At 36.6% G+C, this 69946-nt stretch overlaps 2 protein-coding genes across 4 annotated transcripts; one reads left to right on the top strand and one right to left on the bottom strand.

Moving 5' to 3' along the window:
* Nucleotides 1–26914: 26914 nt before the first annotated feature.
* On the bottom strand, nucleotides 26915–39351 carry LOC125652289 (uncharacterized). Its single transcript, XM_048881364.2, has 11 exons — nucleotides 38971–39351; nucleotides 38479–38560; nucleotides 35807–36000; nucleotides 35435–35592; nucleotides 34972–35135; nucleotides 34800–34835; nucleotides 34426–34530; nucleotides 33975–34151; nucleotides 33496–33606; nucleotides 29350–29514; nucleotides 26915–29166 (listed from the first exon to the last, which is right to left on the bottom strand). Exons 2-11 carry the CDS (start codon nucleotides 38552–38554, stop codon nucleotides 27875–27877), a joined length of 2478 nt encoding a protein of 825 aa, XP_048737321.2. The 5' UTR covers nucleotides 38555–38560; nucleotides 38971–39351; the 3' UTR covers nucleotides 26915–27874.
* Nucleotides 39352–39551: 200 nt separating this feature from the next.
* Nucleotides 39552–58974, top strand: LOC125652291 (ribosomal oxygenase 1-like). 3 transcript variants are annotated; one of them, XM_048881366.2, is made up of 18 exons: nucleotides 39552–39731; nucleotides 42910–43026; nucleotides 43226–43376; nucleotides 43540–43931; nucleotides 49540–49676; nucleotides 50545–50644; nucleotides 50817–50930; nucleotides 51201–51307; nucleotides 51581–51688; nucleotides 51822–51856; nucleotides 51976–52070; nucleotides 52454–52537; nucleotides 53356–53460; nucleotides 54112–54253; nucleotides 54381–54504; nucleotides 56633–56732; nucleotides 56885–56971; nucleotides 57919–58974. In XM_048881366.2, exons 1-18 carry the CDS (start codon nucleotides 39678–39680, stop codon nucleotides 58000–58002), a joined length of 2136 nt encoding a protein of 711 aa, XP_048737323.1. In that variant the 5' UTR covers nucleotides 39552–39677; the 3' UTR covers nucleotides 58003–58974. The 3 variants fall into 3 exon arrangements, with proteins under 3 accessions (XP_048737323.1, XP_048737322.1, XP_048737324.1); XM_048881365.2 differs by having other exon boundaries at nucleotides 43537–43931; XM_048881367.2 differs by lacking the exon at nucleotides 39552–39731 and adding an exon at nucleotides 39855–39890 and having other exon boundaries at nucleotides 43537–43931.
* The last annotated feature ends 10972 nt before the right edge of the window (nucleotides 58975–69946 follow it).

Genomic DNA, 69946 nt, shown 5'->3' with positions numbered 1-69946 from the left:
GAGGTTGCTTTAAAATGTGTATGGCAAATTACATTCTATTTTTGAATGTGTGTATGGGGGTAATTTTCCTACCATTCAAAGTGTGTGAGCAAAAAAGATAACGGATTTGGTATTCTTATTGCAATCAAATTTTGCGTAACTGTTTATTCATACTGTATATCACAATACTGCTACAAATGTGTTTCCACACTCCCATTGGTGTTTTTGACTTTGCACGCATGGATGGTCATTGGAAGCTGTGTAAACCTAGGTCAATAATTTCATGAATTCAGTAAAAGAGAATGCAAATTGACTTCATAAACATATACTGTCAAATATAGAAGATCTAGTAAATGAGGATATTAAACTTCTGATCGTAAACTTTGACATTCCTTTGTACATTTTCTCCTAGATGTCACTATCATCGTAGCAATGTCTCCAGCGATTGGTTATCAGGTGCCAACGTCATCGGAGTGTAATACACATACCTGCAATTCTTCATCATAAATAGAAAATAGTGTCATGTCGTATCTAAATTTGACACAAATAACCATTACATCCAGTTTACCAAGCATCATTTGTTACGAAATTTGCTGTATATAATACTGTGTTTGGCGGGGGTGGCATGCACAATTACTTGTACTTAACCTGCTATATACAGAGAAAATATGAAATCAACAGTCTATTCTGTTAATGTTCTACCCATGAAACCATTATAAATTATCCTGATAAGAAAGGTCAGACAATGACATATACCCATGAAACCATTATAAATTATCCTGAAAAGAAAGATCAGACAATGACATATCTGTAATGTATGACCTTCATCTGCCTCTCCTTCAGTCGCAGTTTGTTTCTACGTCATAAATTTATCATCGCTTGGTTTAATCTATATATGGTCAGAAAATCAAGCACGTAGACTGAAATTATTTTTCTGTTATAAAGCAAAGACTTCTAGAAATATAGATGACGAAATTCTAGTATATAAACAAAATATGTTTGAACATATGGTTAGATCTTCAAAAGGCTACTTATATCAACACCCTATCAATAATTTCTGTTTGCAAACACATTTAACAATACCCATAGATAAAAAATACAGAAGGTTATTAACTAATTTTAGGTTGTCTAACCATCTTTTGAACATTGAATTAGGTAGACACTACAACGTTATCAAATCTAATAGATTGTCTACATGTTGTGATCTCCATGATATTGAGGACGAATTTCATTTCATATTGAACTGTCAACTGTATAACGATTTTAGGGGGGGGGGATTGAAAAAGTATTATTATTCTAGACCAAATATTTTTAAATTAATTCAATAGTAATGTCAGCGATTTCTTGAAAAAGGAAAAAAATTGAGTGCTGCTATACTATTAAGAAAATGTCACACTGATGTTTAATTTGTTACCTGTTTACTTTGTACGTTCACTCTCTTTCTCTCTCTGAATGACGATATGTAATGTGTATTGTACCATAGCGCGATAATGCTTTGCACGATTTCGTGGATGATGATAACTCCCGAATAGCTCTATTCAATACCTTTCCAACGGTATAAACACGAGCCTTCAGCTTCACATAGTTTTAAACTTATAGTCATTTCAATAGAGCCAGTTGTTGACCACTGTTGTAAAAATGGTTGGGAAACGGGTTGAGAATATTGAAGAAATTAGAGCTTACATAAAAGTTCGCACAAAACTCGGTCATTCGGTAATGCAGATTTTTACTGAATTGGGAGAAATTTATGGGTCTGATAAGATATCTTATGAGACAGTTCGTAGGTGGAGAAAGAAATTTCTGATTGGCACCGATTCCGTCAAAGATGCAGCAAAATTTGGCCCACCTGTGACTATAACAGGCAAGGCAAATGTCTCAAAAGTCAGGGAAATAATTGAAAATATTGGCAGATACACGGTTTGTGATATTACCAAAGCTGTTGGCATATCTCTATAGCGGGTGCATTTCATTTTGAAGCGTATTTTGAAAGTACGAAAGATTTCTGTCAGATGGATACCGCATATATTGACAGATGACCAAAAACGGGTACCAGTACAAACCGCTAAGCTCAAAATGTTTCCCAAATTCAATCAAAGACCATTTGCAAGCATTGTTACTGGTGATGAAACATGGGTTCACTATCTCGATCCAGTAAGAAAAATTGGAAACAAAATATGGCTAACTAAACACAGTAGAAGGCCTGTAGTTGCCAAAAGAACCATACACACAAAGAATGTTCTCTTCTCATGTGATGGTATAGCCGTACAAATTCCGGTGCCGAAGGTCAAAAGTGTTACAGGTCGGTATTACCAAGATATTATACTAAAAAAGCTCAAGAAATATTATCATAAACGACGCCTTGTGTCAGGATTTAGGCATGTTCGTCTACTTCATGATAATGCTCCATCACATACATCTGAGCTTGTGAAGCAATTTTTGAAGTCGGAGAAGGTTACCGTCTTGCCACACCCAACCTTACTCTCCAGATCTAGCCCCATGCAAGTTTTGTTTTCCTTTTTCCAAAACTTAAAAAAGTTCTTATCTGGTCGTCGTTACAAGTCATGACAAGCCCTTGGCTCAGCCATCAGTCGGTGCCTCAGAGGTCTACCTAAATCAGCGTACCGTGACGCATTTCAGAAATGGATTCAGAGATTGAAATTGTGTATTTCAAACCGCAGAGAATACTTTGAACGGATGTAATGTTCATTCACTATATTTTAAGTCGAATGCTTTTGAGATATCGTACAATACACATTACATGTCGGAACAGCCCTCGTATTACAAATATAACAGTGTTCAGTTGCTATTCTGATGAGCCAGATGAGCCAGTTGGCTCAAAGAAATAAAGAATTGAAATGAAAAACTTTGTAACGCTGCGACATCAGGAGCTCGTGTGCTACAATAACGTTATTTATGAATAGAAGCAGTGTCAAGAACACCTCAATAATTCCAGCAATTATTGATTAGACATAAACATATAAATCTATATTTACATTTCCAATGTTTGTTTTTATTTTTTATTTATTTATTTATTTTGCCTTTGATATCTTTACAAATTTTAATGACAGCCATTTCCTGATGAATTTAATGTGCTGCAGTTGTAAACAATATGCATCTGAATCTTGATAAATATAGTACGACAGAAATAAAATTTAGAATGGAAATACATGAAATAAAATTCATTTTGAAAATACGGTATGAACTTGTAACGCTTTACTCCGACATATTTTCCATATAGCGCTAGTATGCCAGTGTTGCAGTTCATAACCTCATGCATTTACGAATTTTGGGGTATATAAGAATCAGGTTTGCACGTGCAGTAGAACTTCATATTTGGAACAAAGGTCATTGATATGTGGCCCGCGGGGTGTTAGTCTCAGTGGTAACGTTCACAACGGGATGTGAGTATAGTCTAATCATATGCCGTTATATCATGGGTTCCCTCCGATCGCGTTTTTCGTGTCATTGATGAAACTTGTGACGCCTATTTTGTAGACGTTAACTTCGGGTCCAGGACAGGGCTCTGGTAGGGGGTCCGGGGGAGACTAATGTACCGCAGACACTTATTTTTCACCTATGTTTGTAGCAATTAATAGTTTTTTTTTGTTTTGTTTTTTTATCTGTACACCCGGGCGTTTTGACGTAAAAGTAGCTACGCGCCTGATAGGAGCTTAGTATCTCGCAATAATAAGCCTTTATTTCTTCAACAATATCTCCCACATCACCAGCTATCAGAATACAAATTGAAAACAATGAAAAAGAATTATGTGACAATACCAGGCATTGTTATCGACAATTAGCGAATATCATACGAAGTGTGTCACCACTAACTCGCCACATCTTTCTTTTCAATAAACACATCTACAACGTTACGTAATAAATACGTCATGATCAGGTTGTTCTGATCTATTCTAAAACCACTACCAAAGCCTAATTTCTTAGATCACTCTGATGGCTTTTCAATCATGGTTATTGTGGCAAATATCTGATATTTTCAAATATTTATCACCGTAGCCAAATTGCATGTATATATCAAAATAGATCGCCTTCGCATCATATTTACTATAGGCCTATCTACTAATTCCCAAAATTCTCAGTAACCCTTGCTTGTCGTAAGAAGCGACTAAATGGGGCTGTCCTTTGGATGAGATCGCAAAAACTAAGGCCCCGTGTCACGGCAGGTGTGGCACGATAAAGATTCCTCCCTGCTCAAAGACCGTAAGCGCCGAGCATAGACCTGTGTAAATTTTGCAGGCCTTCACCGGCAATGGTGACGTCTCCATATGAGTGAAAAATTCAGGTGATGGACGTTAAACAATATAAAATCAATCAATCATTACCATCACCGAGTCAAGTTTTAGACACCCCAGTACACAGCGCCCTCTACATCCGGCTCATGATCATCTTCATTCTTAGCGCCTTTTTTAAAGTTACCTTTTTCATTGAAGCACATTTTCTTCGCATTTAGATGTTGTCTATGTTTTCGCCATCAACAAAGATAAAGAAAAAACATGGGTCTAAGTCTTGTAAAAATTGTAGCAAGTCAGGTTCGTCCCAGGCAGACAATTCTAAGAAAGTTCTTGGTGAAGAACCTCAACCTCGTGGTAGGAACCACACTTCCAAGAGTCCTGGTAAGGATTTATCTGGTTGGGGAACTCTATCTGTAGGCAGATAATTCCATTCATGTCCGTTTTTTCGGAGCATGGGATAACATGATTAACAACATTTGATTTAGTTCCTTCTCTCCTCCTGGAGAATAGGGCCTCTAACACACATTTTTCAGTTGTTCCTGTCTTGTGCAGCCCTTGCTGCTTCAGTCCAGTTTGTAAACCCTAGCTACTCTCTTTCTCTCTCCACCGTTCTTCTCCACGTTTCCTTTGGCCGACCTCTTTCCCTTCTACCTTAAGATGTCCATGTAAATGCTACTCTGCAGTTGTTTTGTGCATCTTTTCTCAAAACATGTCCAAACCAGTCCATCTCCTTACTCTCACTAAGACACTGATCTTATCCATCTCTGCTCTTTTCCTCAAATTGATGTTATCGATCTTCTCCGGCCAATATATTTCAAATATCCTCCTCAGGCATGAATGAAGGAATACGTCTAATCTTTTTTCATCTTCCTTTGTAATCATTATTAACAAAGTACATTATATATTCTTAATATTGAAGTACCCAATGAAACGTCTAGGAAATCCTTCCTGTCTCAATCCTTTACTGGGTTACCGACAGTCAAGAAAAACTCCAAAGGACCGTGTTTACCCGCAGATGGTATCATTGTGAATGTCTGGAAAGAGGTAAAGAACACAGGCTCTCGGCGTTTCAATATATATAAAATTAAAAATTAACTTCAAACTTACTGTGCGACTACATATGCCAGAAGTGGTGTAAATCAAATGTGGATTCTAAAAATTTCTAAAGAACTTTTAGTTCACTTGAATTGAAACTTTTCTCAAATCAACTTCAAAACGTATGACTTTTCAACACTTTACACGACCTTTCCTCACAATAAATTAAAGACTAGACTTTTTGACATCATAGACAGTTGCTTCTTCAACAAAACTGGAAAACGGAAATAGTCATATCTAATGATCGGTCATCCAAAAAATTACGTTGTTAAACACCACTCTGATCCCACGCACAAGTACTCTGAAGTTAAAATAAAAAATATGCTAGAGTTCCTCATTAACAATATCTTCATGGTCTTTGGTAATCTCGGTTGAGATTCGGCTGAATGTTTGGACTGACGCCTTCACCGAATCTCGGAGCAGTCTTTCATAATTCATGTCTGGAAATTTACTTTCAGCTTCGGCCAGTTCTAGCAATTAATGTCCACTTAGGTGACACTGCTGTTCGCTTCAAATAAGTTAGTTGACTATTAAACCAAATCTGCATCACTATTAATGCTGTATTACTTACCGCCTAAGTATGTAAATTCCATATGTTAAACCATCACTAATTTTCCCGTTCAAATGAAGACTTCTATGGCGCAATATTTTATCTCTCAAAATTGAAGAGTTTCTATAGTTTGTTTTTAAATTAGCGAAATGCAAGTAGGTATGTAGAGATACAATGTATCAGTAACTAGATAAAGCAGACTATAGGAACTCTTCAATTCCAGGAGATAAAATATTGTGCCATGGAAGTCTTCATTTGAACGGAAAATTTAGTGCTTATTTTAATTTTGAGATTTTTATACCTAGACAGTAAGTAATACAAAATTAATAGTGATAGAGGGTTAGTTTTATATGAAGCAAACAGCAGTGTCACCTAAGTGGACATTAATTGCTAGAACTGGCCGAAGCTGAAAGTAAATTTCTAGACATGAATTATGAAGGACTGCTCCGAGATGCGGTGATGGCGTCAGTCCAAATATTCAGCCGAGCCGAATCTCAACCGAGATTAGGTCTTTGGTGATCAGGTCTTCCAAAAGTCTGTTGGAATTTCCATGGGTACGAATTGTACTCCTTTGTTAGCTGACCTGTTTTTATATTCATATGAAGCAGAATTTATTCAAAACTTCTACGTGAGAAGATATAAATCCCTTGCTGTGGCCTTCAATTCGACATTTAGATATATCGACGACGTTTTATCTATCAGCAATAATAACTTTCATTCATATGTCGATTCGATATATCCCCGTGAACTCGAAATAAAAGGCACCACAGAGTCGTCCACTTCTGCTTCATACTTAGATATTTATGGGCCCTTCAAAGAAGAGCGACATATTGCTTTGCGGCGGTCGGTCGGTCGGTAGACCATATGTTGTCCGCTCAATATCTTGAGAACCATTCACTTGATCGTAATGATATTTCATATGTGGGTTGGTTATGAGTAGAAGAGGACCCCTCTTGTTTTTTTTTCAGGTCAAAAGGTCAAGGGTCAATCTACTATGGATATAGGAAGACACTGTCCGCTCAATATCTTGAGAACCCTTTGTTTGACAGACATCAAACTTGGTACACTGGTACATCTTCAGAAGATGAACCCTATTGATTTTGAGGTCACATGGTCAAAGGTTAAACTGGACATAGTAATATATTGTCTCCCATATTTTAAGAATTATTTGCTTCATTAACACCAAACTTGGTACACTGGTACAGTATAAGGCGTAGATGACCTCTTTTGCTTTTTAGGTCACATGGTCAATAAACTCCTGACAGAGGAAGGTATTGTCTGCTCAATATTTGGAATTTCAATTTTGCACCATGGGGGCATATATGTTTTACAAACATCTCTTTTTTATTGAAAGTAGATATTAACGGCAAACTAACAACTCAACTTTATGACAAATGGGATTATTTTAGCTTCTCCATCGTCAGCTTCCCATATTTATGCAGCAATATTCTATTATCACCTGCTTATGGGGTGTATATCTCTCAACTGATTCGATACGCAAGAGCTTGTTCTGCGTATAGTCAGTTTTTCGAGGTGACGTAAGTCAGCCTCGTATGTCAGACCCCAGCTTCAATGGCGCCCTGTTTTAATCACTACCATTTGCGAAATCCCTTTGATTTTTAATATAAGAAATTTGTTGTCACATATGCTAATACAACGTAAAAGCTGTCACAATTCACTTTGAGATTGATATAGGATCCATATGTTTACCCTCTACGATAAGCGAGTTAAATAAGAATTTATGAAATCGCAATTTTTATCCCTTCGATATGAAACAAAGTCCACACATCAAAAGGAATCGCGAATTAGTGTTTAGGTTTGTAAAACAAGATCAAAATTATTTGTCGTTTGCCAACATTTTATTCCACGATCTTAGAAAAACAGAATTGGACTGTAGGAAACGATTTGCATTGCTTCTGTATTCATTCGCATTTTCACATATAGACGGGGAAAACATGGTCTATTTTTCTCTAGGAATTCTGGGTAAACAGCTGTCTCCTCTTATGTCTGAAAATTATGTTAATTAGCCGATTTATCGCCTATCAAAAAATAGTTCACATTGATATTATGTTCCATTTTTATTAAACTGTTATATATAAATTCTGTTTTATGTCAGATTGAAGAAGTCTTCCTTGTATGTGATCTGTTGTATTTATCAAGCAGAAATTGTGTGTAATTAGAATTTTAATATTAAACTCTACACTATTTCTCTGTATCCATACGCGCCACGCTATCCTGTTTATCAATAAGGAGAAAACGTCTTGCCTGAGAGAACTGATATATTCTTGCCAACGCATTAACTCAAGGTAATTATCTGAAACCCAATGTGTTAATTTCGTACAATTTTACCAAAATATTTCTTTTGGACGCATTTTTTGAGATTTTAATACTAAATCTGGGTGTAAACATGTAATCTTCGATCGAAAGGGCCGAGCGCCATTTCCCGCGCTCTTTCATGGTCAAGTCAGATAACTGTAAACATTGATTAAGAAATATAAATGAACATGTTTTTGTGAATATATTTGTTATTCAAGAAAAGAACTCCATTGGAAGTAATATATTGGAAATCAAGTTTACATTTCTTTGTCACGAAATATGATTTATCTCAAGAGTTGAATGAATTATCTCAAGAGTTGACACTTGTTTTCAAGAGTTGATATTTCAAGAGTGGAAATTTTCTTGGACTGGTTTAACTTTGACTCAAGAATTGAATGAGTTATTTCAAGAGTTGACAGTTGTTGTCGTCATCAGATATGAAGGGTAGCAAAAAAAAAAAAATCATGATTTTGATAGTCATCAAAGGGAGAGCCCAAAATCTGTCAAAAAAAAGAAAAAGTCACAATGTAAGAAAAGATCCCATAATTTTGAAATGCGTGTCTGCCAACTTTCATCAAGGGTCAGAAACTTTCTCAGAATATAGCAGAGGTAAACAATGTGTAGCAAATTCACTTGTGTGCATTGCATTTAATGCAGTTAACCAAAAATTGTTTGGAGATTGGGATGCGAATGATATTCATTTTGTTCTCGAAAAAGGTGATGTTTTATACAAGCATGCAAGACAGGCCTGTCCACATGAACATCTTAACCCAGAGGACTTGCCCAAAAATGTTTGTATTCAAAATCAGTTGCTTCATGTGTCTGCTTTACCAGTTTATGCAGGGGAAATACAATCAATTTTGTTCATATGAACTCTTTTAAGCGGAAATACCCAAGAATTAGTGAAAATTTTGTCACATTTTTTTTTACAAACCTCAACAACAACCACCACAGAGTAAAAAACACTGTAACTTATGTGAAACCTTCGTTTCATAGTGTTGATTCAAGTATGTTCAAGTAATAACCCCCAGGGGTAGGGTATGCCAACAATTGGGGATCAATACTTTACAATGAAATATATAGGATTTTTTTTAAAAATCTTCTCAAGAACAACAAAGGCATCATTAAAAATATTGATATGGAAGCATCCTTAGTTAGTCTAGATTCAAGTTTGTCTTAGTTACGACTCCAAGGGGTTGGATGGGACCACATTTTTAAAAATCTTCCTACTAAACACATCCTTGGTAGGTCAGATGTGCATTGTGGCCTATGGGTCTCTTCCTCACATATAGCTTAATTATGATTGTTACTCAGTTTTAGAATGTTTCAACAGTTAACACATTTCATTACCTCAAATTGAAGGTATAACATATGCTTCTGGATTACAAATAATACCATCCAACATATTATATCCTTCATTTAATTCGATCTTGCATTAGAGTCCATGCCATTCATTGCCAAACGTCACCTCGTTTCAGTACCTTCAGTACTTTGATTAGATCGAGGAAAGCTAAAGACAAACAAGTTGATGGTACAGGGGTTTCAACAGTCTTGTTTAGAGTCAGCATTTCGCAAATTGTATGGTCGTTATAACGATCTAGTTTGCCAATACAACATATCATTGGGTCAAATGCTGTTTGACATGTTTCGTACCGATTGTTAGACCGTTCTTGGCACACTGATTTTGACTGCGGATAACTCCGTTTACCTGATCAAGATAGGGCTCACGATGGGTGTGACCGGTCGACAGGAGATGCTTACTCCTCCTAGACACCTGATCCCACCTCTGGTATATCCAAGGATCCGTGTTTGCCCAACTGTATTTGTATTGCTTATAGGAGTTATGATATTGATTACTGTTCGTTATCTTCACTTTTCATGTACTATTTATTAAAAAAACATAAACAGGGTATATCATGCCGCTATCTTGGTTTTCTTTTTTACCAGCTGTATCATTTGCAATTTTCGTCACAATGCACGGAGAACGTAAATGGTGATGTGCGCGGCTTGATGCGCAAAATTTCGAATTGGGTCTGTCGTCCTTTGATCCCTACCGTCTAGCAACAGTCAAGGTATTACCTCTCTTATCGTCATGGTGAACTGAAAATACAGTCTATTTATCGGCACTATATCGTCTACTGCTTCTCAAATGCGAAAACTCGGTAAAGGGAGCACACTTAAAAATCAAACATTTCCCTTAAAATTATTTCAGAAACCTGTAACCATTATCAGATTTTGAAATTTAATAAAAATTGCATGCTTGATATTTGTGTCGGATCAATTATAAACCGTTCCTATATCGCGTCATGGCTTAAATCGCACTTTAACGTGACCAATAAACGCCTATTCACAATATTCGATATCGTGTACAGTGTTTATTTAACTATTAACCAGTGTTGATAGCGAATATCTTTATGTGCAGTAAACTATACGTGCCACACTACCAGTACCGGGAGATCCCAAGTTCGAGCACCACTCGCACCATAGTCGCATTAAACCTTTGACGTAAATAGGTAGTGATTGCATCGCCAAATGATCGAGATGTTTAGAGGTCTTTTGGGTATGACCTTGGCACATTAAAGAACTCTTACTGCTACGGCCCTCAGCGTTAAGCATACATGTTGGTCTAAATTTGTGGTACTTTACCTACAGCTAGTGACGTCTCAATATGAGTGAAAAATTCTCAACGGGACGTCAAAGACTTCAGAGCTATATAGAGGAAATTCAAACTAGGATTGTAATATTTTCCCACTCCATCGGATAAGACCACAAAAACCGAGGTCCCTGTCACAATTAAGAGGTGTGGCACGATAAAAATCCCTCCCTGTTCATGGCTGTATAAGCGCCGAGCATAGGCCTAAATTTTGCAATCCTTCGCTGGCAATGATGACGTTTTCATATAAGTGAAAAATTCTCGAGAGGGATGTTAAACAACATACAATCAATCAATCCACTCCATCATGGGGATTTTTAGTCTTCTGTAATGTATTTTGCTGAATATATATAATGTACTAGTATGTAATAATTTCATAAACGTTTGCAAATTGGGGCATGCAACTACATAGTCCCATTCCATGTCTCTCCAGAAGTAAATTACCAAGAAACCGACAAATTCGCCGCTTATCCGTCCAAAAGTGAGACGTGTCCAATTTGTTAAAAATCGAATAAAAATTATTCATGACCATTTACTACCGAAATTCCCCATATTTCTAATGTTTCCAACAACTTTTTATTCAACTGTTCAAAATTCCCTCTACTTTCATGGAAGTTGAATTATTTCTGCCACTATATCGACTGTTCCGGATTGATCAGAGAGTTCCGAGTGAAGCGCGGCCTATTGAAATGCCAGAGGATTCCGAATGCGCCAAGTAATGTTTAGCGGTTGTTCTCAAATAAGAACAAGGAAAATGTCGTTCCAGCTGTGTTAACATCAATTGCACAAGAAAATGGCGACGAAAGTCAATACAAGGGAAAATTCAAACGAGTAAATAACACCTTTATCAATAACTTATACGAGCAACATTTGAAGAATTTTCTCAGGAATAAATCTATATATACTTAGCTGCAGAAATGTAGCTCTCCGAAAAAATGATGTTGACAGACTCAACATAATATTTTTTGGAGAGCTACAGTTCTGCTGCTAAAAATTTTGAACGTATGACTTTCCAAGACTGATCAGAGCTATTTAAAGCATTTGTAAGGTTAGTAAAGGGACGAGAGTAGTTGATAAATCTCTAAGGAATTTTTCTATTTCGTGCTTTTGGGCAGGTTGTGTAAGAAGTTGGAGAAATAAACCCAGAGCTGAGCGCAGCTTTTCGTGCGCAATAGATATACAGTTTTTACTATAAGTGGCACTGTACATAGCTCTCCGGATTGTCAACATAATTTTTTCGGAGAGCTACAGTTTTGCAGCTAATCTATACTAAGATGGTAGTTCTACGTGCGATAGAAGCAGAGAACACTGACACAGTTTTTGGCGGTCGGAAAGTTTTCTCTTGTGTTGAGTTTCGTCGCCATTTTCCCGTGTAATTGATCATGTCAAAACTCACGTGATTCGTCACCGTGAACATGGTAGCAACGGATGTCCGTAATAGTCTTGCTTTACATTATCCATGACCCGAGCGCCTATGGATAAACACATACAAATAAATGCACACTCAACATTGGCAAATCCAGAAATATGTACATGTATAAAATCATCCAAGAGAGGAGGTCCAATATAGGTTTGCCGTCTTCATCTAGTATTTTACAATTGAAATTGTATAAAATTGGCAAAATAATGCATTCTTTGAGATAGGCAAATAGTAGTATAACAGGTATGAGGGGTGCTCCGCATTAACAAAAGTTAAATGTTAAAAATGCCTGTAAACTTCACTTTTCTAATTCCTAGCAATGGAAGAGACGTCGATTAAATGCAAATATTAAAATCTATATTGCTATACTAAAAATGGAGAATGGATTTTTGGATGGTCAATCAATACGTGAAATTGTAGATGTATTGATTATTTGGCGTGTATCTTAAAAACATTGCACTAATGTCTTTTTTATCTAATACAGCTTAAAAATTGTTAATTGCGCTCTTTCAAATTAATCATAAACGATAATTAACTGTTCCAGAAATTATCCCGGTTTTTAATGAATTATTATCACTCTATAAAGAACAGCATTGAAAAAAGAATAATCAAATCAACAATACCAGCATCAAAGAAAGAATAAAAATAAAGCATACACGCGTGAAAAAGCTAATAATTTTTTTTTTAAACAAGGAGAACGAAATCTCTCCATAATGATTCTTATAAAGATGACAATTCTACACGGATTGCCTTGTCGAGTACTCCGAGGTATTAGAGTCGAGCGATTGTCGAGTACTCGGTTAAAATAAACCGGACTGACAGGGAACAAGTTTACCTATTATCAGTACATTTCACCGTTTTTCTTTCCTGAGATCTTTTTGAGTATGCCCAAACAGTTGATTTCGGAGTCATACTTACAGACCGACACACAAACTCAAATTATTTATTTGAACATTAACGAATTAAATGCGGTTTGACTTTATTCTTACATGTTTTTACTCACAAAAACACTGAAGCGTTTAGAATTTCTGAACGTTACTAGAACATCTATTTTTAACGAGTATGAAAAGGTTAGTCATTGATCGGTATGACCGCGCGATATTTAAGTACTCGTTGACCTTCCTATTATGATGCAATTAATGTTTTGCTTTTATGTATATCATTAAATAGTTGGTTGTATATTATTTAATAGTGGATTGAATATATGCTTGTATGTATATACGAATGTTTACAATTTCTGTGGATATTATCGCGCAAAGACGTCTAGCTAAATTATATGGAATATCATTTCCGGTATGTTTAGAGTGGCACGAATCAAATAATAAGCATTATATAGTATACACTATTTTGTAAGAAAATCTCTCGTTTATAATGCTAGGTTATTGTTTTTCATTACCATGACGTTAGGGAATGCTAACTTCCTTCCATCCGGTTAAATTGTAAATTTCAATGTAAGGCTCAAAGATAAATTTTATTTGTTGATCTTCGAATTTGTTCCATATGATAAAGCAGTCGTCTTAATGGCGTTTCCATTTCTTCTAAAACGAGTGTTGCATAATTCGGAGCGACTTTTGTTCCCATCGCCCTGCCTAACATTTTGAAATGCATAAAATTATGCTCTATAGAATCAATTTTGAAACAAATTCTTTTGGAAATCTGTCATGCAAAAGACTAGGAAATGTATCTATCCAATATTCCATAGCGACTAATCCTAGATCATGTAGAATGTTAGAGTAGAGGTTGGTCACATTAAATGAAACTAAATTTGATTCTTAGTTGACTTTCTCGGGAATTGTGTTCACAAAATCTGCTGTGTCTCCAATATCTAATGTGAACTTCAGTAACATAAGATTTTAACAATACATCTAATAGATAACTAATTCTGTGAGTTTCACATGTTGGACTCGCAACAATGGGACTGATTCTGGGGTTTGCTGGGCTTAAACACTAACATATGATGATTCGGAATTTTTGCTTTTTTCGTTAATGACCTTGTATTTTATCTATTTTAAGCAAGCCATATAAATGACTAGTTTTGAAAATTAAATGAGTGTAGGTATTTGATCTCTTTAGCCGTAAGTTTCTGTCTGTATTATGTTGATAATTTTTTTTATCATGACTTCCACAGAATTATAAATTTGCTTTTTCTCATAGTCTTCACTATTTTCTACTACAGAAAGACATAATGATTTATGATAATCCCGATCCATTACAACTACCGCGCTACCTTTATCAGCTTTCTTAATGATGATGCTTTCGCTAGTTTTTAAAGTTTACAATAGCACTCCATACCGATTTTAGAAGTTGTTTCTGACACGATTTTTATCAAGTTTCTCGACAGCAATTTTTCCCCACTATTCTAATGATTTTATCTAAATTATGGCTCCTACCTTTAAAGGGCATATAATCACTTTTGTTGGCTTCAATATATTCTTCTTCATTTTCTTTATCTAAGAAAAATTCAGCTGGTCGTAATCTTCTATAAGATGAGTCCGTGTTGTTTTCAATTTCCGTTTTATATTCCATGTTATTTAGCTAGACGTATTTGCACGCTAATATCGAACACAGAAATTCTGGACATTCGTCTCGAAGAATTTAAAAAGAATTCTTACACAGACGCTATATCCGAGGGAATTAATTGATAACGGAATTAACAAAGCAAAATCACATGAAAGAAATGTCCTCCTTGTGGTAAAAATAAATCTATTAATTGTGTCATACTATACGTTCAAAACCCGGAAGTTTTTTTAATGATAAAAAATAACTTTCCTATCTTAGAAGCCGACCCATACATTAGGCAAGTTCGTTGTCATTGATAGTCTACCCAGATATGAGACTAGCTCGTTGTCATTGATAGTCTACCCAGACATTAAGCTAGTTCGCTGTCATTGATAGTCTACCCAGACATGAGACTAGTTCGCTTTCATTGATAGTCTACCCAGACATGAGACTAGTCCCTGTCATTGATAGTCTACCCAGACATGAGACTAGTTCGCTGTCATTGATAGTCTACCCAGACATGAGACTAGTTCCCTGTCATTGATAGTCTACCAAGACATTAGACTAGTTCCCTGTCATTGATAGTCTACCCAGACATGAGACTAGTTCCCTGTCATTGATAGTCTACCAAGACATTAGACTAGTTCCCTGTCATTGATAGTCTACCCAGACATGAGACTAGTTCCCTGTCATTGATAGTCTACCCAGACATGAGACTAGTTCCCTGTCATTGATAGTCTACCCAGACATGAGACTAGTTCGCTGTCATTGATAGTCTACCCAGACATGAGACTAGTTCGCTGTCATTGATAGTCTACCCAGATATGAGACTAGCTCGTTGTCATTGATAGTCTACCAAGACATTAGACTAGCTCGCTGTCATTGATAGTCTACCCAGACATGAGACTAGTTTGCTGTCATTGAGTGCGAGTACCCTGTCTATCCAGACTACCCAGACATGAGAAAGATTTTGGAAAATCCCAAATCATCGAAAGTTAACGACAAAGTCCTTCCATTCTTACCACATTCTGTTTTATCAGTAACATGAAAGAACCTCCCACCGTCACTAAATGCAACAAATCAAGATGCACTACGTGCCCGTATGTAACACAAACGTACATTTTTTTTTTTGAAAACCGGAAGTAAACTTCAGTGACGTATGGTAGTTCCAACCTTCATCCACTCGGAATTCCTCGTGTGACTCGTACCTCACACACTGACCTTCATTAGTAAGTACGTGCACCGGATGCGGTGAGAGTTACGGTCCTACTAAACAGAGACCCCTAAAGAACCCTAGCGATTTTAAATCATCATTTATCGTAAATTTAAGAGGATCATATAAGATATACGTTGAATTTGAAATATCTTTTATATAAAACACCGAGATAGCAATGAACTCTAAGATAAACATAACTACTTTAAGTGAAGAAATGTTTAGAACTGTGTCTCATTTCCATTCTCAATGACCGTGTAACGTGTGACAGCATGGCTAGAATTCCATCCTCATCGAAAGCAAGATTTATGACTTGACTAGATGGCCTAGCGAATTAGCGCGCTGGTCGTGTGCTGCTAGAAGATTTGAATCAGCAGGTCGTGAATCCAACCCCAGGAAGGGGCGGAAGTGGGTATCCAAATAAGATGAAGTGAATTTTCTTTACTTTATATTAAATATATCATCACTTAGGGTACTGTAGTTCATTTATCTAAAAACTTCTAAATGAGAAGAAAAAGATTATTCAAAAACCTTTACGTGAGTAGAAAAACAATCTCTTTCTGTGGCCTTCAACTCTACATTTAGATATAACAACGACGTTTTATCTATTAACAATAACCATTTTATTCATATGTCGATTAGATATATCCCTGTGAACTCGAAATAAAAGAAATCACAGAGTCTTCCACATCTGCTTCATACTTAGATGTTTTATTGAACGTAACTAACAATTCAACTTTATGTCAAACGGGATGACTTAAGCTTCTCCGTCGTCAACTTTCCACATCTATGTTGTTGTGTACAGGTATAATATTATTTGCACTCAATTGATCTGGATGATTCTGGAAAGTTATGTTTACTTGTCATTGTCACCTGTGACCACGATTGTTCTAGAGACTTCAGGTTATTTTTAGTAGAAAGGTTACGTAATAGTTGCATCATTGTCTTTCAATATTATACCAGAAAATCCATTGCTCTTATATATACACTGACATTCTGATGATAAAAAAAACTCTGGTTAGACACTTTTATAAGCTATCATTTTTGTGTGGATTTATTGTTCAAATACCGTAAGTTAATATTTTGTTATTGTAACAATTTTCTTTCAATTATTAATTGTTTGATTGCCTTGTGTTAGTAAATTCTGCTGCGCTATATCAAGGGTTTGTTCTGACCCATAACAATGTAGCAAATGCTAGCAATATTACATTATCACCTGCATATGGTATTTATGTCTCTCAATTGATTCGATACGCAAGACCTTGTTCTACGTATGATCAGGTTTTGAATCGAGACAGGCTATTGACAAACAAGTTGGTGTTATCGGATTCAACACTCTTGTTAAAAGTCAGCATTTCGCAGGTTCTATGGTCGTTATAACGATCTAGTTCGTCAATACAACCTATCATTGGGTCTAATGCTGTCTGATATGTTTCATACCGATTGTTAAGACGTTCTTTACGTACTGATTTTGACTACAGATTATTCTGTTTACCTGATCACGACATAGGGCTCACGGCGGGTGTGACCGGTCGACAGGGGATACTTACTTCTCCTAAGCACCTGATCCCATTCCTGGTTTATCTGAGGTCCGTGTTTTCCGGACTCTTAAGTTTGCATTTCTTTTAAGAGTTATGGTATTGATCATTGTTCGTTATCTTCACTTTTACATTTTGCACTATAAGATGAATAGCAGTTTTCATGTTTGATTTTATTTTTAACAGTATCACTTGATCTCTAAAACCGTAAAACACCATCTGTAAATGTATTCATTTTTACAGTGTATTTTATTTCAAAGATTAACAAGATGTGTTTGTGAAACACAAATGCCCCCGACAATGGCCAATTCCGAAGATGGCCAAGATCACAAGGGCAAATATCTTTGTACCAGTAGAAAGATCTTGTCAAAAGAAATGCTCATGTACAATAGTAAAGCTCTAATATTTACCATTTAGAAGTTATGGCCAATGTAAAAATAATAATTAAAAAGTAGGTCAAATGTCAAGATCAAAAGGTTCAATACCAACGGAAAGGTCTTGTCACAAGGAATACTCATGTGAAATATCAAAGCTCTATCTCTTACTGTTCAAAAGTTATTAGCAAGGTTAAAGTTTTCAAACAGTAGGTCAAACTCCAAGGTCAAGGTCACGGGGTCAAAAATGTTGGTACCCACGGAAAGGTCTTGTCACAAAGAATATTCATGTGAAATATCAAAGCTCGATCTATAACTTACTGTTCAAAAGTTATTAGCAAGGTTAAAGTTTCAGACAGAATGACAGAATTATACAGAATGACAGACAGGACAAAAACAATATGCCCCCCGATCTTTGATCTCGGGTGCATAAAAAAAACAGGATTTTGAGGTAATTTACAGTACTAGTAAATAATTATGCCTCTGTCTATTGATGCAAATGTGTATTATGAATGAAATAAAGTTAAATTAGGTTAATATGTTATAAACTTAACCTAAACAGTTTTCTTCCCCCAGTATCTAGTGTAACTTCGGTTCATACGAATTACAGACTCTAGGAGTCTTTTTAAACCTCTGTTAAAACGTTGAATTTGGTGTTGTAGTAGAACTTGCCACTTCTGATGCAGTGCCTGTGTTATTTCATTTAATGTTTGATTTGGCAGAGTCCTTTGGCAAACTTGGCGACCAATGATATCCTAAATGTTCAAATCTGGACTTTGAGCAGGCCATGGTAGTGTTGCAACTGACTCTCGACGCAAAAGATCCGGCACAGCATGAGCACGATGTGGTCTGGCAGTATTATCACCATGAACACTGGCCTTGGTCAAAGAGGATGATTGTCAAAACGAGGCACAACACTTGCAACAAAAATATCCCTTTTGTAGTTTTGCCCAGATTAGATTCAGCAGGAAACCATAACTGATCCACCACCAAACGGAATATGCATATTCAGCTCTAGGTTGCCGCCATACATTCATTTGTCCATAACTGGTATGTAGCAAGCGATCAATTGACTTCTCTCCAAAAGGACAGGTTACAACGTAGGCGAGCTTTGTGGTTGACTGTAAGCAAAGGTCTTCTTGCACGATAGCCAATTGACTTCAGTCGATTCCGCACTGTTCTCGTTGAAACAAACGATGTGGTAACCATTCCCTTTTTCAAACTGAGCTGTTGATAACAATGATTCGTTTAACCATCCTTCTGAGTGCACTGTCCTCCCGAACAGACTTTTTACAGGGTCATCCAGATCCTTCACGATCTTTGACGTCATTTGTTAACCGGTACTTTCCGACAATTGTACAGATGGTTGAATGGTGATGGTTTATTTAATGACAAGTTTGTCTCAATGACATACCGGTAGCTGCTTCCCACATTCCACTAATCTGCCATCGGATTGCATTTGAAACTTGCAGAAGACACATAGTTTTAATGTGCAAGAAAAGTAAATTTATTGTTCGTCCGCCCATCATCACCTTTCATATTTTATAAAAAGGCGTTTTACTATTCAAGGGAAACATATTTGGGGTCATGAGGTCAAGGATTTTTAACTTTGATATACCGTATACATGTACTTTTGTTGTGGCGTGATAAGTTGAAAAGTTTTCAATATAGCCCTTTTATATCTTATACATAGATAGTTGATGATTAAAGAATGACACCTACAAATTTGCCCGCGATCATTTTCGCCATGACATATCTTTGATAGTTTTCAACAAAATGCTTTTATATCTTATACAAAGGTAGATGAACATTTAAAGAATTTGGAGCCATGGGGTCAAGGTCAACAACAAATTATGCGTTCATTGTGACACAATAAGTTCAATAGTTTTCAACAAAAAGCTTTCATATTCTACACAAAGGTAGTTGACCATTATAGAAAGAGGTCTATATGTATTGGTTTCATAAGGTCAAAACAAACCTTCAATCCAAGTTTCATATATTTTCATTGTGAAACAATATCTTGAAAAATGCAGCTTTCATTAGTTTACAGAGAGGTAGTTCATTATAAATGTACACCTTTGAATCTTGGGTGTGTGTCTGTCAGTTTGTGCGTCTTCACTTCCGTTCTGATTCGATATCTTGAGCCTTTTCAACAAAAAACTTTCATATTTTATTTAGGTATAGTTGATCATTAAAAAAGACATCTAGAGATTTTTTGGTCATGAAGTCAAAAATCACAGGAGAGATTTACTACACTGATCTTTTATATTTCATACAAATAGTTGATCTTGCAATTACACATGGAAATATAGATATGGGAAAAGAAACTCACTTCTTAAGGTTATTACACAGCACTAATGAAGTAACTAGTACATATAATAACTCTACACGAATGAAGTTCTCGACGTGGATCTATTTCTTGGGATCTTTGGTATTCATTTATTCTCCATAATTCAATGAATCAGCTTTAAGTCATTGGAATCTATTTGTATTCTATGAGAGAAGGTAGTTTTAGATATAATACACCTGTACAATCGTAGCATATCATCTGATTATTTGAACAAAATAACTATGTCAGTTTGACTTGGGCGAAACAGATATAACTTTTCCAATTACGTACCAAGAATGATAACTCAGGTATTCCATTTTGTAAAAAGGTTTCATTAAATTGATTGATCACCATTTGTTAAATTAATTCTTATAACTGAACCAAAACCGAACCATTGCTAGGTGGAGAAAAATTGAGATGGGCGATTCTATACTGTGACTGTTTTTCTTTCGAGAAATTTGAGTCCAAGTTAATTTTTCGATGGGGGGGAGGTCAATTTTCCGGCGGGAAATGCAACACATGTCGTCTCTCCGTGGGAAATACATTGAGAAAATTGGAGAATTTTAGTTTGTATGGATTTGGCAACACCAATCCAGCTGTCTTCCCGTGTGATCCGGGTTAGAATAGACCCTCAGTGCCCCTTGCTTGTCGTAAGAGACGACTAAATGGGGGCGGTCCTTCGGATGAGACCGCAAAAACCGAGGTCCCGTGTCACAGCAGGTTGGGCACGATAAAGATCGCTCCCTGCTCAAAAGCCATAAGTGCCGAGCATAGGCATAATTTTGTAGCAATTCACCGGCAATGGTGATGTCTCCAAATGAGTGAAAAAAATTCTCGAGAGGGACATTAAACAATACACAATCAATCAATAATTCAGCTGTTTCGATCTGTAGCACCCATCAGTTTCAGTCCTATCCGTGCCCAACAAATCCTTGGCAATGAAAACTGGGGTCCACATTGGTGACACCTAGCGAACGTTCTGGATTTAAACTTTATAATTTTTCCAATCGTTTAATGGCTTTCATGATACTGTATGTTATAAATGTTAACAAGTATGTCGGAATTAAATCAAGAATCTGAAAAGTAAACTTAACGGAATAACGATTACGCGCAATAGAAAGTTTAAAACAGGGGCGAGAACATCACTAGCAAAAGGAAAGGAAACACATGCGTGATCAGAGGAAATTTCAGTTATTTTACATCTGCCGACGTTTGCTTCGCATAATCATACTGCAATGTAAAGCATGTTTATGACGCGTCTTGACCTTTCGGCTGTAAGTGCCTGAACTTTGTTTTCGAGGTCATAGTCAATTTTCTTTAACTTGTCTATAGCTTGTTAAATCATGCATAGTAAATATACGGGGACAGGTTATCATTTTGACACGGACTATTCAATTAGAACCTCTGAAATTTGTTTGAAAAGCTGAAAAATTCCCCTACGATACTTGGTATTTCGATCAGTGGTGGTTGACCCACACAACAAAGTAAGTAGCGTACATTTGATGTGAAATCTTAATCGATAGGTCCGAAATCTTCCACACTAGTCTGAATTTCGCTGCTGTCATAGGCGAGAAACCACGCGGTGACCTGGACCGGTAAATGTCCTAGTAAAAATAAACAAGTGAATCGAGAGAACGGTGACGACGGTGACGTAGGTGACGTATATCTCTGTTATTTACAGAGTCTGTGGATTGAAAATAGTTAAACCATTAATCTATGCAAGGAGACCGGTAGATTACGCATACCGCACCTAGTTTAAGATTTTTTAGGCATTTGAAGCGAGTATGTATTTTTATCTGGGTCAGATTTAGACCCCTTTCTATATTTATGATATCACAGAGTTCGGGCCCAATATGTAGATCTATTGATCGCATATATGTTTGGGAAGATCCCATATCGATATGGGCCTCAGGAGGTTCCTTATGCACCTATTGTTATTTAAAAATTGAAGTAAATTTAAAGATTTAAAAACTGATCATACGCAGAACAAGCTCTTATGTATCGAATCAGTTGAGAGATAAAAACATTATATGCAGGTGATAATGAAATGTTGCTACATAAATATGGGAAATTGACGATGGATAAGCTGAAATCATCCCGTTTATCATAAAGTTGAGTTGTTAGTTTGCCGTTAATATATATTTCAAATAAAATATCTAAGTATGAAGCAGAAATGGATGACTCTGTGGTGTCTTTTATTTCGAGTTCACAGGGATATATCAAATCCACATATGAATGAAAATTAGCATCGTTAATAGATATAAGGTCACTGCAAGATATTTTTCTTCTCACGTAGAAGTTTTTGAATAAATACAGCTTCATATGAATATAAAAACAGGTCAGCTAACAAAGAAGCACAATTCGTGCCCATGGAAATTCCAACAGACTGTTTGAAGACATGATCACCAAAGATTACGAAGATATTATCAGTGACGAATTCCAGTACATTTTTAATTTCAACTTCAGAATAATTGTGCGTGGACTCAGAGTGGTGTTTAACAAAGTAATTTTTTGGATGACTAATCACTAGATATTAATATTTTCGTTTTCCATTTTTGTTGAAGAAGCAACTTTCTATAATGTCAAAAAGTCTAGTCTTAATTTATTTTGAGGAATGCTTGTGTAAAGTGTTGAAAAGTAATGTTTTGATGTTGATTTGAGAAAAGTTTGGTGATTTCAAGTTTACTAAAAGTTCTTTAGAATTTTTTGGAGTCCACATTTGATTTACACCACTTTTGACATATATAGTGGCACAGTACGTTTGAAGTTTCTCCTTCACAGCTGTTAATATTTTCGTGAGGAGCAAAGACAGAGGCTTGGTAGAACACTTAATAGATCCAGCAATGTATCTTTGGAATCCAGTATAGGTACAGTAACTCATACTCATCCGACCCATTGACTGTGATATTAAATTTATCTAAAACTGAAGCATGGTTTTGAAGAACGTTTTTCTTTTGAAGGGCAGTTGGAGTAAAAGTACGATTACCAAAAGTGGAATTAATGCATAGTTCGTTTAAAGTACAGTTGTAATAATGAGCCTTACAAAGGCGTTGTTGTTACAAGCTTTGTCAGCTGGAACCAAAACATATTCCTCATGTACAGTAACCTATCTAATTCTTTTATCACTTCTGGTTTACTAAACACAGAAGGATAGTTGGTACGTACTTTTGTTTTGATGTGTGGGATTTTGATATTCCTCTTACACTTTTAATCTATTCTGACAATGTATCAAGTTCTTCCTTTTCATATTTAGCCCATCGTCTGGAAATGGGGTAATTGAGAAAGATTATGTGTACACTTTGTTTCATAAAACTCACTGCCGCATTATACACCAGCAGGAAAAATGGACGATTCAAAATACGAAAAGTATCTCAATGGTGATTGAGTATTAAAGGTTATTGCCCCGGGCTCAGGCTATAACGCAACGGCATGTGGGTATGACATGATACCAGGTAAGACTACCACAAGCAATCGCCGTATTGATGCAAAGATACTTGCCCATCGTTGAAAGATGATCTTCCCATTCTACTTTGGCGTCATACGACAAGACACTCCCTAATAATGTCGTTTAAAATCAAGCAATTAAAGAAAGATGTTATTTCTTCAATTAAACCGTTCAGTATTTGATTGTCATTAATCACAATCAAAATAGTGTCATACATGTTCTGTTTTAGATAAATACCGTAAACAACCTAATGGGGAATGCCCAAGGGAATTCTTCATTAAGTCTAAGGAAAACCATAATAGCTACCATGGTTTATATGGAGTCGACATACACGACAGACATACCTTCTTTGATGGAAGCAATCGCTTGAAAATAGGAGGTATGACCAATATGACTATTCCAAAGTCATCGCAGACTTTTGTGAACAGGTCCATACTTCCCTGCAGGTCGTACTGAGTACTGGCATTAAGCGCACAGTCTTCAGCGAATAAAAAGTAACGGACTTTGTCTCCATGTACCTTCGTTTCCTTGACTTGCCGTCTCCGATGGCTGAACAGGCCACCGTCCGTGCTGTAGCAAAAGACGTCAGCAATGTCTCCATCACGAAAGGTATATGTCATCATTGCAGAAAACACCATGCTGAAGAGAGTTGGAGCCATCAAACAGTTCTGCTTTACTCCAGTGGTGAAGGGAAAGGGGTGGGAGTACTTTCCGTCACCCTACACCCTGGCTTACATGTCATCGTGAAACTGCCGATCCATCGTGATAAACTTGGCGGGACATCCAAACTTGGTCATGGTCTTCCACAGCCCCCCCCCCCCCCCCCCCCCATTTTGTATGTGTCCATTGTGTGATTTTTTCGCAGGCAATGTTGGGTCATGATGTAACAAATTCTGTAAATATTAGTCCTCTACTTATTTAGATCAGGGTCAAGATATCTTTAGCGTATTATCAATTCTTCATTATTAATTTTCAATATTTTGGACGACCAAAGCACAATTAGATATGCAGAACATTACATGTGCAACCAACGCATGTACATTACATTTAGCGGATCTGAAGGGCTTAAGAAGGTTGCAACACACCTTTGATTTTGGTTTTTAAAAAGAGAAAGAGAGAGAATTCAGAGTATGGTATTGATATTTCCCTGGGAACATTATTACTGCATTACATTGATTGTATGATTAAAAAAATTAAATTAAATAGTATGGGGAGGGGTGTGTGTAAAACTCCTGTAAGTTTATGTCATCCGACATCAATTTTCACACATTGATTATCATTATTTTCAACATTCATCGAATTTAGTTGGAAAGGGGTGGGGTGTTAATGAAAATTATGTGAATTTAGTATTTTTGTCATACATTGAACTTTTGATCACACCCCTTAGCAATAAACGTTGTAAATTCGTTTTTCAATTTAAATTCTTTTTTAATTTTATTTGGTAGCTAACCTATAAAACCCAATGCAGATGATAACAAGTATTCTGGGAGTATTGCATGGCAATACATAGTCCCCTAATGGTCGCAAAAATTACCGGACCGCAACAATATTCCAAGTTCATTATGTAGGTTATGGTAAATGGTAAAATTGAAGAACCACGATAGGAATGGTGGATATCAACTTATATTCAGGTAAAAAAAAAAACTAGTATTCAGGTACAAAGACTAGACCAGGAAAAATGACAAATTTCTAATTAGGTTTAGGTCTTTAACCAAGTCAATGAACTGTGAAATTTAGGTGATCGTGAATAATTTAGCTACATTGTTGCATTACTATGCTAGATGTTCTAATGGGTGTAGTACTCTTATCTACATAAAGAGGAAACTTGGATGTAAACTTTAAGCTGGTGTGGATGTGACTCCACTAGTTCTTATCAACTTTGTAGGGGCGAACTAAAAATGTACCAGTTACCAAATGAGTATCTGCAAGCACTACAACAACAAAGTCCGAAAAATTTATAATTCACACTATTTTTCGTCCAATGGTCGTAACTCAGCGAAAAATCACAAATTTCAAACTTGATTTGTAACTTGGTATGTCGAAGCAATGAACCAAATATCAAATGAATATCTGCAAGCACAATAAAAAGGAGTCCACAACCCAAAAAAAAAAAAAAGAGTCCGGAATCTGATCATTCACAGCAATTTTTCTAAGTCCAATGACCATAACTTCGTGAAAAATCAACGGACAGAAACCAAATTCAAACTTGGTCTGTATCTTGTTATGGCAAAGCAATGTACCAAATATCAAATGAATATCTGCCAAAACAGAGGGGAAAAACCCTGTGGAAAACTGATAACTCGTGTGAATTTTCTAAGTTCAAGGGCCATAACTTAGTGAAAAAATCAACGGACCGATACGAAATTCGAACTTGATCTGTAATATGTTATGGCAAAGCAATGTACCAAATATGAAAAAGAAACATCTGCAAGAACAGAGGAAAAAGTGTGGAAAATTGATTTGCATGACTGACGGACAGACGGACGGACGGAGCCCAAACCTGAAGTCCCCTTCGACTTCGTCGGCAGGGGACTAAAAAAATATACAAAATACATATCATGATATCAACAACTTAATCGTCTGGTTCACCCTCCCTCCCCCTTAAAATTTTCTAGATCCGCGCCTGGACAATGTTAATTACATGTAAATTGAATCCGCATCTGCTCCAGTTTGACATGTTATGACCGTGTCCATTTCTCGTGCAATCCGTGTACGTACAGCTTAATCTCATCACATCCATGACTGGTTCATTGCCCCCTACCTCCACAGAAAGTTGTACCCCCTAGTGACACACTAAACCTGAAGTTTTCACTGTTTATTTGACGTGCGGAAATCATGGAAGTATCTGCTACAACATTATGTGCAGAAACCATGCTTATCAGTTTTATCATATGCAGTGGAAGAATAATTGAAAATTTCACCAAATATCGATCAAATTTGCATCCTTACATCTGGTTGCCAAATATTGTTGAAGTGTTCACTTTCGAGCACGAACTGCAAGGTGGAAAACGAGTAAAAGTAAGCGGGGACATCACTGTGTTCCGCCGTATGTTAATATAAGACTAGTTTTATCTCTATAGCTGTAACCAAGCTAAATATGTCAACTTATCCAGTAAAACAGGTTTTGAATTCCGTACCCCCTGAGGTCACTATTCCGCATCCCCAAATGTGACGTTGTACACGGTGCACTAGACATCTATAAATGGTAAGCCTACGTACATAGGTATACATTGGTCTACTATCAAATTTATAATGCACATGTTAATCTGGATTTATTTTCACTGTAATGTATTTCCTAGCAAAACATTCAATTTTGATTACAAGTGTGTCATACAATGTACGTACAAAATATTATAAATCTTGATTAATATATCTAAATATTTATATATATATATACCTATCATCTGCAATATTTGCATATAAAATTACAAACATATTATACATACATAAAGTCACTAGCAAAAGTTGTTGTTTGAACAAGGAACATCGTTCTAAGCCCAGTGGAATTTTCATACAATAATCCCTGACGGTATTAGGAAAAAATGTTGGTGTTTTACAAGTAGCGTTACGATGAGGAGCGGATCCAAGTGTATTAGTTTATGTAGGAAACATTGGCACAAGACTTATATTATATTATTAGTGCATGTTACGTGCAAGACAAACATCAACAGAAATAATTACAACAGGCAAGACAGAACATATATAAACAGTGCACATGGAATACTAGTATTCGTGAAGTCAGTATAATGTTGCCCGTAGAGAAACGGTACATATGGAATATGCAGTTAATAATGTCTAAAGTTCACGAATTCACAATTATACAAAATATTATGAGATCAGTAATTACATCAAAAAATAAATCAAGGTATGGAAAATGAACGTGCATAGAGGTCAAAACGAAAAAGTGAAGATAACGAACAGTGCTCAATCTCATGATACAAAATCATATTATATAAATAATTCTTGATTAAATATTAGACAATAAGTATTATCATGGTCTATCATTTATTCACTTTTATGAGCACTATTATTATGGCACCGAATCTCCAGTTCGCAATGGATTTACAATCCTAGTAACTTACCGGTTTCATCAAGGATTTCCATGATATTAGAGCTTTTACAGAATATTTTACTTATATATCCTATAACTTCACCGACGGAGTTCCCAGCGTCATGCTTAAATTATTGTAAGGGCAAGTGCTACTCCAACTATTCAGATTGAGACTTCTTTCATGTGGTCGGTGGAAACGAACACAATCTCTTCCGGTCTACTCGCACCAGGAGAAACGTCCGTGTTGTATCGATCATTCGGATTCACCGGAGCACCACCTGCATTGTATCGGTCCGTCGGATTCAACGGAGCACCGCCTGTATTGTATCGGTCCGTCGGATCCACTCCTCTGTAGCCAGAAGAAGAGGGGTGCTTATATCGATCCTGTGGATCATGACCTCCCCACCCTGGAGATCTTTGATTCTGTCCATAAGGAGACGAGGGAGAACGATCGCCTCTGTATCTGTCATATGGGATGTTTTCATCAGCCAGATTGCCATCACGGACGCGAGGACCGCGTGGGTCGTAGCCTGACTGTTGATAAGGTGGAGAAGCCGACTGATCTCCCCGATATCGATCGTATGGGGTGTTTTCTGTTTGGTTGGCAAGTACCTGTGGGGTACGCGAGTTCTGGACTCTTTGTTGGTTCTGACCATCAGGGGATGAAGGAGAGCGATCGTCTCTGTATCTCGGAATGGCGTCTGCAAGACGATTACCATCCCGGGCATTGGGAATGTGTCGTAGGTTTGGTCCATATGGTGAAGAAGGAGAACGATCATCCATGTACTTATAAGGAATGTTTTCTGTAGCTGGTTCATTGTCGCCCACGTGTAGACTACGTGAGTCGTATTCCTGCTGTCGCTCACCTGTGTTCAGGTGTTGTGGTCGGTATGCGTTGTACGAAGTGCTCTTGGGATTTCGATGGGAATCCACATGGGGGGGTTCGTATTTTGAATTACTTGGTGGTGCACTTTGATGAGGTTGGTTTTGGGAAGCTCCTGTTGCCTGTCTGCTGTTTGCACTTTGATGTTCGTATTGATGCTCTTTGTTAATTTGGTTGTAACTAGGCGGGACGTCATCATATTTTTGTCTGTTCTGACGACCCATCTGACGCGGTCGACTATTCGAAACTGCAGCTTCCTGACTCTTGTTTCCTTTCAGTTCCTGATATTGGTTTTCCTTTGGTCTGTTGTTCATATTTAACTTCTCATACTGCGTGTTGGGTCCAGTGACCACTGATTGGTCGTTTGCAGACAGTTCATACATTTCCGAATTTTCTCTGTGGTAAACAGGAACAGATCCTCCAGTTCCGACGCCTTCATTAAAGCCCAAGTTGTCAAAGCCTGACTTTTCATCTTTCTGGCCCGACCCTTCCTCCCTAAGACGTCCTGGAGGTCTAGGTTTACGTCCCGACATTCTACGGAAACTTCGCCGCACAAAATCTCTGGCAACGGCTGCAGAAGAATTACAAATGAATTGTATTGAATAAAAATCGCTGTTGGAGGGTGAAATACTCTTTACATCTGAGTTTGAGAAACGGAGACCTAAAAATCTAAACAATATCTAAACAAGAACCTCCTTCTATACAAATTTTCCAAACTTTATTTCAAAGATTACACCTCCCAATGACTACCTACCAAACTGCTTGTATGTGGTAGATCGCCCGAATCCCTCGGGATTTTTGTAGAGGTACACACCATAACCGATCATGGCGCCGAGGACGATCAGCACTAATGGCACGGTGACAGCGGCAGCGACCACCCCGCCGGACTTCATATCGCTGTCCTGCTCCGGACTCACAACTGTGGGGGGAAGCAATAAGTACTAAACCTCATGAAGTGGAATAGTCCAATAATTCCTACGCATTACTAAAATGTTTGGGACTTGTAATTACTTGTTTGTTTGTTTGTTGGGGGGGGGAGCTTTTTTTCTATGATGTTAAAAAGATTGTGTTATATGTTTTGTGGTACATGCCTCTTCCTATATAACTTTATAAAAAGTTCCCCACTGTGTTGAACATAATTGAGAATTCGTGGTCAAAAATTAAATCCCATGCGGTGAAATGTACTTATTTTACATATATAAACATAAATCATTAAGTATCTAATTTCATCATTATTTTTTTGAAAGTGTGTTTATAGCAAGTGGCTTTTAAAAACAAGTTGAAACAAGCTTCCTAGCACAAAGAGGGGGAATGCGGATGAAAACAAAATGTGAATTATCGATGTTTTGTTTGTTTGCATCTTGTTTATCGTCTCATTAAAAAAATGATTTCAATAGAAACTTTTTTGTTGCAAATTTTAGTATCTGATAATGACATTCACACATACATTCAAACTCATAGTATAAATATCACGTGATATCAAGGTTGACAGTAACCAGGTAAAGAGTGGAAAGAAATTGATTAAAAATATTTTTCTATATAGCCCAGATTGTACTAAATAATATACAATGGCCAATTTCATTTTTCATCGTAATATATTGTAATACACCCTCATAAGATGGTATTCTGTTTTGTTTGCAACATGAATATATATATTGTTTGGAATATAAAATTATGAAATTTATTACTTTGTTTGAATTTTGTAATGGGCAATCGCCAAAATAATATTAAATACATTGAAACCAATTCTGTTTGTTGTTTTCTTATAAATATTCAATTACAAATGTACTTAGTTGGTTCCACAAAGTTCCTACCTTGTCACACACAAAAAAACCACACACACAAGTGTTTCAGAGCCGTGTCCACAAAATGAGCAGATATCATTATCCACAACTTTGATTTTTTCCGGTAACATTTAACAGGTATAATTCTATGTAGAATTCTGTATTGCAAACATAATAGATGTTTTGCACACTCGGTGCCGCCATATTTAATTACCTAATTATATATGCGTGTCAAAGGTCATAGGGGAAAAAACGACGTAATCATGGACGCAGCCTTTTGACAAATCAACGATGTATGCTTTTCCCCCCAAAGTTTTTAATGATTTATCTCTTATATTATGATAGAATTTGTTTACATAATAGATAAAGAGGACCAAAGGTTTACTTTAGCATATCTTTTATGGAAAAGTTTCTTTTTAGAATTTCTATGAGAAACTATTTATTGGCACTAAATTTGCTTTTCATACCCATGTTTGAAGATTCCATTTCATAATAAACAATCATTTTTACACTAAAAATCTTAATTCTGAATTGTACAAAGATGTAAAATTTCGACAATAGAGTCTACCCCTCTACCGACTACTGGACCCATTGTATTGTGATGTTTTTAGGGACAGGGGGTATTCATTATTAATGGTAATTTTACAAAGAAAATAGATTATAATGCATTACAACAAATCACGGCAGAATTATCCAGGCACATCATAGCGTCCCTTATCAAGAGGAGGGGGGGGGGGGGGGGTACAAAATATAAATATTGACAACTACTACGATCTATACAGATAATATTTTTAAAAAGGAAATTTTACCCAAAAAAAGGGGGGGGGGGGGTGAGATTATACGCACGACAAATTTTGAAAATCACTTGTAGTCTATATAGTTAGTGAAAGTCAGGAATAATTCAAGGCTTTTCCAACCCCCCTCTCTCTTACACTCGTCAAATATACCTCAATCTCTTTACATTCGTCTAATACAAACCCTCCTTTCTTAGAATCGTCAAATCCCCCTCCTTTTCCTTACATTTGTCTTACACACCCCTTTCTCCTTACACTCGCAAAGAGAAGTCGGTTGTTTAAATCAGACTGCTGAAAATGGATAGACTAACAGTTGGGTATTGGGTGGTGAACCTAAATTGTCTGGTTTATAATTAGTATCCTTATTATTTGCAATAAAGTTTCTAGCTTTAATATATATAGGCCTACATATGTTATACCTAAAAGTGAACTTTGAACTGGTCATTTGTCAAAGTTAGAGATAAATTAAATAATTGTGTAGACATCTCGGGTTTTTTTTTTTAAATTGTCAGAAGCTTATAAGATTTAAAATCATACAAATGAAATATATCTCTTACTCTGTCTCATGGGCAAGTAGAAGAAATTTATAATTGGGAAAAGAATATCGTGCGGATAGGAGCTCTAATGTAAGACGGTCGCCGTCGTGCGAATATTGAAAATGATTGGCACGACAATGATGCTGATAGACACTTAAAAAAAAACCAACCAAACAACTCGTAAAACTTAATTCAATCCAAACTTCAAAATTCTTAATTGTGTGAGGGGTGACTTAATTCATAGGTTCAAACTTAATTACTACTCAGTAATGTATACCACAGAAGAGAGAGAGAGAAAAGGGGGGTATGCCGATAAATCAAACCACTTTGTCATTTTATAAGAAAAAAGACACATTGTCAATAAAGTTATTGAACTGTTATCACTTCTCTATGCAATGTACTACTTCACTGGGTTAATTTTAGAGAGGTAATGACTGTAATTCGATAGAAAACATCGCAAGTGAAAGTAGCGAGCAGACATAAACAACCTATACTTCACCAGCTCAAATTAAACAAATGTGAATGAAACATTCTAATCTGCAACTCTTAGTGGTAACTTTAAATTGTATTTTTTACGAATGTTATATTTTTATCATCTTACATGCTTAAACAAAGTATGTCTCACCCGTAAAATGTTGGTGAGCAGCCGTCGTCGTTCGCAGTTTCACATTGACAAAGGACCCGGATGTAAGATTTTTTCCCCCTATGACCTTTTGACCTAGCATGACGTTAGAGTGTGCAAAACATCTATGCTGCTGAATCTGACGTTAATTTAAAACAGATTTCAAAAACTTCTTTAGTAATTATATCTTTAAAGCCCCTCAAAAATGGACAGGAATTTCATTTAGCAATTGAAGCCGGGATTTAATAGAGACGTTAGATCACAAACTTGGTGTTCCCTGGAATTTCTAAAATTTTGTGCAATGCACGTATACTAGTATTAGAGTGAACTGCAGTAACCACTACTTTCCTTTCAAACTGTCAGGGCTAAATGCACAGGGGCTAAGCCCGTTTTAGGCCCGAACCCTGTGATACCATATGGTATCACAGGGTTCGGGCCCAAAACGGGCTTAGCCCCTGTGGCTATATGCAGTAGAGAAACTTTACATATTTTCAAGTCCATTCTAAAATCAAACATATTTTACACAATGTACATATGCAATGTGGAAATCTACCAAATTCCTCTACCTCAGAAAAAATTACACTTTTTCTATGCATTTAGAGAATTTCATATTTAATTCTTAGATTCTGATTGGGTATAGATATTATCAAGAGCGATTTCAATTTTGAAACAGAACGCAAGGGTGGATGTAGGACGTTTTGTCCGAACGGGGGTGTTGCAGACAAACTGAAGTTGGTTACTGTTTATCTGACAATTTTAGCCAATAAAAACATCCCAAGAAGTCACGAGCAACATCTTCATATGAGCTTGGAATGGTATTATCTAATGATAATTAAGCAATGAGCGGTAATTTTTAATTTACGTCAAAATGACAATCTCATCTCATTTCCACTCTCAAAGACCATGTAGCCATGACAACATAGCGATAACCCCATCCTTTTTTATACATGATCTTGTTAAAGTGTTTTATATTTGAAAGGTACTTAATCATTTTCTACCTTAACTTATTGTTGAGTGTTTGTTGTTGTTTTTTTTTTTTTTTTTGGGGGGGGGGGGGGGGTTTGTTTTTTGTTTTGTGCTATTTATTTTCTTATCATTGTCTTTTCTGTCATGCCTCCATGTGGGCCCTTGACTGGAAATAAAACATCTATCTGACTGTCTTACATTCACAACTGGACCCGGACACTCCCACTGGACAGTCACAGTCATAACCATTCAGCTTGTCCACGCACACTCCGCCGTTCTTGCAAGGGTTACCATTACAATCATCGGCATCTAAAATTATTGAGAGAAATAGATATAAAAACCTTACAGCTCAGCATTGATTGAACATGTCACAGAGAGGGGAGGGGGGGGGGGGGGCAGTAAAACTGTAAAGTGAGGGCAAATTTTAACCAATCGACAAAAGTTGTGAGGACAGAATTGCACTATGAGGACAAATAAATGTCCTCACAATTACGTCCTCATAAATGTAACCTAAAGCATGTAAAATATGTACATGTAGATACAAAATATTAACTTAGTGAGGACAAGTGGTGTGAGGTCATGTCCTTTCTAATATTGAGAGAGAGAGAGAGAGAGAGAGAGAGAGAGAGAGAGAGAGAGAGAGAGAGACATAATGTAGTTAGAAAATTATGCCATACTTTTGTTGCAGTAGAGGCCTTCATAACCCCGTGTACACTCGCAGGCCAACACAAAACGTTCGTCATTCAGATTAAAACTGGAGTTATTAATAAACGTTCCATTAATGACAATGCCAGAGTCTGTGATGTCATCCTCTGTTACTTTGTGACATTGTCCATATCCACATGGGCATGTAACTAAATCAAAAAGATGATGAACATGAATGACATTCACCCTTAAATAATTAAATACAGGAGCATATCCAACCATTTAAATGTGGCTTTTAGATTCGGCATTACCGTTATAAAATAAACTCAATTTAAAATGTTTCTCCATTGCATTTTTAAAGAGTTAAGAAAAATCTCTGTGGAATAGAAATAAACATTCCTGTTAATTTGAAAACTTGCCACCTTCATTCAGTTTATGGATTTTTTTTTTGGGGGGGGGGGTTAATATTTAAGAGGAACTTACTATGACATGTCTTGCCGTAGAACTGGGAGGGGCACTGACACGTGAAACCGTCCAGGCCCCCTGTACACGCCCCTCCGTTCTGACACGGTTGGTCCACGCAGTCATCTGTAAAAGATATGAAAGATGTTTACAGCCAAATGAACATTTGTTTATATAATTTTGCTTCTTCTGTTTTTGTTTTACGTAGGTTTGGCTGCAGTCACGTGATCTCGCGTTTCCTGACACACCGTTGGATCTATCCTAACAGCATAGTTCTGTGAATGATTGTACACAACGTGGAATACTGATAGTGAACTAGATGGTTGGACTTTAATTCCTATAGCCACGCAATCATAGAATCGTATTTGGTACGTGCATTTATCGAGAAATCTTACCCACAAACACCACGAACGCATCTGCCACAGTCATATCTACAAAATAATAATAAAATAGGTTGAAAAACAAACTATGGAAATTCCAAAAGGGACGATATGATATTTGACTGTTCACTATTTAAGCTGATATATATGAGATATATGAAGACTTGAACGGCTGAGTTGGACCTACTGTTGAACACTGTCCTCGTTTGGTTTGTGAACACGAAGTACGGGACAGGCTCCTGGAAGTAACAGCTGCCCAATCCAATTTGGCTCACGGCCGCCATCCAGCCATATGTATTGATACAGTGTCCATTGTCATCCGAGAGGATCTCAAAACTACGGTTCAGGCCTCTGCAATGTCACGTCATACTAACACATCCAATGCCGATACTTAGGTAACTACTATCAATATTAGTTGTAGATGACATGGTCATGTCTTTTAGAATTCAGGAAGTTCAAACTACCAAAGTGATAAAATTTAATTGATATAGCCTGGTTTCTCAAAATGTCTAACTTGAGTTGTTTGGCTATTCGAATACTTTACAATTTTTCTTTCAAAAAAGGACTTTGGCATTTCTATTTATCAAAGCATTCGTCTTCACCTTTAATGAAATCGGCTTTTAAATTAAAATTGAAATAAGAAAACATACCCAATGATTGACATCTCTTTGATAGCAGATTGTGTCAGATCTGTAAATGAACTTCTTGCCAAGTTGGATATGTTGAAAAAGTTTCTTCTGTTGAGACCAGTTGTATTAAAAATGAGAAACATCCCTTCTTTGCCCTCTTTATACATAGAAATTTTAACCTGAAAGATAAATATTATTTGCAAAATTGACATTTGTTAATTTTTTATTTTTTTTACTTTTTTAATTGTTGGATTCAGTAGGATGTTTTGCCGGGGGTTGTGTCCAACTTCCGAAACAAACTATACCATTCTTGCTTTTTTATATTGAAAACAAAATCACATAGTAACCCCCCCCCCCCCCAACCCCGCTGATTCCATGTGATTGCATTCTCACGTGGTTTATCCCTTCCCAGCTGTTGATGATGTCTGATTTGTATGTGGGTCTGAATCTGGCCACATAGGTATCATGTGTGTTAAGGTAAGTGGCACGGTCGTCATTAACAGTGACGTCAGAAAGCCAGAGATTCTCTATACTTGTAGCAGGAGAAATGTCCGCCCCTGTTCCCACTTTCAAAACCACTCGCCAAGCTGAAACATAAAGTTGTAAAAAGTTAAAAAGTTTACACGCAGGATTTACATAAATGGTAGAGTCAGTTATTGTTGGAAAATAGTCTAAGAAGACCAATGTCCTTCATCGAGAGGACTGGGAGTGTGATAGCATTCCATATACAGGCTCGTAGCTGCCTATACGCCTTTTTTGCCTCAAAAATAACTTTGCGTTACATAGTTTCGATTTATTTTAATTAACATTATAATGCCCATTCAATCAAATTTAGTCCTTTTTAATTTTCAAATTATCAACTATGCACTCAATAAAGGGTGTGATTTCATTCATAAAACCCCGGAGCTTCCAGGACGCCAAGGCGGCCACCAAACCCTTTGCCGTTCTTTGCATACACTTCACTTTCTTTCTGGCTAGGCGCCTGATATATACCTGAGCCACGCCCCCTCTATTCACGTCAAAAGTTTTCGTTTTGAACTTTTCATAATTAGAATATAACGCCGATATCATAATGACAATCCTAAAGAATACACCCATAGTCGTTCTATTGACTAAGTTGTTGATTTACAAATACGATGAATTCTAGAAAACGGGATACTATAATGACGCCCGCAAAAATCACATTTAAATCTGAATATATAACATATATTGTGCTGAAAATATGCAACAGCATGCATACCCGTTTTCAAAACGAGCTAATGCATGTTAATGTCTGCACACTCCTACATATTCTAAATAGCACTCAAAATGTCAAAGAAAAACGTTTAATCCTTTTTTCCGAAATCACAGAAAATCAACTATGTTCTATCATTGCAAATGAGCGGATTCATTCTTTTTTATGTTCATGTACCAAATATGAACTATATCGTATTTTCTTCTTCTTTTTTTTTTTTAAATAATTAATTTACACCCAACCGAGTAGATTAAAAAATACACGATGACAGTAGTATTGAATGGGAAGAATGTAAGCTTGAACTTATGAAGTCATGTATAGTGAAAGACGAACACTCGACCCCCTCCCTTAAGGCCCCACGAAAAGTTTGTTCAGGATTTTGGAGTTTGCACAAGGCATGGATCATGCACTTCCCTTCCTTTTTATGCCCCCCCCCCCCGGTGGCGGAGGGGGGGGGGGGATACAAAGTGGTCGGGGCACATAGTTTTACCCAAGTCCGTCCTTCTGTCCTTCCGCAACACCCAGTTTTCCTGACTTTTTTTCTTCTGAACGCCTTGAGATATTGAATAGATTATTTGGAAACAGGTGTACATGTATAATTAATGATTTACCGATAGAGTTTGAGTTTTATTCCGGTTTGTTGATTTTTGATAGAGTTGTGCCCCTTTAACTTAAAAAAGATACTGTTACCACAGGCACTCGACGTTTTAAATATCTATAATAAAAAACATTGTCTTCCTGTAAACATAATATTGACAATATTATGTTTACAGGAAGACAATTTTTTTTTAATTATAGATATTTAAAACGTCGAGTGCCTGTGCATGTAAGGGATTGATTGAATATTGTTTAACGTTCCTCTCAATAATATAATTCACTCATATTGAGACTTCACCACTGCCAGTGAAGGGATGCAAAATTTAGGCCTATCCTTGGCGGTTATGGCCTTTGGGCAGAGAGGGATCTTTATCGTGCCACACCTGATGTGACACGGGACCTCAGTTTTTGCGGTCTCATCTGAAGGACCGACCCATTTCTAAAGTCGCCTTCTACGACAAGCAAGGGGTACCAAGGACCCTAAAGGATTGTTGTTGGGTTCTTCATTGTACTAAATGTGTGTAACCTATAATCTGATTACCACATTTAATGCTATACTTCGATGGATTTCCTACATTTGACTTTACTGCAGGCGGGGACATTAAATTTGTGTCATGCAGACACGTTTAGTTTTTTCTGATCTGGGATCGACATACTTTTTTTTTCTACTAATGTTTTGTAATTATATTATGTAATTTTTCGGACGTATTAGTAATTTTGTTATTATCACGGATGACCTGATTTTTACTAATACCAATAAGTAACATTGACTGATTTAAAAAATTACGTTTTTGGATTATCTTTAATGCATATTTACAAAACAAGTAGAAAAAAGAATAAGTGTGCTGATTCCAGGTCATTAAAAGAATAATAAAGGGTGTGTGTGCATGGTCTATGCCCCAAGTGCCTGTGGGGTCCTTTTTAATTGCATTGTCGAGAATTTTAAATAGATCAGAGAACTTTTAACTTTTCTTCCGGCTGTCCCACCCCCTTGTAAACCACGCTACGTAACTGCTATTAATTATTACATTGTATATGCTGCAGTATAATTTTTTTTAATTTTGTTTACCTTGTATTTAGTATATACATCAATCTCTGTTAAGTTTTGTTATCAATGTTCATGACTATACATGTATGCGGACATGGTAATTGTCAATAAAGTTATCTTATCTTACAAAATAAAATAAAAATATTATCCCTTGATTACGTAAGTTCTCTTTGAAATTCAACTTACCTAGAGTCTCATGCACCACCAATGTAAATACTATAAAAGCTGGTAACAGTCGCAGCTGAAAAGAGGTAGTCCGCATTTTGATCTGAAAAATGAAGAAATGGAGACAATGTATACACCTCTCTCTCTCTCTCTCTCTCTCTCTCTCTCTCTCTCTCTCTCTCAGTACAAATGTATGATTTTCCCCCTGAGGTTATAACATTTGTTTAATTACAGAATTAAGAACTCTAACTTTTGTTTGGTATTTTCCAACGCTCCCTTACTGAGCCTCCATGAAATGACGTAATTAGGTTTACTATGGTATGCAATATATGTATTTATACGTTTCATTGGGGAATCACGGACAAATCCAAATAAATATCTCATTCTGAAAGATCAATGTCGGTACCCTAGGATATATACAGGGTAATATGTAGCATCGGGAACGTGTAACTGTAAACATGATTACCTTCGGTGAAATGACTGAACAGGTGCTAAAATACCTACTGTTCTTACCTGTAATTAGATCTGAGACAATTCAGGTATTCACTGACTCTGTATATAATGTTTCTTTGGGATCGTTTCACGGAAAAGATGTCATAACTCCCAAAAGATTTTCTTCATCACGAAATCCACACAGTATCGCCTTCCGTATTCACAAAAAATATCAATTGTGTATTTCCTCTGTCTCACCTGTGGGGCTCCCACGGGATATTTCATAATTCACCTATTCAAGAGTATGGAGTATAAATATAACGCGTTAATTCAATTAGTTTATTATACCATATCAGGTATTACCAGTATATTTTACACTATTTCGTTAATTAAAGATCGGAGAATACAGGTATATTTTCGAAGTATTTAATTTTAATTCTAATGTGGTACGTGGTCCTAGCTGCTATAGTTAACGATGAAAATATATGTTCAGAGTAAAATAAAATAGTGTCTCTCTTTTTTCATTTATGGTGTAAATGGCTTTTGATATTGCACGTGGAATTTTTTGTAGTATCAATTATACCCTATTATGGTCTATTATCTCAATTTCGTTGATTTCACAAACGTATTCCGGACCATGTCGATTTACCGTTTTTGACTTCGTCATTACTACGCCTCTTAAGCTTCCTGTCCATGTGTATGGCGCGTTTACAGAAATTCGAGGAAAAGGAAAAAACATCAGTCATATATTAAACGCCACATTATGACATGCATGTAAAAATTTGTTTATGATGAGTCATTCTAAGAAAGTTTCGGCATTTTCAGTCTTCAAAGGCAAAAAGGTAATTGTATGTATTCAATTTAAAGGCATCATAGAATGCATGAAGTGTTTAACATTCTATGCCCCTGGACTGCTACACTGCACCAGCCGTGAAACGGTGACCGGCAAATCCCCAAATCATTCTGCAACCATTGATAGCATGTTAACTTATCGTCATCAGGTCTGATTTAGTTAACCTGCGTGTATTTAGTTTTTTAAGTGTTGATCTGACAGCTGCTATGTTTAAAAGCTGAATTAGCTTTCACATAGAGCTATTTTAACATACCTATGTACCAAGGCATTTTATTAAAACTAGACAAAATGTTGCATTATTGGGTTCTTAAATGATTTACAGGGTTTGACACTAGTCTGAATATAGGTCATGATTTCAGGTTGCCCAAACGAAAATAACCAACAAAAGGGACTTGAAATGTATCATTTTAAAATTTATCGCATTTCAGTTTTCAAATAGAATATCATTAACTCTCCCCTCACACACATCATTTTTACTCTCATCCATCTCCTTATTGTCACTTCCATGCTCTCTACCACTACATTCTCTTCACTCCGCTCTAGTGATGTACCGATTATCGCCGACTTTCGATTGTCGGTCGCTATAACTGAAACGATGTGAATAATTGATTGTCATTTTCAAAATCAAAAGTCGCCGACGTTATTTTTTTAATAATACGAATATTCCTGCCGCAACTTCACTAAAATTAAAAATGGCTGACGAAGCTGAATCATCCGATAAAATTGAATATTGTTTTAACATCCCTCTTGAGAATCTTTCACTCATACGGAGACGTCACCATTGCCAATGAAGGGCTGGGAAATTTAGGCCTATGCTCGGCGCTTACAGTCTTTCAGCAGGGAGAGATCTTTACCGTTCCACACCTGCTGTGACAAGGCCCGGGGCCTCGGATTTTGCCTCTTACAACAAGCAAGGGGTAATGAGGCTCTATTCTAACCCATAGAAACAACAACAACAGTCGAGAGATCTATCGCTATTCCGGGAAAACAAAATCGGAAGTATGGGATTATTACCTTCAAATTTCTCCATATTGAAAAATTCTCGAGAGAGACGTTAAACAAGATACAATCGATCAATCTTATGATTTTATTCTAATTAACTTGATATTTAGGGTAAAAAATAAAGTAAATTTAATATATTTTTGCCATAAATTTGAATTGAATAAAATTCGATTATTTTTTGATTAATCAATCGAAAAGGTGCATCTGATTAATCCGCTCATCGATTAAATTTTTTTCCCGATTGCCCATCACTACTCCGCTCTGACTAACATTCATCTTTTTCTCAACTTCATTCACACTTTATTTCAAAAGGGCAATTTATGTATAATTTCTATCATTTGGGCCAAAATTAATATTTTAATTGTTTGGTGTTAGTGACCGGCCCGCTAAAATTAGTGCGGCTCAAGGAAATTTTATTAATTATTAATCTCAATATTTTTAAATTTCAATGCATCAATCCGGAATTCTTGAACGTTTCAGTTTACATGCAACACTAATTCAAATTACCTGTATGCTTAACAATCTTTATTCGAAGCTTTTCTATGATCTTTTGAGCATTAAATTATTGTAATTTATAGTTGACTGCAATTGATAAAAAGATAACAAATTTCGAAGATCAGTAAATTACAAAGGCTAACTTAGGGAAATAAGATCTTTTTGCTGCAAAATAACGGACAAGGGACATAACTTGCAGCAAGGTGTTGATACCTGTTTTTGATTCAAATGATCATTTAAAAACAAAATGTGTCAAAAGTGTAACAAATCAGATTTTATCCAATAATTCGATAAAAATGTGCAAGGATGCTATCAATTATGTAAATTGTATTACTGGTAAGAAAAGACAAAGTGCCAGCAACAGCAGGTATAGGACTGAAGTTATAACACAAGGTACAGACCATACCATTGTCAGTGTCAATCAAACCTGTAAATTTGTATTGTCAAGCTGCCTGAAATTTAGGTTTTCTCTTTAATTTAGATTTCTAATTATTCTCTACATTACTTTTTTATAGTCTTCTTTTTTTCTCACTAAAATACTTAATTAGATGGTTGTAAAGCAATATATATTGATCAATCTAATTAAAATCAGATCCTAGGATACGCTCACAATCGCTATAATAGGATCTGACATAACCCCATTGGAGGTCTTGTCCGCATGACCTTTCTCTTGGAATATTCATGAGAACTATTAGCCAGTCAGATTGCGCCATACAGACAATGATGGCTATTTAGGGGGTTCCTGGCAATTCGTAAACAAATTGCTGTAATCTCTCTCCCACAAAGTTTATTCCACACTGTAAAATTGTATATTCTCGCATAACGAATTTTAAACTTTTGCAATAATGCCTAATCTATTCTGTTCCTACAAACAACAAAACGTACGATATGAAATACACCCAAATTAAATTAATTGTGAATTCCGATTTATGTATGAATAGGGATGGGTACGACTTGAATAGTTTTCAAGATGGTTTACGTAAATAACGCGAGGAATATAATGCCAGTTGGCGTAAACGGTGCATTGTGACGTCGCATCTAGCTGTGATATGTTTCCTTTCAAACCAAACAATCTCAGCCATTTTCCTTGAATTGTGAACACCGACGATTTCAAAGCCGACGCGCTGATTGGCTGACATAAAGTTCATCTGAACATGACCCCTAATCGGGTTATGTCAGATCTACTTACGCAGAGTATACGACGCGGATCTAAGAAGTCTGATTTTAATTAGATTGTATATTGATACATGTACAATAAGATTCAGTACAGTATGATCTTCTAGAAAAGGGCTTTCGCTAAAACATTTGATGATTTCATTAAAAAAAATCTGGAGTCAGACTTTATTTTCTAATATTTAGCATTTTTCAAGCTTAATACAATTATCACTTGCCCCCAATCAGACAAGTGTGCATGGGGTTTCACTTGTCTGCACTGGGTTTTCTCTTGCCCTCAGGGCAATCGGAGTACTGTGTTGATCCCTGTAACATCGAAGTCAAAATTAGGGTACGTTGGTAGGAAATAAATTATTTTTTTCTCAAACTATAATTTTAAAGTGCACAAAGAAAGATTATGATGTGTTGCCTTCGGGGAATATGATTTTTCTTGGGTGAATAAATCTTCATATCTCAGTCACTATCATGCAATAAATGTATAATATTGACTTTTGCAGGACAGAGACAGTATTTCAAGTCTGGATAGCAGGGCAAGCATCCGCAAAGCTTCAAGTTCTCAGTCTATCAGAGATGATGTTAAAAAGGCTCTGGATGGAAAGGGGAAAAAGCTAATGGTATGACTGCAATAAATTGACCTGAAATTGATTTGAAAATATGATACATTTTCTATCGTGCTAGTGGTTTATTAATTCACTATCTTTTTGTTTTGCAGTCATAAGAACTGTAGATTGACAATGCAACATACAAATAATTCTGAACTTAATATGAAGAGTTAGGTGAACATTTTCATTGAAATTGTTTTTGTTTTTATAGAAGGTTCTGAAAGGAGGGAGTTTGAGATCCAGTCTGAGGAGCACACCAAAAGTACGACCTACAATGTTATCCGCATCTCAAAAGGAAGATCCTGTACGCTTGACAAGTGTGAAATCAACAACAGACTTAGAAGAACAAGATGCTGCACAAGGTCAGCAGAAAATTTATACAAATTACTTTCTTCATCTCATAGAAAATTCTATTTGTATATCCATCACTGTACAAATCCATTTTAAACTACTGTTTAATTGATTTATTATTTCATTTGGTGTGGATAATCTGTTTATTAAATATGTATTGTAATTAATCAGCAGCAGGCAAAGGGAAGCCCTTGTCCACACCAGTGATTCCCAAGCAAATCTCTGCTGTACGCCCGACCAGAAACCAGAACATTCCGCCTTCAGGTAAAATCTTGCCAAACCCCCCTCCTTCAGACAAACAGTCCCCAGGAAAGCGATCAAACAGATCTTCCATTGAGACAGCCACCCCACTGGCGGAAGCTGGTAACAAACCGTTCTCCATTCTGAAGCCAGCAAAAAGCAAGAAGACACCCAGCCCTAAAGTCAATTCCAGTCCTAAGGCAGCGAGTGTGGAGGACAGGCAGACCGGGAAGAGCAAACGGTCAGAGGATGAGGCAGACAGCAAGCATGTCAAAAAGAAACGAAGGGACAACAATGATGTACAGACGCAAGACTGCAGCACTGAGGTATGTCTTGATGAATAGCATTGGGGTATGTCTGTATAGATAGTACTGAGATAGCATTGGGGTATGTCTATATAGATAGAACTGAGATAACATTGGAGTATGTATAGATACTACTGAGATAACATTGGGGTATGTATAGATAGTACTGAGATAACATTGGGGTATGTATAGATAGTACTGAGATAGCATTGGGGTATGTCTGTATAGATAGTACTGAGATAACATTGGAGTATGTATAGATAGTACTGAGATAACATTGGGGTATGTATAGATAGTACTGAGATAACATTGGGGTATGTATAGATAGTACTGAGATAACATTGGGGTATGTCTGTATAGATAGAACTGAGATAACATTGGGGTATGTCGGTATAGATAGTACTGAGATAACATTGGAGTATGTCTGTATAGATAGAACTGAGATAACATTGGGGTATGTATAGATAGTACTGAGATAGCATTGGGGTATGTCTGTATAGATAGTACTGAGATAACATTGGGGTATGTATAGATAGTACTGAGATAACATTGGAGTATGTATAGATAGTACTGAGATAGCATTGGGGTATGTCTGTATAGATAGTACTGAGATAACATTGGGGTATGTATAGATAGTACTGAGATAACATTGGGGTATGTATAGATAGTACTGAGATAACATTGGGGTATGTATAGATAGAACTGAGATAACATTGGGGTATGTCTGTATAGATAGAACTGAGATAACATTGGGGTATGTATAGATAGTACTGAGATAACATTGGGGTATGTATAGATAGTACTGAGATAACATTGGGGTATGTATAGATAGAACTGAGATAACATTGGGGTATGTATAGATAGTACTGAGATAACATTGGGGTATGTATAGATAGTACTGAGATAACATTGGGGTATGTCTGTATAGATAGTACTGAGATAACATTGGGGTATGTATAGATAGTACTGAGATAACATTGGGGTATGTATAGATAGAACTGAGATAACATTGGGGTATGTATAGATAGAACTGAGATAACATTGGGGTATGTATAGATAGTACTGAGATAACATTGGGGTATGTATGTATAGATAGTACTGAGATAACATTGGGGTATGTATAGATAGTACTGAGATAACATTGGGGTATGTATAGATAGAACTGAGATAACATTGGGGTATGTCTGTATAGATAGTACTGAGATAACATTGGAGTATGTCTGTATATATAGTACTAAGATAACATTGGGGTATGTATAGATAGAACTGAGATAACATTGGGGTATGTCTGTATAGATAGTACTGAGATAACATTGGGGTATGTATAGATAGTACTAAGACAACATTGGGGTATGTCTGTATAGATAGAACTGAGATAACATTGGGGTATGTCTGTATAGATAGTACTGAGATAACATTGGGGTATGTATAGATAGTACTGAGATAACATTGGGGTATGTCTGTATAGATAGTACTGAGATAGCATTGGGGTATGTCTATATAGATAGAATTGAGATAACATTGGAGTATGTATAGATACTACTGAGATAACATTGGGGTATGTATAGATAGTACTGAGATAGCATTGGGGTATGTCTGTATAGATAGTACTGAGATAACATTGGAGTATGTATAGATAGTACTGAGATAACATTGGGGTATGTATAGATAGTACTGAGATAACATTGGGGTATGTATAGATAGTACTGAGATAACATTGGGGTATGTCTGTATAGATAGTACTGAGATAACATTGGGGTATGTATAGATAGTACTGAGATAACATTGGGGTATGTCTGTATAGATAGTACTGAGATAACATTGGGGTATGTCTGTATAGATAGAACTGAGATAACATTGGGGTATGTATAGATAGTACTGAGATAGCATTGGGGTATGTATAGATAGTACTGAGATAACATTGGGGTATGTATAGATAGTACTGAGATAACATTGGGGTATGTCTGTATAGATAGAACTGAGATAACATTGGGGTATGTATAGATAGTACTGAGATAACATTGGAGTATGTCTGTATAGATAGAACTGAGATAACATTGGGGTATGTATAGATAGTACTGAGATAGCATTGGGGTATGTCTGTATAGATAGTACTGAGATAACATTGGGGTATGTATAGATAGTACTGAGATAACATTGGGGTATGTATAGATAGTACTGAGATAGCATTGGGGTATGTCTGTATAGATAGTACTGAGATAACATTGGGGTATGTATAGATAGTACTGAGATAACATTGGGGTATGTATAGATAGAACTGAGATAACATTGGGGTATGTCTGTATAGATAGTACTGAGATAACATTGGAGTATGTCTGTATATATAGTACTAAGATAACATTGGGGTATGTATAGATAGAACTGAGATAACATTGGGGTATGTCTGTATAGATAGTACTGAGATAACATTGGGGTATGTATAGATAGTACTAAGACAACATTGGGGTATGTCTGTATAGATAGTACTGAGATAACATTGGGGTATGTCTGTATAGATAGTACTGAGATAACATTGGGGTATGTATAGATAGTACTGAGATAACATTGGGGTATGTCTGTATAGATAGTACTGAGATAGCATTGGGGTATGTATAGATAGTACTGAGATAGCATTGGGGTATGTCTGTATAGATAGTACTGAGATAGCATTGGGGTATGTATAGATAGTACTGAGATAGCATTGGGGTATGTCTGTATAGATAGAACTGAGATAACATTGGGGTATGTATAGATAGTACTGAGATAGCATTGGGGTATGTCTGTATAGATAGTACTGAGATAACATTGGGGTATGTATAGATAGTACTGAGATAACATTGGGGTATGTATAGATAGTACTGAGATAACATTGGTGTATGTATAGATAGTACTGAGATAACATTGGGGTATGTTTGTATAGATAGAACTGAGATAACATTGGGGTATGTCTGTATAGATAGAACTGAGATAACATTGGAGTATGTCTGTATAGATAGAACTGAGATAACATTGGGGTATGTATAGATACTACTGAGATAACATTGGGGTATGTATAGATAGTACTGAGATAGCATTGGGGTATGTCTGTATAGATAGAACTGAGATAACATTGGGGTATGTATAGATAGTACTGAGATAGCATTGGGGTATGTCTGTATAGATAGTACTGAGATAACATTGGTGTATGTATAGATAGTACTGAGATAACATTGGGGTATGTATAGATAGTACTGAGATAACATTGGGGTATGTATAGATAGTACTGAGATAACATTGGGGTATGTCTGTATAGATAGAACTGAGATAACATTGGGGTATGTATAGATAGTACTGAGATAACATTGGGGTATGTATAGATAGTACTGAGATAACATTGGGGTATGTATAGATAGTACTGAGATAACATTGGGGTATGTATAGATAGTACTGAGATAACATTGGGGTATGTATAGATAGAACTGAGATAACATTGGAGTATGTATAGATAGTACTGAGATAACATTGGAGTATGTATAGATAGTACTGAGATAGCATTGGGGTATGTATAGATAGTACTGAGATAACATTGGGGTATGTATAGATAGTACTGGGATAACATTGGGGTATATCTGTATAGATAGAACTGAGATAACATTGGGGTATGTCTGTATAGATAGTACTGAGATAACATTGGGGTATGTATAGATAGTACTGAGATAACATTGGGGTATGTATAGATAGTACTGAGATAACATTGGTGTATGTATAGATAGTACTGAGATAACATTGGGGTATGTATAGATAGTACTGAGATAACATTGGGGTATGTATAGATAGTACTGAGATAGCATTGGGGTATGTCTGTATAGATAGAACTGAGATAACATTGGGGTATGTCTGTATAGATAGTACTGAGATAGCATTGGGGTATGTATAGATACTACTGAGATAACATTGGGGTATGTATAGATAGTACTGAGATAACATTGGGGTATGTCTGTATAGATAGAACTGAGATAACATTGGGGTATGTCTGTATAGATAGTACTGAGATAGCATTGGGGTATGTATAGATAGTACTGAGATAACATTGGGGTATGTATAGATAGTACTGAGATAACATTGGGGTATGTCGGTATAGATAGTACTGAGATAACATTGGGGTATGTATAGATAGTACTGAGATAACATTGGGGTATGTCTGTATAGATAGTACTGAGATAACATTGGGGTATGTATAGATAGTACTGAGATAGCATTGGGGTATGTATAGATAGTACTGAGATAACATTGGGGTATGTCGGTATAGATAGTACTGAGATAACATTGGAGTATGTATAGATAGTACTGAGATAACATTGGGGTATGTATAGATAGTACTGAGATAACATTGGGGTATGTATAGATAGTACTGAGATAACATTGGGGTATGTCTGTATAGATAGTACTGAGATAACATTGGGGTATGTATAGATAGTACTGAGATAACATTGGGGTATGTATAGATAGTACTGAGATAACATTGGGGTATGTCTGTATAGATAGTACTGAGATAACATTGGAGTATGTATATATAGTACTAAGATAACATTGGGGTATGTCTGTATAGATAGAACTGAGATAACATTGGAGTATGTATATATAGTACTAAGATAACATTGGGGTATGTCTGTATAGATAGAACTGAGATAACATTGGAGTATGTATAGATAGTACTGAGATAACATTGGGGTATGTATAGATAGTACTGAGATAACATTGGGGTATGTATAGATAGTACTGAGATAACATTGGGGTATGTCTGTATAGATAGAACTGAGATAACATTGGGGTATGTATAGATAGTACTGAGATAGCATTGGGGTATGTCTGTATAGATAGTACTGAGATAACATTGGGGTATGTATAGATAGTACTGAGATAACATTGGTGTATGTATAGATAGTACTGAGATAACATTGGGGTATGTATGTATAGATAGTACTGAGATAACATTGGGGTATGTATAGATAGTACTGAGATAGCATTGGGGTATGTCTGTATAGATAGTACTGAGATAACATTGGGGTATGTATAGATAGTACTGAGATAACATTGGTGTATGTATAGATAGAACTGAGATAACATTGGGGTATGTCTGTATAGATAGTACTGAGATAACATTGGGGTATGTATAAATAGTACTGAGATAACATTGGGGTATGTATATATAGTACTGAGATAACATTGGGGTATGTATAGATAGTACTGAGATAACATTGGGGTATGTATAGATAGTACTGAGATAGCATTGGGGTATGTATATATAGTACTGAGATAACATTGGGGTATGTCTGTATAGATACTACTGAGGTATGTATAGATAGTGTGAGGTATTCTCTGGGAAAATGTGAAAGCATGGTAGGTTTTGGCAACTAGCATATCTTTATAAACATGCCATCTGGTGTGAGAAAATATATTGTGCATGATTATTTTAGATAAATAATTTCCTCAGATATACATTCCAAAACATTGTTTTTAATTTGCAAATTTACTAAGCCAAAGCAGGTATTTTGTAGGTCATGTTCTTTGACATTTTATGGATGCTGAAATGTGTGAGTACCATATCTTGTTTCCATGAGTTTTTCATCTGCAAAACTTTGTTTAACAGGAAATGGAACATGTTCTGTCCTTTGATGATGAGTCAACATCAAGTTCCCAACTACCCTACATGTTCAACAGTGGAGAAGAAGCCAGAAAAATATTTGAATGTCTCATTCACCCAGTAAAACCTGACAAATTCTTCAAGTAGGGAGTATTTTTAAATCAAATTTTTATGTAGATTTTCTGATAGATGTACAAATCCAGATACAAAGGGTGATTCCATGATATGGTTTCTGTGGTGTTACCCTCTTTTTCTACCTAGCCTAATGTTCAGTTGCCTCCTCAAGGGGTAAACCATTTCGTACTTATCAATTTTTTCGGCAGGCTCTATTAAGACTATTTCTATGTTGGAAGAACTGGATTTCCGCCAGAAAACTGTCAAAAATATGCATGCTTGGTCAATATTGATCCAGGTCAATTTTCTAGTCCCGATGAATTAAAACACCTTGTAATTTTTCAAGAAATTAAAATGGAATTAAAGATAAAAACAATTAGAACTTTATGATAAGGATTATAAATTGCAATATTGAGCGCGGTGCTTCTTCTATGAAGTTATAGTTAACACTATCTTCCTGTTCATCTCACACAAACGAACATAAATCATTGATATAATAAACACAAACACTCTGAAAGCATAGTTTAAGGATTTGATTTACATGCATCAATTTTAGTCTTCCTAGATTCTACAAAATAGAAAATCCTACTATTTAATATAGTAATTATGTTATACATTTCGAATTTTCACTCATATTACAGTAAAACACAGTTATAAAGAACACACTTATAATGAATATGTGCTTATTGCATAGAGATCTTTACTCCCTTATGAGAGAAAAATAAAAGATTTATTGGATCTAACAAAGTTTTTTTTCTCTGGCCCTAGAGATTCACTATAATCTTCTTTTTTTTTTTACTGTACTTGTAAATACATTTCTTTATATGATTTTAATAAATACATTTCTTTATATGATTTTAAGTCAGTATAGAAGTTAAGACTGGTTTGATATTTCAGGGAATTATGGGAAAGAAAGCCTTTGTTGGTTCAGAGACACATGACTCAGTATAATGATGGCTGGTTCAGCACAGCCGAGCTAGACAGAATCCTACGAAATGTATGTGTTAGAACATTCACTGGTCTGTATGATTTAAGACAAGCACAAGTCTTTTTGCTCAGAGAAAGCTGTTCATGAATAAGATTTGTAAACAATTCTTTACTCATGAAGGGAATTCAACAAAATTGTTGTTCATTATAACAATTACAGAATGTTTTGATTTACATTTTAGGAAAATGTACAATTTACAACCAATTTAGATGTGACAACATTTACAAATGGACAGAGAGAAACTCATAATCCTGTGGGCAGGGCCTATCCCTCAGTTGTGTGGGATTTCTATCAGGTTATTACAGCTCTTCATCTGTGAGGCAGACAATGTTAAAATATATGTGAACATTTCTCAATCAAAATAAATAATATTCACATTTCTCTATCGAAATAAATAATGTGAATTTTTCTCTATCCCAACTTACTGTTATTGACAAGTGCAAATTTTATGAAAATTGAGCTTGCTCTTATTTTCAATGCTTAAGATTATATATATACACTGTTTTTCTTGCTTAATACCTAACTTGATATTGGAATTTATCATTGCTTTTTGACATCATTTCAGAATGGCTGCTCTGTGAGGCTTTTAAATCCTCAGACATACTCTAGGAATGTATGGAAGCTCCTCTCTGTACTACAGGAGTACTTTAACTGTTGTGTGGGAGCTAACGTGTAGGTGTCACCAAAACCCAAATATGTCTAAGTTCAGGGGGAATTTGAAATACTCGAGGTTCTAGCAATATATTTTCCATGAACATGAACAACTGTAATCAAGCAGAAGAGTTATCTAATTAGATAAGAGAGTATACATGTACATAAACACATGAACATTTCAGAACTCATTTCATTTAACAATCATTGATTATAGTTCTTTGTTAATTGATAAAGAAAACTGCCGGGTTTAAATTCCTACTTAGTATAGTTTGTCTCCCTTGCCACTTTCAGATATTTAACCCCTCCGGGTACACAGGGCTTTGCCCCGCATTATGATGATATTGAGGCTTTTATTCTACAGTTGGAGGGTAGGAAGCACTGGAGATTGTACAGTCCTAGGTATGCTTTTAATTAATGTCAGGTAGTTAAATGACTGTCAACCATTTATTTGTTATAAGCATGCTCATTAAAGCTTTGTTCTTGTACTGTCTGTGTGATATTCATTTATACTTTTTTTTTAATCATGTTGTAGAACGGATGGTGAAGTTCTTCCTAGATTTTCAAGTGGTAAACTTCCATGGACAAACCATTTTTCATAAATTTAACTAAAATTCTGGCCATTAAATTAAACTTACATTGTAGCTATTCTTATGTCTGTTTATTTATTATATTCTATTTATTCACAGGAAATTTTACAGAGAAAGATTTAGGAAAACCCATATTGGACACTGTCCTTGAACCTGGAGATTTGTTGTATTTCCCAAGAGGCACAATCCATCAGGTAAACTGATTCACAAAGGGATGTGGCTAATGAAGAAAAAACCAATTCAATGTAATATTGATGCATTGAAATTAGACAATGTTTTTCTATGATTTAGATTTGCTTTATTTAAGACGTGTAGATGATTTAGATTTGCTTTATTTAAGACGTGTAGATGATTTAGATTTGCTGTATTTAAGACATATAGATGATTTAGATTTGCTTTATTTAAGACTTGTAGATGATTTAGATTTGCTGTATTTAAGACATGTAGATGATTTAGATTTGCTGTATTTAAGACGTGTAGATGATTTAGATTTGCTGTATTTAAGACGTGTAGATGATTTAGATTTGCTGTATTTAAGACGTGTAAAATTCACACAGAATCGGTCTGTTCTTTGAAGGGTAACTGTATGGAAGACACTCACTCCCTCCACATCACTGTATCCTGTTACCAGAAGAATTCCTGGGGAGATCTGTTTGAAAAGGTCAGGTTCATGTTGAAACATAAATAGTATCGGTCATAAGGTTATCAGATAGTAGACGTTGCATTGTAAGTTTCACTGGTATGGAGTCACTAATTTTCAAAATTGTTCCCTAATGTATTGTCTTCTTCATATGTAATTGATTTCAATATGGTACACAGTTTTTATGCCCCCCCCCCCCTCCCTTGAAAAGAGGAGGCATATTGGTTTGCACCTGTCACTTTGTAGGTAATATCTTGAGAATCCTGTCCTTAATTTTCATCAAACTCGGGACTCTAGTACGTCCTAAGGAGTAGTTGACCCTATGGATTTCAAGGTCAAAAGTCAAACTATTCTGGACAGCAGAAAATATTTTCTGCTCAATGTCTTTGCATAACAGACATCAGACTTGGTACACTGGTACATCCTATGGAGATGGCATTGGTCAGAATGCCTCATATTGTTATCATTCCTTTTCATTTTGAAACTCAGAAGGTCATAATTCAATTCACTTTGAATATATATAAAAAAAAAAAACACTGCTTATTATCTTTAGAACCCTATGCCTAATAGAAATCAAACTTAGTATTGTGATTACCCCTAACTAATAGATAATCTATATTTATCACTATCATTACAGAGTCTGACAGTCAAAATTAAAAGTTGATCCTTTTCAATATTGCCACAGGGGGGGGGGGGGGGGGGGGGGGGGGGGCATACATGTATGTGTGTGTCTAAAACATTTCATGGGGTTGTTTTTGCATGACCTTGCAAAATCCATTATATTTTATCATGATAAAGCACACTGCAAATGAGATTGATTCTGTTATTTTTCAATTTAGATGGTTCCTAGAGCCCTGCAGATTGCTATTGATGAAGACGTTGAGTTCAGAAGAGGTCTTCCTAGAGAGTATTCATCCTACATGGGGATAGCTCACTCAGACATGGTCAGTTCAGTATTCTTCTTAAAGTATTGGTGTTCTAAACAAAACACATGTTTAGTTTTTGCTGATTTTGTGCAGTATTCTGCTTTCACTTTCAAAGTACAGAGTACTCATCAGTTAGATGAAAGAGTTTTTGGATTTGTTTGAAAATTTTGTTGCTATTGCATCTTTTCAAAAATTTCATCAATTGCTTTGTTCATGTAGTCAATGTCTTCGCATGCAAACCTTACCGGATGTTTAGTTGTGTGCATACGTAGTAGTTCCCAACATCAACAAACATATCTAGGGCCTTTCTCATTATTTGTTTTTCATAAATAATCGTGCCATCATTTTATTAAATCAATTGTTTTTATACAATGATTTAGGGAAAGTTAATAACTTTATAAAACACATTCAGTGCATGGAAATAATTTCAATTTTCAGATTTATCGCAGGGTCCTTTCTGACTTGTCAGTTTTCTGGTTGTGATAAATTGCATTGCCCTTTTCTACATAAATTAACATACAGGGTAAATCTTTTCCACATGAATTAACATACAGGATAAATCTTTTCCACATGAATTAACATACAGGGTAAATCTTTTCCACATGAATTAACATACAGGGTAAATCTTTTCCACATGAATTAACATACAGGGTAAATCTTTGTGTACAGGATGGGCCACCCAGAAACATGTTTTTGAAAAAAGTGGAGCAGCTGATGGTTCGAATGATCCAACATTTACCCGTGGATATGGCTTGTGACCAGATGGCCAAGTCATTCATCCATGACAGTATGCCTCCTGTTCTCTCTGAAGGTATACAACATTATTTTCTTGGACAGAAGTGGGAATAAAATTTGGATTGATTTTGCAATGTTGACTTCAAGTTAAGATGTTGATAACAAAAGAAGTATCTGTTATAATATTTCTTTTGTAAATACAGCTGAGAAAGCTTTCAGTGTTCATGGTAGTGGTGAGCACTGGGACAAGGAGAGGATGTGTGTAGTGGGAACAGCTGAAATAGAACCAGACACCACCATTAAAATCATCCGTAAAGGCATCCTCAGGTAACTCCATAAATCATCCGTAAAGGCATCCTCAGGTAACCTCAATAAATCATCCATAAAGGCATCCTCAGGTAACCTCAATAAATCATCCATAAAGGCATCCTCAGGTAACCTCAATAAATCATCCATAAAGGCATCCTTAGGTAACCTCAATAAATCATCTGTAAAGGCATCCTCAGGTAACCTCAATAAATCATCTGTAAAGGCATCCTCAGGTAACCTCAATAAATCATCTGTAAAGGCATCCTCAGGTAACCTCAATAAATTATACGTAAAGGTATCCTCAGGTAACCTCAATAAATCATTTGTAAAGGCATCCTCAGGTAACCTCAATAAATCATCCATAAAGGCATCCTCAGGTAACCTCAATAAATTATCCGTAAAGGTAACCTCAATAAATCATCCATAAAGGCATCCTCAGGTAACCTCAATAAATCATTTGTATAGGCATCCTCAGGTAACCTCAATAAATCATTTGTAAAGGCATCCTCAGGTAACCTCAATAAATCATCCATAAAGGCATCCTCAGGTAACCTCAATAAATTATACGTAAAGGTAACCTCAGGTAACCTCAATAAATCATCCATAAAGGCATCCTAAGGTAACCTCAATAAATTATACGTAAAGGCATCCTCAGGTAACCTCAATAAATCATCCATAAAGGCATCCTCAGGTAACCTCAATAAATCATCAGTAAAGGCATCCTCAGGTAACCTGAATAAATCATCTGTAATGGCATCCTCAGGTAACCTCAATAAATCATCCGTAAAGGCATCCTCAGGTAACCTCAATAAATCATCTGTAAAGGCATCCTCAGGTAACCTCAATAAATCATCCGTAAAGACATCCTCAGGTAACCTCAATAAATCATCTGTAAAGGCATTCTCAGGTAACCTGAATAAATCATCTGTAAAAGTATCCTCGGTATAACCTCAATAAAGGCATCAAACAGATTACTTTATCAGAATTATCTTTGAAGGCATCTTTAGATGATGGCCTCATCAAAATACTCTGTTTAGACATCCTTTGGTGATGGCGTCATCAAAATACTCTTGTTTAGAATCCTTTGGTAATGGCCTCATTAAAGTGCTTCATCAAAATTGAGTAATTGTTAAGTAGGTAATGGCTTCATGAAAATCTCTTTCATATGTACATGTAAATGGAGGGGGGAGTGGCTGTTTGTGGTTATGGATCAATTCATCTTAGTTATTTCAGTATTGATGGAATACTGATTCTGTGGTGTACAGAAAGTGTTCATCCTATTGAACACCCTGAACACTTTAAAAATTTTAAAAGATGGCAGTTATTTAGAACTTTGTTTTGATATATTGTGACCTTGAGAAATGTTTAAATAGATATTGGATTCTGAATGAGTTATTATTCTTTCCTTTATGATAATATGATCTATTCGGGTCTTGTTTATTATTTCAAATTGTGAAAACAACATACAGATAGTAAATACTCAAAGATATGTAGTCGCTATTACCAGTATAAGGTAAAGATATACCTATGTAGTCGCTATTACCAGGATAAGGTAAGTCATGTTATATTTAAATTGGGGGCTCTTTAATTTTTTACAGTTGGAAAAACTCCCAGGGTGCTCTTATTGGGGTAGGGGCGAGATCAAAGTTCAATGTCTGACAAAAAACTAAATTCACATAGTTTTCACCAAAACCCACAACCCCCACCCCCTTTAAAACTAAATATGATGAATGTTGAAACTAATCGATTAACAAGTAAAAACATACAAGTATAAATAACACTGTATACCTTTTCTACTGTTTATTCCAAATGAAATTGTACATTAAAACTATTAAATGTTCATTAAAATGCAATATTAGTATGTGGTTTTTAACAGTCACTTGTCTTTCTTCTTTGTCTACTGATGTGTAATCGATGTCGGATGACAGAAACTTATGGGAGTTTTTATCCCCCCTCCCCCTAACTATTCGAATTTAGATTTATATCCAACATCGATCTTTTGATCTCGTCCCTTAATAGGATGAATACAGTACATGTTTAGAGGGTGTTCCAATAATCTAGAGAATTATTAATCTCGGAGATACATGTAACTATGAATTCCATCACGTGACCTGCCTGCACTGGGTATTGGTTTATTTTTATACAGGCTGCTGACGGAGGAAGATGAGGTACGGATATACTACTCTCTGGAAAACACCCGACTGTATCATGAAGTGGAACCCACCTTTATTCAGATCTCTGCAGAGGTAATTTTATGAAAACTGTCATCAAATATTGAAAATGCATCTATTTCTCCTCAGGAACCGAGTAAAGATTTGTCAGACTTCATTGCCTTGGAATTCCTACCCATTTTATAAATTTCTTCCATCCGTTTCTTGAAAAGCATCTCATTTTACAGGTTGGTCCTGCCGTGGAATTTTTGATTCATTCGTACCCAAAGTATGTAACCGTGGAAAGCTTGCCGTTACCCTCCATTGACCAGAGAGTAAGTAATCCTGTCCTCTGAAGTTTTAGGGTTATTCTGGGTAAAGTAAAGGTTGACAGATTTCCGGGCAATTGTGTGTGTATTTTTAAAAAAGGCTTGTCAAATTCCAGGTATGGTAAAAGGCGTGTCAGGTCTCAGAGTGATCTGGTTATAGAAATAAAAAATATGTGATTTCTGTCTTGAAAGATAAGTGAGGAATGGACAAGGTTAAAATGTGATAGATGGCAAGGTTTGCTGAGCTGTCTTCATGTTTGAATTACTAGCCCAAATATCACTTATTTTTCAAAACAATTACAAAGTAATTTGTTTATCCTGCAACACAATGTCAAGTCAAATGATGTTGTAATAATCCAAAATTGTTTATTTTTTATTGGAAATGTAACATAGAAGCATTCCCTTAGCAGTTGCATCTTTGACATTCCATTGTAAACTTAAAAAGAACACAGAAGGCTATATATGGACACTGACCGAATACCATTCTGGATTATAGGGTTATCTTTATTGGATTTGTAAAGAGGTTATTTACAGGATGAAGACAATATTTTCCATATATTTACATTTCCAATATTTTTGCCTTTCGTTTCTTTACAAATTGCAAAATTAGCAATTTTTAAATGTGTTTATAAATCTTGATAAATATATTACATCTATTTTAACAGCTAGGAATTCTGATAAATGAAAGTAGAGAATAAATTTCATTATTTAAAATGCATAAGGGTATGAACTGCAATGCTTCATGCTGACATACTTCATGAATTGTGCTAGTCTCGTGTATTTTAAAACATAAAACATGATTCTTATATGCGGTAACATAGCTGAGTTTTGTTAATGCCAGGTGGAACTCTATATTGATTATAAAATTTGATGTCAACCATGTGATTTTGTTTTTTGAGATAATGTAACTAGGTATTTTTATGTGTTTTAATGTTTTTGACTGTCCTCTTCAGATTGATGTAGCCAGCATGTTGTATGAGAAGGGACTACTAATCACTGGGGAGCCCATGCTTGTCCTGGATCAAGACTCCAATTGACCTTGATGAACTCTCTCTCAATCCACAACAAAGCTGCACTTAATGTGTCATTATAGAATTCAATAGCTGCTTTTATTGGTCATAACATTGTGCATTTATATTGACATGTCAGTCATGAAACGCTTCAATATGTGTTATATTGTTTATGGATCAGACACACAATACAATGTACCTGTAATGACTTTTTAACTGGAATTTTTTAGTCAGAAAAAATTGTGATATTGTATAATATTCGCTACAAAATGTATATCATACATAAACTGTTGTAGCTATATCTGTATCTGAAAAGTTGATCTGCCCTTTAGAAAAAGAGAAAAAAATTACTTTGTAGGTTGCCTGGTAACTTGTTACAATTTCTGACAGTATTAACTAAGCCATTTACTGTGCATATTCTGACAACGAAACACCAGGAAAATCAAAAATGTTCTTAAACATCTGCTAATGCATGTATAAAAACATTCACCTAATCTTGTATTTATTTTATTTCTGACAGAGCAGAGAGCTCATAATTATTCTGTTTATTTATGTTTTTATACAAGGTCTTTTGACCTGTGCCACATTTTACAAAGATTATGGTGTAAAGAGAAAAATAGTTCACTTGTTGTTGTTATACATGTATATGATCTTTTGTAATTAGATTTAGATTTCAGAAGAGCAAAGAAAACATCAAGTAATATATGCCCATTTACTTTATCGTGCGAGGTTTGGTTCCGTGGTGGAAATGACTCCACCAATAGTTTAGATGTTTAGCATGCTTAATGCTATTATATGAGATAATGAATGCAGTATTGATTAGTAATAATAAATTGTTGCTTTGATGATTATCAAGCATGAAATTTTGAAAGGAAGAAATAAATTGTAAGTACATTGTCCCTTGTGATTTGTGTGTGTGTGTGTGATTTTTTTATTTAATTGATTAGTTGTTCAACTTTACAGAAAGATTTCTTTAATTAAACTGATGGTAAAAATAAATAGTTGTTTTCAGTGTCTATTTCCTTGGCTTTGATATCGACTTAGAAATAGGTAGTCAATAGTCATGGCATTCATGTATTTGTCATGTACCTACCTACCTAGTCCTTGTTGCGCCCGTGGGCAAGGTATTTGTCATGTAATAAGACTTAATCTTCACGATACAATTTAATCATCACAAGATACAAGTTAATCGTCATGGATATAATTTAATTTTGTGATGCAATATTTAATCAAGAAAACGAGGAAGAATTGGTGAAAGATATGAAGCAGTTGACAAACTTTTAAATAATTAATTTATTTAATTAAAAATCAATGATTTATTTTCTTCCACTTTACAGTTTTTGAAGCATAGTGAATTCGAGAACATTGAATTTTGATTAGATTGAATTTTATGTAATCTGATAACTGAAAATTTAGTTACATGTAAGCATTGGCATAAATATTCCAACACGGATCTCAAAACCTTGTCAGGGCAACAGTGATTTCTGAATATATTCGCAGATCCCTCCCATAATTTAATCAGCTCGTATTGATATTAGTGAAGATACAATATTAATTTGTTGGTAAAATGGGTAGTAAAAACCGGGCCGGGTCACCTTCGTAAACCGATTTCTTTAGTTCTTCGTTGATATATCTTTGCTTGTTTTGAAACTTGCAGAATATATTCTTAATGATACATTTTAAAATCTTTGGTACAAAGTTTAGCACATAATATTATCTACAGATAAAAAATGCAAAGATTGTATAAAATCTGGTTGGTAAAATGGGTAGCGAGACCAGAACACACATTATTGCATATTTTCTGTAAACTATATGCACCTACTGCTGAAAACCTTGCATTTTTTCAATTCATAGAGAGTTGAATTTGATACTCAATCCATTATTTGACCATTTCAATGCCTTTTATTTTACTTATCGGCGATTTTTCCAAACCCGGGCCAAGAGGAAACTGGAAGCGGTTGACCCGGGTCGGCGTTATTTATTCCGATTTAGTTGCTACTGTTTTTGATTAATTACTGTGGATTTACAGTAAGTGTGAACGAGACATGTCGGCAAGTACATGAAGTGCTTCAGATAGTTCATTGGAAAGTCCCCGAGTGATTTTAAAGAGCGCTTTTGATAGGTCGGTTAAATTATAGGAAGGCGGTCCCAAGTATTTGGCATTGTATTATCTGTGCCTAACAAGTGTAAGTTTCAATATTTGATTTCAGTGTAAATTGCACCGTACGTAGCGTGAGATTCAATATTGGTTTTGATTTGACAACGGAGATTTGAGATTACATTAATAAAATGTCTTTTAAAGTTTATTAGGTCACCTGAATTCATTCAGGTGACCTATTGCTATCTGTTTTTGTCCGTCGTCGTTTGTCGTGTGACGTGCGTTAACATTTGAACATTTTTAGCTTCTTCTCTGAAACCCCTGAACCAATTTCAACCAATTTTGGCATATAGCATCTGTGGGTGGAGGGGGAAAAATTGTGAAATTCGTGGTCCCTGGGGCCTGAGGGGTGGGGCAAAAACCATCAAAATGAGTGTAATTTTAAAAAATCTTCTTCTTTACTCCTGGACATCAAGAAGCCAAACTGTGGGCATAATTATAATGAGTGTTGAGCCCTCTACCAAAATTGTGAAATTCATGGCCCCTGGGGCAGGGGTTCTTGTGTTAGGGTGGGGCTCTATTGGTCATATAGTGAAAGTGTAGAAATTCTTTGAAAATCTTCTTCTCTGTCTCTGGGTATTAAGTAGACAAACTAATAGCATGGGAATGATGAGCAAGGATGCCTCTTTATACCCCCCGCAACAAGTTGTGGGGGGGTATACTGGAATCGGGTTGTCCGTCTGTCCGTCCGTCTGTAGACGCAATGGTTTCCGGGCTCTAAAGCATTATCCTTTCCACCTACCGTCACCATATCATATATATGAACTACCCATGGGATGAAGATGTTCCCTATCGATTTTGGGGTCAAAAGGTCAAAGGTCAAGCACACTGGACATCGAAGTAACAATATGGTTTCCGGGCTCTAAAGTGTTATCCTTTCCACCTACAGTCACCATATCATACATATGGACTACCCATAGGATGAAGATGTTCCCTATTGATTTTGGGGTCCAAAGGTCAAGCACACTGGACATTGAAGTAGCAATATGGTTTCCGGGCTCTAAAGCGTTATCCTTTCCACCTACAGTCACCATATCAAACATATGGACTACCCATGGGATGAAGATGTTCCCTATCGATTTTGGGGTCAAAAGTCAAGCACACTGGACATCGAAGTAACAATATGGTTTCCGGGCTCTAAAGTGTTATCCTTTCCACCTACAGTCACCATATCATACATATGGACTACCCATAGGATGAAGATGTTCCCTATTGATTTTGGGGTCCAAAGGTCAAGCGCACTGGACATTGAAGTAGCAATATGGTTTCCGGGCTCTAAAGCGTTATCCTTTCCACCTACAGTCACCATATCAAACATATGGACTACCCATGGGATGAAGATGTTCCCTATCGATTTTGGGGTCAAAGGTCAAGCGCACTGGACATTGAAGTAGCAATATGGTTTCCGGGCTCTAAAGCGTTATCCTTTCCACCTACAGTCACCATATCATATATATGGACTACCCATGGGATGAAGATGATCCCTATCGATTTTGGGGTCAAAAGGTCAAAGGTCAAGCACACTGGACATTGAAGTAGCAATATGGTTTCCGGGCTCTAAAGCGTTATCCTTTCCACCTACAGTCACCATATCATACATATGGACTACCCATGGGATGAAGATGTTCCCTATCGATTTTGGGGTCCAAAGGTCATGCGCACTGGACATCGAAGTAGCAACACTCAGAAAAGAGGTAGTTTATACCTATTACCAACACCCTTTGGGAGATTGGGGTAAGTGGGGGGTATTCTTAGTGAGCATTGCTCACAGTACCTCTTGTTAAAAATTGTGAAATTCATGGCCCCTGGATCAGGGGTTCTGGTGCTAGGGTGGGGCTCTATAAGTCATATAGTGAAAATGCATTATTTCTTTGAAAATCTTCTTCTCTGTCCTTGGGTATTAAGTAGACAAACCAATAGCATGGTTATGATGAGCAAGGATGCCTCTTTCAAAATTGAAATTCATGGCCCCTGGGTCAGGGGTTCTGGTATTAGGGTGGGGCCCTATTGATCATATAGTGAAAATGCATTTTATTTCTTTGAAAATCTTCTCCTCTGCTGCTGGGTATTAAGTAGACAAACTAATAGTATGATAATGGTGATCAAGGATGCTTCTTTCAAAACTGAAATTTATGGCCCCTGGGTCAGGGGTTCTGGTGCAAAGGCGGGGCTGACCACATAGCTATTCAATGTTTCTTCCATGCAAAAGTAAAATTCTTATATTTAAACACAAACTTAATTCAAACATTGGAAGTTTGTTACATGATACTCAGGTGACCTATAAGGCCCCTGGGCCTCTTGTCTTATATATACTAGATATCTGCATGTATAAAAGTGATGGGATATCTTATAAAGAAAAAAATATAAGATGTCTTATAAAAGATACAAGATATCTCGTAAACTTTAGAAGATATAACTTTTATCAGATACCTTATAAATTTTATCTTTTAAACAGGAATAACCGTGTTATACTTATAATCCATCGCAGTATCAATAGGTATGGGAGGGGGAATACAGGGTGAAAAAGGCGAGCTCCGATATGTAAAGAAAAGGCAGGATAGCAATATCCCAGAATTCAAATAGTGCTGAATATTGAAAAGAAAAGAAAAAGACGGGATCGAAAATGCTGCGGGAAAAGGCAGGATCCGCTGTTGCCTCTATATCCCAATAAAAATTGAAAGGTTACTCCCTTAAATTCCTGTAGATACTTGTCAGTTTTAAGTGATCAGAAATTTCAGTACATGTTTCTATAGGCGATTTTGTACGTTTAAGAACAATGCTTTTGTTTTGTTGTCTCTTTCACATTCGCAGTTTCCATATCGTTATTTTCAAATAAATCTCTCAGAGGATATTTTCGAAATCTTTCAAAGCATTGGAAAAGATTGATGTCGGAAAAATTTCTAAATTCAAATAGTTAGGGGGAAGAGGGGGTAAAAACTCGTAAGTTTCTGTCATCCGACATCGATTACACGTTAGTGGGAAAAAAAGACAACTGACTTTAAAACCACATAATAATACATTTTAATAAACGTTTAATAGTTTCAATGTACACTTTCATTTGTTTTACTTGTTAATCGATTAGTTTCAACATACTTCATATTTAGTTTTGTATTGGGGGGGGGGGGGGGGGGGGGGGGGGGGGTGTCTTGGTGAGAACTATGCGAACTCAGTTTTCTCTAACATTGAACATTTGATCTCGCCCCAAAAATAATTTGTCCGATTAAGTAATAAGATCAATAGATATTCTACTTCGAGAAAACATTTATTTTCAACACATGGCATGCTTTGATGTCTTTTACTGTTATATATACCACAGGGGCTCGTCACGAATTGACCCTCTCTATTCTATATTTATATTTACATGTAAATATAGAATAGACGATGTCAAATTTTATTAAGACAAAAATTTCGTGACGAGCCCCTGTGTATATACCCACATTTTCGTAAGAAATTCGGAAGTAACCATCGCTAGATACTGTTAATTGAATGAACAACGGCAAGTTCTGTGAATTCTAGCAAAAACTAAATTCCCCAAACCACCCACAGGGGCTCGTCACGAAATTTTTGTCTTAATAAAATTTGACATCGTCTATTCTATATTTACACAAGGGAGGAATCCGGAATCCCAAAATTCGCTAACTAAAATTTTTATTCGTCTCCTTTTTATATTTCAAGGACGTTAAATATTACGATCCCGGTCTCGATCGATCGAGGAAAGATCATAGTTTGTAAAAATACCTAATATATGTTTGCACCGGCAATATATATGAAGAACCAATGCATTTTCTGTCGTTTTTGAACCACAGGAACTTTTCCTCAATCACCCAAAATAGAAAACGCGTTCTTATTGGTCAATTCAATTGTACACCAAACCCGAGCTCAAAGGCCTCTCGGTCACCTGAATATCATATCCCATAAATAGACCATGTATTTAGCTTTTCTCACACATGTTTGAGAGCAGAGAACATTATTATACATTATTTCTTAATAAATAAAAAAAAATCCCTGTGCCTGTAACACCGGCAATCAAAACAAATGACCCGATAGTACAGCATAATCTTGAGCGAATTGAATTGACCAATGAGAACGCGTCTCTATTTTGGGTGATTGAGGAAAAGTTCCTGTGGTTCAAAACCGACAGAAAATGCATTGGTTCTTCATATTTATTGCCGGTACAAACAGATTTTAGGTATTTTTACAAATTATGATCCTTCCTCGATCGATCAAGATTCGACTTGTTAGATTTAACGTCCTTGAAATATAAAAAGGAGACGAATGAAAATTTGAGTTAGCGATTTTTGGGATTCCGGATTCCTCCCTTGTGTAAATATAAATATAGAATAGAGAGGGGTCAATTCGTGACGAGCCCCTGTGCTCTCCTGTACATGTAACACATTATTAAAGAAATTCAGCATTTCGTTAACATTCTATAAGGTCATAATAAACCACAGCAAAGGTCGATTGTTAATGTTGCGATACTGGCGTACCTTTGAACCTATATGACTGGTCCACCCCTAACTGTATGTCCATAGGAGTTTGAAATTTTATCAATAAAGTTAATAAAATGTACTTGATTGACCAATCCATGAGCTATGGCATGGTCAATCAAGTACATTTTATTAACTTTATTGATAAAATTTCAAGTTCCTATGGTATGTCCATGATTACGACTACCCATTGTACGAACGCGACACTCGCTTCGTCAATATATATATATATATATATATATATATAAAGTCTCTTTTTTGGAAGTAAAATACAGAAAAAACTCTAAACACTTTGTTGAAATATTTCGACCGCGTTACCGGTCTTCTTCACGAAAACACGACTGAAGAAGACCGGTAACCCGGTCGAAATATTTCAACAAAGCGTTTAGAGTTTCTCTCTCTCTCTCTCTCTCTCTCTCTCTCTCTCTCTCTCTATATATATATATATATATATATATATATACATGTATATAACTGACTCGGCCTAAATTGCAATAAAATCAGTAGCAAAGAAATTTTCAACACTTCGTTCGTGTTCAGACCACAGGGGCTCGTCACGAATTGACCCTCTCTATTCTATATTTACATTTATTTGTAAATATAGAATAGACGATGTCAAATTTTAAAAAGACAAATATTTCGTGACGAGTCCCTGTGTTCAGACGAAATATGCTTAACATGCTTCTCTTGGATTTTCTTTGCAGTTTCTTGAAAGTAATTTCCCTAAAAATTTCTCGCAGTTCTACAAATTAAAGACACATTTGGTACATTGTCAGGGGTACAAATATTTCTTCTTAATAAATTTTGTCTGATTTCTCTATTAATATACACTTGATTTCTTTTTAATTTCATACTCGATTAACAAAAGTACATCCGGTGTGAGCTTCGTTGGCGACATTTTTGGTGCAAGAGTTCCCATGATTGACAATTTTATAACGTGGCCTTTGCGACGCCTAATTTCTTACTGATTTTACCATAAAATAAACCCTCGGCATGTAATTTTAAAATCAACGTCATTAGTAGTATAACCCCTCCCGATAGGGAGTTCAACTGAGTGCACTTTTTATGCAAATGAGGTCAAGTAAGGGCGGTTTTGATTGGTCAAGCGGTGTCGGGGTCAACGGAGTGCACTAGGACGGGGTCAACCCCAGCAGGGGTTGTAGGACCCGGTGAATAGGTTGGCCTATGGCCGCTGGTCTAATTCTATGATGCGGTACTTTCGCTTTGAGTTCCTGGAATGAGTTCCTGCTATTTTTCTGAAAATAAAATCCAGTGAAATCCTGTGTATTCCTGTGTATTAAATCTAAAAGAATAACACAAGGTTTTAAGTTGACATGTTTATTAAAGAACAATTTAATTAATTTAGAGTGTTATTGACGTTGTGAAAAAACCTGCTTTTCTATGACGTCACAATAAGTATATAAACGCAATACACAATTCGCGTTATCACTTTCGATATCATGTCAGACAAGTTACCTAGTGGACTTCCACGGAGTTATATTGAACAGCGATTGAGATTTTTGAATGATCAGCTGAACAGACAACGGCAGCGTGAATTACATCTCCGCAGAGAGAATCAACGGCGATTACAGTATTTACAGCGGGGAGGGGGTAAAAAGAAACTCATTTCGGATTATTACAAAATTCAACTGGAACGAGGACGTCAATCACGGAAATTTAAAGTCAAGGAAAATGTCTACAATGTTGCCTTCAAGCCTATTCCAGAGAAAGAAAATACAGCCTTCATTCGTCGCCTCTTCCGGGATATGTTAAAAAATGTGAAACAGGAAATGCAGTGCAATCCCAATGATTATCTACGTTTAAATATTCGGCACCCGTCTCTGGATTCAGCTATTTGGTACGAATTTACGCAGTCCAATCAGCTCAACGAGGACAAAATTCTGAACAAAATAGAATCCGTGCAGCAATCTAAAAAGGAATTCCTAATCACCGACGGGGCAGTGCAGATGGATTTTTTCCATGTCAAATATCCACAAGGCAGCGGGTGCACTAAGAAAAAACATCTGCATGTGGAAAAGGAAAAATTCAAAAACTCCAAGAGAGCGATCGTTCGCATTCAAAATCCTGAGGATTCTCTCTGCTTGTCCCGGGCTATTGTGGTAGCACGTCTACACAGCCAGAAATCAAACGACCCGGCATGGGAAACGAAATGGTTACGCATGAGAAAAGGGGATTTCAAAACTCTCGACCAGAAACGAGAAGCGATAGCCTTGATGGAACAAGCTGGGTGTGTTATGAACCAGCCGTGTGGGCCACGTGAATGGGAGCAATTACAGCACGCGCTCGCCCCGCAGTATCGATTGAAAATATTTCAATTCAAAACGAATACAACTCGTTTACGACTGGAACCTATTTACAAAGGACCGGGGCACGGGACTTGTTTGAATATCCTGCTGGATAACGAGCATTACGATGCCATTGTGTCTATGCCTGGAGTGACGGAAAACAAATACTATTGCGATTATTGCGATGTTGGCTACAGTCACATTGAAGAACATCGGACCGTCTGTCCTCATCGATGCTCATTTTGTTTAGCCGATACCCCCTGTACCCCGGACGGGACTCAGACGAATTGCCCTCATTGTAAGGGATTTTTCAGAAATGCAGCTTGTTACCAGACCCACTTGAAACCTTACAGCAGTAGTACAACGACCACGGTCTGCAGTTTAATGGGGCGCTGTAACCAGTGTCAGAAATGGATGTCCAAGCATTTATTAAAACGCCACGCGTGCGGGGGAAAAACCGAATGCCGCATCTGTCACAAAGTCGTCACCATGCCTCATCACTGCTTTGTACAGACGAAACCCAAACCTAAGAAAGAAAAAGAAGAAGAAGAGGAGTTGAAAATATACATTTATTACGATTTCGAATGCAGTCAGGAAAACGGTATTCACATCCCTAATTTATGCGTGGCAGAACGTGTGTGTCAACATTGCGACAGTGTGGATATCGACAAGCCCTGTTCTCATTGTGAAGGATTCGGATCACAACGCCGCTTCCTATTTCAAGGACCCGACACGTTAAAACAGTTTATGGAATGGCTCTTACAGAGCGAGACCGATGAGCAAGGCCATGTGGAACTCAAACACGATGAAGCCACCATCATTGCCCACAATTTCAAAGGATACGATGGGCAGTTTATTTTGAATTACCTGGTTCACACGGCGTGTATCAAACCCACCGTCATCCTGAACGGGAGTAAAATCTTATCCATGCAAGTCTTGGGGTTGAGATTCATCGATTCTTACAACTTTCTACCCTTTGCTCTTGCCAAGATGCCCTCTGCTTTCGGATTAACGGAATTGAAAAAAGGCTATTTCCCTCACTTTTTCAACACGACAGAGAACCAGCAGTATGTGGGTCCTTACCCGGCCGCTCATTTCTACAATCCTGACGATATGTCCACCGCCAATCGTGAAGCCTTCTATACTTGGTACCATCAACAAGAGGGCAAAGTCTTTGATTTCCAGAAAGAATTCTTAGCTTACTGCATCTCGGACGTGGATATTTTACGCCGCTGTTGTGCCCATTTCAAGTCCACCCTGTTTGATCTGGTGGAAGTAGACCCCTTTCAAGAATCCATCACGTTTGCCAGCACGGCTAATTTAGCCTACCGACGAGGATTCATGGTTGAAAATACCATTGCCATCATTCCTAATATGGGCTACCGGCCAGCACGACGATATTCAGCTAAAGCTTGTCGATGGCTCGCGTGGCTAGAACATCAACATCACTGCATACGACATGCTAGAAATGGGGGCGAAGTCACGCTTGGACCTTATACAGTAGATGGGTATGATGAGGAATACCGTATCGTGTACGAATTCTATGGCTGTTACTGGCACGGCTGTCCCACCTGTTACCCGAATCTGTTGACTGACATGCATCCTCATCGTGTTCAGCATACGTATCAAGACCTCTACCTGGACACCTTAAAACGAGCCAGTGCTTTAGAAGACCAAGGCTATACAGTCGTCAGCATATGGGAACACGAGTTTGATCGTCAGACTCAGACCAATGCCGACTTACAGGAATTTTTACAAGGAGTCGATATACAAGATCCTTTGAATCCCCGTGACGCTTTGTACGGAGGGCGGACCAATGCTACACGACTGTATTGTGAGGAAGGGGATATGCGATACGTGGATGTCTGTTCCCTGTACCCGTACGTGTTGAAATACAAGCCATTTCCCGTCCAACATCCCCAAGTCATCACCAGCCATTTCACCGATGTCAGAGACTATTTCGGGCTCATTCGTTGTCGTGTCTTACCACCCCGAGAGCTGTATCACCCCGTATTACCTTACAAGACCGGGGGCAAATTACTCTTTCCCTTATGCCGCACCTGTGCGGAACAGCGCAACTTAGGACCCGACGAGCGGTGCCAGCACACCGATTCTGAACGCAGTCTCACTGGCACCTGGGTGACCACCGAACTTCACAAAGCATTAGATCTGGGCTATCGTCTCGACCGCATTTACGAAGTTTGGCATTTTGAGAAAACCAGTGACCACTTATTTCGAGCGTATATCAACACCTTTTTGAAAATTAAACAAGAAGCTTCCGGATTCCCCGAGGATTGTCAAACAGCCCAACAGCAGCAACATTACATTGAGGAAATTCAGCAACGAGAAGGCATTGCCATGAACCCGGCCGACATCCAGAAAAATCCGGTCCGAAGAACCATTGCCAAACTCTTTTTAAATTGCTTGTGGGGAAAATTTGCTCAACGATTACAATTACCCAAATCCCTGTATCTCACGGAAGAAGAATTACAACAGAAATTACAAGATGCCACTTTAGAAGTCAAAGGCATCGAACTCTTAGAAAATCGTGAACGCCCCGAATGTGATATGATGCTGATCAATTATCAGGAGAAAGAAGAATTTTTAGAAGACTGCCCCTTTGGAAACGTGGTGCTGGCGTGTTTTACAACAGCTCATGCTCGTTTACATTTGTACGAGACGTTACAGCCTTTGGGAGAGCGTGTCTTATACTTTGACACGGATAGTATCATCTATCAGCACGACGAGAGCCAGTTCAACCCGGCCATTATCAACAGTTTAGGCGGCTGGACCGATGAATTGGGTGGAGATCGTATCATCAAGTACATGTCGGGTGGGCCCAAAAATTATGCGTACGAGACCCAGAATGGAAAATCTGTCTGCAAAGTCAAAGGATTGACACTCAATTATCGTGCCTCTAGAGTCGTGTCTCTCGATACGTTGGAAAAAATGTTAAAAGGAGAAGAAGAAGAAGTCCATGTCCGCTATCCGCACTTTATTCAACGAACCCGCCAACATGA

Source organism: Ostrea edulis, chromosome 5 (assembly GCF_947568905.1).
Source record: "Ostrea edulis chromosome 5, xbOstEdul1.1, whole genome shotgun sequence".
Lineage (NCBI taxonomy): Eukaryota > Metazoa > Mollusca > Bivalvia > Ostreida > Ostreidae > Ostrea > Ostrea edulis.
This window is presented reverse-complemented; position numbering and strand designations above follow the sequence as displayed.

What these genes read in the sequence shown, in the direction of transcription:
- LOC125652291 (XM_048881365.2), top strand. Translation starts at nt 39,678, where the DNA reads ATGATGAGTCATTCTAAGAAAGTTTCGGCATTTTCAGTCTTCAAAGGC. An exon ending in AGAACAAGATGCTGCACAAG is followed by an intron (nt 43,377 to 43,536) that starts GTCAGCAGAAAA and finishes GTAATTAATCAG; the next exon opens with CAGCAGGCAAAGGGAAGCCC. An exon ending in CAAGAGGCACAATCCATCAG is followed by an intron (nt 52,071 to 52,453) that starts GTAAACTGATTC and finishes TGTTCTTTGAAG; the next exon opens with GGTAACTGTATGGAAGACAC.
- LOC125652289 (XM_048881364.2), bottom strand. Translation starts at nt 38,554, where the DNA reads ATGCGGACTACCTCTTTTCAGCTGCGACTGTTACCAGCTTTTATAGTA. An exon ending in GGTGGTGCATGAGACTCTAG is followed by an intron (nt 36,001 to 38,478) that starts GTAAGTTGAATT and finishes TTTATGTTTCAG; the next exon opens with CTTGGCGAGTGGTTTTGAAA. An exon ending in TGCGTTCGTGGTGTTTGTGG is followed by an intron (nt 34,531 to 34,799) that starts GTAAGATTTCTC and finishes TATCTTTTACAG; the next exon opens with ATGACTGCGTGGACCAACCG.